Genomic DNA, 67,369 nt, shown 5'->3' on the forward strand with positions numbered 1-67,369 from the left:
CGTCGGGTGTTGGTGGTTCAGCCGTCTTCTATGTGTGCGTCTGAAAGTGATGAGTCACACAATAACTCTTCTGGATCTTCTGCGAAATCGAGCAATAATGGCTCAGCAAGATCTTCTGCATCACAAACTGCGGCAGATTGTTTTGTGCCCAATCTTCCGTCACCTAACCAATAACTCGCAGCACACGAGGGATTGTTCAACCAAAAAGGTAGTGATGATGAACTAGCTAATTTACAGGATGCCTTAGCCAATCCTAAATGGAAAGAGGCTATGGATGAAGAGTATGATGCTTTTATAAAAAATAATACATATCATTCGGTTCCTGAGAAGCGTTGTACCAATATCATAGACTGTCGATGGGTCTATAGAATTAAAATAAAGTTAGATGGTTCAGTTGACAGATATAAAGCAAGTTTGGTAGCAAAAGGTTTTAAACAACGGTATGGTATAGATTACGAAGATACCTTTAGTCCAGTTGTTAAAATAGCTATTGTTCATCTTGTCTTGGCCGTTGTTGTTTCTAGGGGATGGAGCCTGAGACAGTTGGATGTGAAGAATGCATTTTTACATGGCAATATGGAAGAGGGGATCTACATAAGACAACCATCAGGTTATGAAGTAAAAAAATAAGGCAGGTTATGTATGTAGACTTGATAAGGCTCTATATTGTTTTTAAAAAAGCACCTGATGTCTACGCCCCCTCCTTTTCCTGTAGACAGTGTTGGGCCTCCAAGAGCAGAGGTTTGTAGAACAGCAGCAAGTTTCCCTTAAGTGGATCACCCAAGGTTTATCGAACTCAGGGAGGAAGAGGTCAAAGATATCCCTCTCATGCAACACTGCAACCACAAAGCAAGAAGTCTCTTGTGTCCCCAACACACCTAATAGGTGCACTAGTTCGGCGAAGAGATAGTGAAATACAGGTGGTATAAATATATATGAGCAGTAGCAACAGCACCAGAAAAGTGCTTTACCTAGGACAGTAAACAAGCAGTAGTAACGCAACAGTAGTAACGCAGTAAAACAGTAAACAAGCAGCGATAGCAGTATTTAGGAACAAGGCCTAGGGATCATACTTTCACTAGTGGACACTCTCAACATTGATCACATAACAGAATAGATAAATGCATACTCTACACTCTTTTGTTGGATGATGAACACCATTGCGTAGGATTACACGAACCCTCAATGCCGGAGTTAACAAGCTCCACAATTCAATGTTCATATTTAAATAACCTTAGAGTGCATGAAAGATCAACACGACTAAACCAAGTACTAACATAGCATGCACACTGTCACCTTCACACTATGTAGGAGGAATAGATCACATCAATACCATCATAGCAATAGTTAACTTCATAATCTACAAGAGATCATAATCATAGCCTACGCCAAGTACTAACACGGATGCACACACTGTCACCATTACACCGTGCAGGAGGAATAAAACTACTTTAATAACATCACTAGAGTAGCACATAGTTGAATTGTGATACAAAACACATTGCAATCATAAAGAGATATAAATAAGCACTTCACTATGCCATTCATAACAGTGAATAAGTATTCTGTGAAATATAGCCTAAGAGACCCACACGGTGCACACACTGTCACCTTTACACACGTGGGACAAGGAGTCTCCGGAGATCACATAAGTAAAATTCACTTGACTAGCATAACGACATCTAGATTACAAGCATCATCATATGAATCTCAATCATGTAAGGCAGCTCATGAGATTATTGTATTGAAGTACATAGGAGAGAGATGAACCACATAGCTACCGGTACAGCCCCGAGCCTCGATGGAGAACTACTCCCTCCTCATGGGAGACAGCAGCGTTGATGAAGATGGCGGTGGTGTCGATGGAGAAGCCTTCCGGGGGCACTTCCCCGTCCCGGCGGCGTGCCGGAACAGAGACTCCTGTCCCCCAGATCTTGGCTTCGCAATGGCGGCGGCTCTGGATGGTTTCTCGTACCGTGGCTTTTTCGTATCGTGGTTTTAGGTCAGGGGCTTTATATAGGCGAAGAGGCGGCGTCAGAAGGTCAAAGGGGCGCCGACACTATAGGGGGGCGCGGGCCCCCCCTTGGCCGCGCCGGCCTAGGGTTTGGTGGGCCTGTGCCCCCTCTCTGGCGGTTCTCGTGTGTTCTGGATGCTTCCGGGCAAAATAGGAACCTGGGCGTTGATTTCGTCCAATTCCGAGAATATTTCGTTACTAGGATTTCTGAAACCAAAAACAGCAGAAAACAGCAACTGGCACTTCGGCATCTTGTTAATAGGTTAGTTCCAGAAAATGCACGAATATGACATAAAATGTGCATATAACATGTAGATATCATCAATAATGTGGCATGGAACATAAGAAATTATCGATACCTCGGAGACGTATCAGCATCCCCAAGCTTAGTTTCTGCTCGTCCCGAGCAGGTAAACGATAAACAAAGATAATTTCTGGAGTGACATGCCATCATAACCTTGATCATACTATTGTAAAGCATATGTAGTGAATGCAGCGATCAAAACAATGTAAATGACATGAGTAAACAAATGAATCATATAGCAAAGACTTTTCATGAATAGTACTTCAAGACAAGCATCAATAAGTCTTGCATAAGAGTTAACCCATAAAGCAATAATTCATAGTAGAGGTATTGAAGCAACACAAAGGAAGATTAAGTTTCAGCGGTTGCTTTCAACTTGTAACATGTATATCTCATGGATATTGTCAACATAGAGTAATATAATAAGTGCAATATGCAAATATGTAGGAATCAATGCACAGTTCACACAAATGTTTGCTTCTTGAGGTGGAGAGAAATAGGTAAACTGACTCAACATAAAAGTAAAAGAATGGTCCTTCAAAGAGGAAAGCATCGATTGCTTTATTTGTGCTAGAGCTTTTATTTTGAAAACATAAAGAGAGCATAAAAATAAAGTTTTGAGAGGTGTATGTTGTTGTCAACGAATGGTAGCGGGTACTCTAACCCCCTTGCCAGGCAAACCTTCAAAGAGCGGCTCCCATTTTATTTTATTTTTGGGTGGCACTCCTTCCAACCTTTCTTTCACAAACCATGGCTAACCGAATCCTCGGGTGCCTGCCAACAATCTCATACCATGAAGGAGTGCCTTTTTATTTTAGTTTTATTATGATGACACTCCTCCCCGCCTTTGCTTTCTCAAGCCATGGCTAACCGAATCCTTCGGGTGTCGTCCAACAATCACATACCATGGAGGATTGTCTATTTTTATTAATTAATTTGGGACTGGGAATCCCATTGCCAGCTCTTTTTGCAAAATTATTGGATAAGAGGATGAAGCCACTAGTCCATTGGTGAAAGTTGCCCAACAAGATTGAAAGATAAACACCACATACTTCCTCATGAGCTATAAAACATTGACACAAATAAGAGGTAATAACTTTTGAAGTGTTTAAAGATAGCACTCAAGCAATTTACTTTGGAATGGCGGAGAAATACCATGTAGTAGGTAGGTATGGTGGACACAAATGGCATAGTGGTTGGCTCAAGGATTTGGATGCATGAGAAGTATTCCCTCTCGATACAAGGTTTAGGCTAGCAAGGCTATTTGAAACAAACACAAGGATGAAGCGGTGCAGCAAAACTCACATAAAAGACATATTGTAAACATTATAAGACTCTACACCGTCTTCCTTGTTGTTCAAACTCAATACTAGAAATTATCTAGACATTAGAGAGACCAATTATGCAAACCAAATTTTAGCAAGCTCTATGTATTTCTTCATTAGTAGGTGCAAAGTATATGATGCAAGAGCTTAAACATGAGCACAACAATTGCCAAGTATCACATTATTCAAGACATTTTAGCAATTACTACATGTATCATTTTCCAATTCCAACCATATAACAATTTAACGAAGAAGAAACTTCGCCATGAATATTATGAGTAGAGCCTAAGGACATACTTGTCCATATGCTACAGCGGAGCGTGTCTCTCTCCCACACAGTGAATGCTAGGATCCATTTTATTCAAACAAAACAAAAAACAAAAAAACAAAAACAAACCGACGCTCCAAGCAAAGCACATAAGATGTGATGGAATAAAAATATAGTTTCAGGGGAGGAACCTGATAATGTTGTCGATGAAGAAGGGGATGCCTTGGGCATCCCCAAGCTTAGATGCTTGAGTCTTCTTGATATATGCAGGGGTGAACCACCGGGGGCATCCCCAAGCTTAGACTTTTCACTCTTCTTGATCATATTGTATCATCCTCCTCTCTTGACCCTTGAAAACTTCCTCCACACCAAACTCGAAACAACTCATTAGAGGGTTAGTGCATAATCAAAAATTCACATGTTCAGAGGTGACACAATCATTCTTAACACTTCTGGACATTGCCCAAAGCTTCTGAAAGTTAATGGAACAAAGAAATCCATCCCACATAGCAAAAGAGGCAATGCGAAATAAAAGGCAGAATCTGTCAAAACAGAATAGTCCGTAAAGACGAATTTTATCGAGGCAACAGACTTGCTCAAATGAAAATGCTCAAATTGAATGAAAGTTGCGTACATATCTGAGGATCACTCACGTAAATTGGCATAATTTTCTGAGTTACCTACAGAGAATTTTGCCCAGATTCGTGACAGCAAAGAAATCTGTTTCTGCGCAGTAATCCAAATCTAGTATGAACCTTACTATCAACGACTTTACTTGGCACAACAAAACACAAAACTAAGATAAGGAGAGGTTGCTACAGTAGTAAACAACTTCCAAGACACAAAATAAAATAAAGGTACTGTAGCAAAATAAACACATGGGTTATCTCCCAAGAAGTTCTTTCTTTATAGCCATTAAGATGGGCTCAGCAGTTTTAATGATGCACTCGCAAGAAATAGTATTTGAAGCAAATGAGAGCATCAAGAAACAAGTTCAAAACACATTTAAGTCTAACATTCTTCATATGAAAAGGAATCTTGTAAATAAACAAGTTCATGAAGAGCAAAGTAACAAGCATAGGAAGATAAAACAAGTGTAACTTCAAAAATTTCAGCACATAGAGAGGCATTTTAATAACATGAAAATTTCTACAACCATATTTTCCTCTCTCATAATAATTTTCAGTAGCATCATGAGCAAACTCAACAATATAACTATCACATAAAGCATTCTCATCATGAGTCTCATGCATAAAATTATTACTCTCCACATAAGCATAATCAATTTTATTAGTTGTAGTGGGAGCAAATTCAACAAAGTAGCTATCATTATTATTCTCATCATCAAATATAGGAGGCATATTTTAATCATAATCAAATTTACTCTCCATAGTAGGTGGCACCAAAAGACCACTATCAATATAATCATCATATATAGGAGGCAAAGTATCATCAAAGTAAATTTTCTCCTCAATGCTTGGGGGACTAAAAAGATCATGCTCATCAAAACCAGCTTCCCCAAGCTTAGAATTTTCCATAGCATTAGCAACAATAGTGTTCAAAGCATTCATATTAATGACATTCCCATTAGCATGCATATAAAGTTCCATGGGTTTTTTAATTCTCTCTTCAAACACATCATGTCCTAATTCAAGATAAAATTCATAAAGATCTCTCATATTTTTGTTGTTTTTCATTATGCCTAACTAGTGTAAACAAGAAACAAGAAGATGCAATTGCAGGATCTAAAGGAAATAGCTTCAAGCACAAACACAATGGCGCCAGAAAAGTACTGTTACCTGGAACCGGAGTATGAGTGCCTTTTACCTTTCCTCCCCGGCAACGGCGCCAGAAAATAGCTTGATGTCTACGCCCCCTCCTTTTCCTGTAGATAGTGTTGGGCCTCCAAGAGCAGAGGTTTGTAGAACAGCAGCAAGTTTCCCTTAAGTGGATCGCCCAAGGTTTATCGAACTCAGGGAGGAAGAGGTCAAAGATATCCCTCTCATGTAACCGTGCAACCACAAAGCAAGAAGTCTCTTGTGTCCCCAACACACCTAATAGGTGCACTAGTTCGGCGAAGAGATAGTGAAATACAGGTGGTATAAATATATATGAGCAGTAGCAACAGCACCAGAAAAGTGCTTTGCCTAGGACAGTAAACAAGCAGTAGTAACGCAACAGTAGTAACGCAGTAAAAACGATGAAACAAGCAGCGATAGCAGTATTTAGGAACAAGGCCTAGGGATCATACTTTCACTAGTGGACACTCTCAACATTGATCACATAACAGAATAGATAAATGTATACTCTACACTCTTTTGTTGGATGATGAACACCATTGCGTAGGATTACACGAACCCTCAATGCCGGAGTTAACAAGCTCCACAATTCAATGTTCATATTTAAATAACCTTAGAGTGCATGAAAGATCAACACGACTAAACCAAGTACTAACATAGCATGCACACTGTCACCTTCACACTATGTAGGAGGAATAGATCACATCAATACCATCATAGCAATAGTTAACTTCATAATCTACAAGAGATCATAATCATAGCCTACGCCAAGTACTAACACGGATGCACTCACTGTCACCATTACACCGTGCAGGAGGAATAAAACTACTTTAATAACATCACTAGAGTAGCACATAGTTGAATTGTGATACAAAACACATTGCAATCATAAAGAGATATAAATAAGCACTTCACTATGCCATTCATAACAGTGAATAAGTATTCTGTGAAATATAGCCTAAGAGATCCACACGGTGCACACACTGTCACCTTTACACACGTGGGACAAGGAGTCTCCGGAGATCACATAAGTAAAATTCACTTGACTAGCATAACGACATCTAGATTACAAGCATCATCATATGAATCTCAATCATGTAAGGCAGCTCATGAGATTATTGTATTGAAGTACATAGGAGAGAGATGAACCACATAGCTACCGGTACAGCCCCGAGCCTCGATGGAGAACTACTCCCTCCTCATGGGAGACAACAGCGTTGATGAAGATGGCGGTGGTGTCGATGGAGAAGCCTTCCGGGGGCACTTCCCCGTCCTGGCGGCGTGCCGGAACAGAGACTCCTGTCCCCCAGATCTTGGCTTCGCGATGGCGGCGGCTCTGGATGGTTTCTCGTACCGTGGCTTTTTCGTATCGTGGTTTTAGGTCCAGGGGCTTTATATAGGCGAAGAGGCGGCGTCAGAAGGTCGAAGGGGTGCCGACACTATAGGGGGGCGCGGGCCCCCCCTTGGCCTCGCCGGCCTAGGGTTTGGTGGGCCTGTGCCCCCTCTCTGGCGGTTCTCGTGTGTTCTGGATGCTTCCGGGCAAAATAGGAACCTGGGCGTTGATTTCGTCCAATTCCGAGAATATTTCGTTACTAGGATTTCTGAAACCAAAAACAGCAGAAAACAGCAACTGGCACTTCGGCATCGTGTTAATAGGTTAGTTCCAGAAAATGCACGAATATGACATAAAATGTGCATATAACATGTAGATATCATCAATAATGTGGCATGGAACATAAGAAATTATCGATACGTCGGAGACGTATCAGCACCACAAGCTTGGTATTCTCGTTTGAGTGCTTAGTTGATCTAGCTTGGGTTTGCTACTTCCAAATCTGATATATCCATATTTATTTATCACAGGTCCAATATTACAATCTAAATGCTTATATATGTTGACGATACCATAGTTGCATGTTCTTCCAAAGTTGCAACTGATGCTCTATTGCAAGACCTGAGTAAGGAGTTTGCTTTAAAAGATCTTGATGATCTTAATTTGTTTCTTGGAATTGAGGTACACAAAGTTAATGATGGACCTGTGTTGAGTTAGACAAAATATGCCCGGGAAGTTCTTACTCGTGTAGGAATGCAAAACTGTCGAGCATCTCCCACTCCATTATCTTCTTCAAAGAAACTTACAGCTTATGAAGGTAGCCCGCTTGGAGATGAGGACAGTATAAATTATAGAAGTATGGTTGATGCACTACAATATTTAACCTTAACAAGACCTGATATTTCCTACGTAGTAAATGAAGTGGGTCAATATACTGCTCATTCGGCTGCTGCAAAGCGTATTTTGAGATATATTAAGGATACGTCTACTGTTGGTCTTACATTTATGAGATCAAGTTCTTGTATGGTTAGTGCTTTCTTTGATGCTGATTGGGCGGGATGCTTAGATGATAGACGATCTACTGGAGGTTTTGCAGTCTTCTTTCGATCAAATCTTGTTTCTTGAAGTGCTAAGAAGCAAGCTACAGTTTCTAGATCTAGCAGAGAAGGTGAATATAAATATGTTGCTAATGCTACTACTGAAGTTATTTGGCCAAAGTCATTGCTTGAAGAACTTGTAGTCAAGTTGAATCAGCCACCATGCTTATGGTGTGATAACGTGGGTGCAACATACTTATCAGCAAATCTGGTGTTTCATTGAAGAGCCGAGTATATTGAGATCGATTTTCACTTTGTTTGAAAGAGAGTCCTCAACAAACAGTTAGAAATTCGGTTTGTTCCCTCGAAAATCAACTAGTAGATGATTTCACAAAACCTCTTACTGTACGTACGTTTGAGGAGTTCAAACATAATCTCAACCTTACAAGATTGCGATCAAGGGAGAGTGTTAGAAAAAATAGGTGTGGTACATGAACTTGTATCCTAGACGACCAGGACATCGATCCTGAGTCGATATCGAACATGTATGCCTTGTTTGGCCTCATATAAATATATGTCACGCTGCTAAGGTCTTGGTACCGAACAGCAATCACTTCCAAAGATTTTACAGTACACACATGAAACCTATCATACTAAGTTGGTTGCGATGGAAACATGAGAAGAAAATATATGCCAATCTTATTTTGTTGGCCTTTCTTTATCTAGTTTTGATTGAGTGGAAAAAGTATTCTAACATATGTCCCAACAGGGTGAGTGGAAACAAGAAATGAGTTCTCATCATCACTATAGGTGTATTTGTGTGCACTCATGATTTGTTGGTATTCCTATCAGTGCAATTGAATTAGAGCATCTCGCTACTTAGACACTTCAGCTAGGGGCAGAACCGAGTTATATGCATATCAGATAGTGGATTTAAAAGTGACGAGTTGCCACGTGGTTATGTTTGTGTCGATGATAGAGCTGGTATGCTAAGTTCCACGTAGCGCGTTGCGTTCAGGACGCCGAGCACGTCCTTTGTGAAGCGAGGATTGCTCCGAAACACAGGATACAATAGTAAGACACGCCGCATCGAAAAAAAGTTTTAGAACACGCAATCGGGTACAGTTATCTGTCCGACGCGTTCCAGCGGACATTAAAAGGTGTTCTAGAAACTCCGACTAAAGATGTCTAATTAGTATAAACTAGCAAGGTGGCCCTCGCAAATACGAGGGCATCATAGTAGTGCATGTGTGCAAAATAAGTATGTACGTCGTATGTATCATCTTTAATTTGTATTGATTTTTTGGATAAAATAGCAACGTAATTTGATCATGATGTAATTAATAGAAAATAACTTACCGTTTGTTGATAGGTAGGACAACTAACTAATGAGAAACTTGAAATACATGATACTCTTCTAAAATATACTTTACTTCTTTATATTGATAGCCAATTTATATACCGATGATTAAAAATTTAAAAATTTGGAAACTCCTCCAAGGAAAAACTCTTTATCAACAAATCGGAATATTTCGATTTAAGTCGAGGCTCACCTACAGAAATTGATCCGTTAAGGTCATTTGGTTATAGTGGCAGAAATCTCTAACTCTTCGGAACGATAAAATATTTTAGAAAATATATTTTTGAAACATCATATCCCTTTGCACGTATGTACTAAAATAACAAATTATAGCCACTATATATTTTTATATTTAACCATGAATGCATATAGGTATATACATCAGTGATCATCATACTCAACTTAGTATAGGTATATTAATTATTTTAAACTTGAGATCGTACCATATATTTCTCATCACATTTTTTATGGGCGAAGCTAGCCTGTGCCTTATAGCGTACAATTTTTTTTTTCAAACTCCATGATTAAATCTAACGTGCGTGTGCGCGTGTGTACATAGGAAGCCAATAAATAAGAGCTGAACGGAAGAGACATAGGGAATCAAACCCATGTCACTTAAAATAGGCAGTGGCCGGCGTAGATGATTACTGATTTTCTTATTTTTTGTTTGTAAATTTTTGCATTTTTTTCTCTTTAGGTGGAGTTGAGGTGATGCCATACAGGAAAAAGTTTATCTTCCCTGTGTCCAGCCTTGTAATGACTGTGTCAATTTGAGTTAGGAAAGTGTTGGACTTGTGTACGATAGCGCTTAGAAAAATTGCAATTTGGATTTCCTTTTGGGTATGGCTACACAGTGCGCGGTGACTGGTTAGTCGTACAGGGTGCCCCCCTGTCGGAACCAGAAAATTTCCCAAAATAGAATGCGGGCCCCACCCTTGACAGCTACATGTAACAAAAAGGGAAAGATGCCTTCCCTGGTACGGGGTCCACCCGATTTGACAGTTGTTTGTCCAAATATGTTGTAACGAAAGGGAGAGAAACCCTACCTGCTCCCTCCCATCCTTTTCTCCATCCCCTACCCCTTCTTCCTCCAGCCGCCATTGCAAACCAGAAACCTCCATGGACGGGAAGAAATCTTAAAGGGAAAAGTACATGCAAGAAATTCGAAACAAAACACAAACAGAAAAGCTAGAAGGCAACGAAGATCCACCACCAGGGGCAGTGCAAGAACATCCTGATAAGGTCAGAAAAGTTACAGGCAAGTTTTTTGGTTCTTACACCTCCAGATCTTTTCATAGCATGCATAAAATCCAAGGAAAACAGACAAAGTGCATGTAATCCAGGTTGCCTAGACACTTCCCCTTAAGATATACTACATGTATGACCATGTCCACATGAAACCTTCCAGGACAGCAAACTCCAGAGAAGTATGACCATGTCCACATCAAACAGTCTGTTGCAAAATGGAACCTTTTCCTTGCATTGGAACCTCTAGTAGTAGAACAGGATGTATAAGAACTTTGCCAGAGGACTTCTTCCATTGCTTCTCCCAGGGTAGCAGGAATTGATGTCATGCTGAAACTTGATAACTACATAGAAGTATTAGAAAAATTTGTTAGTTGATTTTTTATTTGTTGCTTGTAGTAATATGTATGAAAACTTGAACTGACATGGCATGTAATATGTATGAAAAAAACTGAACTGAACTAAACTAAACAGTAAACTGCAGTAAAACTGAACTTGAACTGACATGGCATGTAATATGTATGAAAAAAACTGAACTGAACTAAACAGTAAACTGCAGTAAAACTGAACTTGAACTGACATGGCATGTAATGTTTGCAGGGCAATTAGATGGCATTCTGGTTTCCTAATGCTGGTATTGACCTAAATAATCCAGTACAAGAAGAAGAGCATGATCAGCAACAATCTGAGGAGCATGCAAATAGGGGTGAGCAAGTTAGAGGCAATGACCATGTTTCTGGGAACACTGCAGGTGCATCTACAGACTCAGGGATGGCTCACACAGGGGACACTATTTCAACAGATGATTCAGGTGGAGAAGATGAAGTTCAGTCGACACCTACCCTAACTCCAGTTGAAAAGCCGTATCCAGATATGATGTTCGATAGTTGGGAACAAGCAAAAATGTGTTACAACAGATATGCAAAGCATGTAGGTTTTTCAATAAAGTCTAGCACATCAAGAAACTCTACTGTTGACCTGCTGAAGGACAAATGTATGTTTGTATGTAACAAAAGTGGCAAAAATAAAGACATTAACAAGCAAGAAGTACCACCAGTGCGCCAGCAGAACCGTACCATAACAAAGAAGACTGACTGCAAAGCGCGTCTTCGAGTTAAGAGGAGGGGTCAGAAATGGCATGTAACAATGTTCATTGAGGAGCACAATCATCCATGTCTAAAGAAGTTCTTGTTGAAAAGATTCATGCGTTCACATAAAGACATAAAGGTATTCCAAAAGAAAAAGGGAGTTTGTCAAGCTACTACACCAGGTTAATCTTTCTGCTGGAAGGGTGATGTCAATAATGGCAGAACTATACGACAAGCTGTCAAATGTTCCTTATGAAAGAAAGGATGTAAGTAACTACATGGCAACAATTGATACAGCAGCACAAACACAAAACGATATGTCGAAGTTGCTTTCCCACTTTGCTAAGATAAAACAGGAAGATCCAGATTTCTTTGTTAAGATAGATGTTGATCACGATGATCGGGTTAGAAGGATTTTCTGGGCTGATGGACCAGCGAGGGCAGCATACAAGACATACAATGATTGCCTATCGTTTGATGCAACTTATATGACCAACTGTTATAAAATGCCTTTCGCTCCTTTCATAGGAATCAATAGATATTGCCAATCTATTCAGCTTGGTTGTGGATTCCTACGTAATGAGCAAGAAGCAGATTATATTTGGCTATTTGAGGCTTTTCTTGAAGCTATGGATGGTGTCCAACCAGTTAACATCATAACTAATCAGGATGGTGCGATGAGAAGTGTCATTCTGTCTATATTTCCGGATTCATGTCATCGAAATTGTAGACGGCACATCATGCAAAATGCCCAGCCAGTGTTAGGTAATGAAATGTCAAAAAATTAACCTCTACGAGTAGAGTTGAATGATACCATTGATCACAGCATGACACCTGATGAGTTTGAAAATAGGTGGGCAGAGATGGTATTGAAGTACAATGTCAGTGACAATAAACATTTGCAAGATCTTTATGACATCAGAGCATCTTTTGTGCTTGCATACTTCAAGAACAGGTTTTTCCCATTCCTACAAACTACAGCGCGCAGCGAGGACTTTAATGCGGTGCTAAAAAGGTATGTCAGCCCGCACAACAGTCTGTTCCACTTTTTTGAGCAGTACATGAAGCTTCAGGAGAGCATTGATCTGGCAGTAGATTCAAATGAATTCAAGGATGAGGACAAGATCCTAAGGATGTGGGGAGAATGGCCTATAGAAGAGCACGCCTTTAATGTGTACACGATGCCTATATACTTGCGTTTCCGGGCTGAGATTCGCAAAGTAACATGTTATAATGTAAACCTTTTAGATGGGCAACAGTTCAATGTTGTGCCAGTTACAGGCTATGTTTATGGATATGGGAAAAGAAGCTACAGAGTGGAAGCAAACTTGAGTGAAGGCATTTACAATTGTGAGTGTGAAAAAATCAAAAGGGATGGTATATTGTGCTGTCATGTGTTGAGAGTAATGGCTCAATTAGGTGATGTTCAAGAAATTCCAGACCACTACATCATACCTAGATGGAGAATACCCCCAGATGATATTGTGCCAGAGAAGGTGGAGTTGCCTCATGTTCCAGTTGACAAAAAGTTGACGAATAAAGAACGCAAACTTCTGCGGTACGGAACACTTTGTAACAACTGGACAGATTATGCAAAAAATAGTGGCTGAATCAGAAAAAGCTACAGCTTAGCTGATAAGTACATGCGTGAGTTGGGTAAAGAATTGTCTGCAATAAAAATTAGTGCAGCCTCCAAGAGAAATGAAAAGAGAAAACAAACTAAAAAGCAAGGGGAGCCGTCGGGTGCTGAAAATGTAGGTGATGATGGCCAAGGGAGCAACACCCAGTACCAACATGTAAGGGATCCTATTATGACTACCACTAAAGGGCGTCCTGAAGAAAAACGGAAGAAGTCAGGGCTGCATCTAAAGGCTTCAAAACCTGTCGAATGCAAAGCTTGTGGTTCTGCACAACACAGTACTGCTGAATGCCCATCAAAGATCAGTACTGTTCCGGAACAAAAAGAGATCAACTTCTTCCGCGATATGATATAGTTGGTGCAAGTTTCCTATGTAATAGAAATAATGCGTCTTGTAATTTAATACATTTAAATTTGTTTATGTGAGACTTGGTGGCAAATGTATGGTTTGCATTCTGCTTGGAAAATAGATTGTGTGACCTACTATTTAAGTGGTTTCATTTAAATAAAACTATTACATAGGTGAAACTATGAGATGCGGACTTACAAATGTTTCACACCCCCTAGCAGAGAAAGAGGTTTGTGCATGTATGTTCTCGAGAACAAAAATGTAATACACAATGAGATTCAAGGATGTACATCTTTCAATTAAAAAAACATCTGCCATACTGGTTGTGAAGTTTCTTACATGTAGGTGAATTTAGAACATAAGTTCTGCTCATGGTACAATGTTTTCGCTCCATTCAAGCCACTTTAGGGTGTACTGCTTCCTGATGATAGGCATCTCCAATGGGTTGATTGCAGCAAGCATTTTCCTACCATTCCACAACTCAATGAACTTGACCATGAGGTACCCGCAATCATACCTAGACACATCATACAAAAAGTGAATTTAGGATGTATAAGTGGGATGATGAATATGCTAAACATGATGAATATACTGACAATTTTTTATACCCAAAGGATGTATATACTGACAATTTTTTACATCCAAGTAAAAAGTAAACATGCAGCAGAAACAATGCTTAGTTTGTGTATTGCAAATGTACAAAGATGCAATAGGATGTATAAATCACCATTTTCATACATGTAATCATCACCACATCCATACGAGGATGAACATGCAGCAAACACATGAACACTATGGTCGGGAGGTAGTTTCTTCACATTCTTAAAAAGTGAATTTAGGATGTAAGTAGTTGTGATACTGAAACATTGGTAAAACAAAAAAAATAAAGAAAATGACGGCCAGTGAGTTGAACTTACGTTGTCTTCTGCATTGGAGTATCGATGTGCACTATAGGCCACTTGTCAATTTTAATCTTGGACTCGATGTAGTTTTCAGCCCACATGTACTTTATTGAACCAATAATAGCCCTATAATCTTTCTGTAATCCACAGTTACCTTTAGCCATAATTGAATCGAACACCTCAAACCTTTCAACCTTCAGATTCAACACGATCAGGTAGTAGTGACCATTGAACAGTTTTATATCAGGGGTGAGGTCTTGCAAAACTGGAAACATGACCTGCATACATCAAGTAGAAAGTACATATAGTAAGTGCGGGGAGAAGGGAAAATGTGTTACGAAATAGAATTAAAATGGAGAAGAATGTTACATTCTAACCTGCTCTTTATGATCCAAACGATTTTCATCTGTACATTTGAATATTTTCTTAACACTTCTATCATGAATGCACATGACACCCCTGAGCTTAGTCTTCAGAAATTCAGTGTTACATGCACAACAATAATGAGCAGAACACACAGAAAGTAAGAAAACCAAAAATGTTTCTATAATCTGGAGAAAAATAAATGTAAAAAAGAAATGTAAAATGTTGTTTGGAAACTCACCGCTACCCATAATGGCATCACGTGCTTCTTCTTGGCAGCCATGTCGGGAGCAAGCACTCGAAGTGCCATTTCACATGTGGAGTTGCTCAACAAAGCTCCTGGCCTAACAGAATCGGCAAGATCTCTCAGATGGATGTAGAAACTACCATTGTCAATGATGTGGTTTTTGTTAAGGTCATCTTTGGTCTCACCAACATAGGCACAGACTCTATTGTAGACCTCATTTGTATACTTTGTTGCAATCTCCTTCTTGCTACACTCCACATATGGTGACTTCTGGTTTTAGGCTGGCTTAACAATCCTCTTGTTATGTGCTTGAGGGATGGGTGTGGAGCTATTTGGTCCCACAGATTCAACAAGCACATGCTCGGCAATGGACTTGGCTACTGCATTTGGTGTCCTGACTGGCATTTCAACATTTGCGTAAATCTTGTCTAGAGAGTCACCACTGTCCTCATTGCTTGAAATAATAACCAGTTCTTGAGATTCTTTGAGTGCTCCCTCTGTTTCAACTGCAGATGCACCTTCATTTCCTTGGGTTTCGAATCCCAGATCAAAAGAGGGGCAATCCTCAATTAGCTCTCACTGTTTCCTCTCTGAGTTTGTTTCCGAGGTGCCAAACCGGTGGTCCAAATTCCTATTCATGCTATTGTGCAGATCAACTTGAGGTTCCCCGGGCATCCCCGCATGTACAACATTTGCCTTTGCTTGAGCTGTAGCAAATCTTGTTAATCTCCTTGGACTATCGGCCACTACCTTTGCAACAACATTTCTTTGTCTCCTATTCTTGGGACTAAATTCTGAACTGACATGCGCAATCATAGGAGACATTGACCTAGTCAGTGGCCTCCTACCCCCTGTTGGAGTGCATTCTTCTTCTGGAGGTGTACCAACAACAGTAGCTGCAGCTCCATCAAGCTTGTGTTTCTCATCATCTTGATTTCCTATGATGTCAGTAGGTACTGTTGTCAACGATGAAGGTGGAAATGATTCCCCCTTATCTGATGAATGGCCTTCTGCTTTAGAACTAGACACCGAACCATAAATCTGCAGCTTCTTCAGTGCATCATCAGGTGTGTGAGTTTGCACATCACCAACACACTCTGCTTGGGTATGTTGCAGCTTACTCCTGTCAGCTTTGTCATCAGGCATGCAACTGTCATCAGCTTTCCTCTTCTTTGAATTGCAAATGGACACAACATGTGGCAACTCTGAATTTACATCCATTTGTTCTTCAGGGACAACTTCTGCAAGATCAGGGACAACTTCAGCAGGATTAGGGACAACTTCTGCAGGATCAGGGACAACTGATGTGTAAGCAGGATCAGGGACAACTTCTGCAGGCACTTCCACGTCTTTTTGATTCTGTTTACTTCCTTGACAATCATCTTTTTTCCGACGTGTAATTCTTCTCCTCTTGGGGTTAGCCTCAGTTTGGACCACTATTGGTTGGACAACAATCGGTTGACCACTATTGCTTGTGTTGCCTTTCTCATCTGTGGCACCCAAAGATTTGATGAATGCTGCCAGGCCTTCTTCAAAAATTGTGCACATATTAATAACAGCCGGCCTGTACTTTTCCACATCCTAAAACAAAAACAAAAAATTGAGGGATGTATGATCAGAATATACTCATGTATATGTCAATGTATAATATTGCAGGGTTAAAAGTTAGTACATACCAAATTGGAGTTATTAGATGGCAAAAAATGTCTTATAAACTTGTCCACCTGGGTAGGTTCTGTTGTGAACAGGGAATTTTTTACCCTGAAACAAGGCTTGAGCTGTATATGCAGCATAAAATAAAATCAGCAGAAAGGGGGAATAAACATACAAAGACTGTTGAGAATACAAACTACCAAAAACAAAACATAAAAAATTGTAAAATGAATGAGGACAAACCTGTAATGCACCAAAGTTCCCATTGTTGTCTGTGTCCAAATCAGAAACAAGCCTGACCATCTGATTTGTCCAGACACAACATCTAGTACCATCCTCCGGCACATCTACTGAAGTTATTTCCAGTGAATCAAGATACAATATCTGCAGGAACACATTATGCACATTACAACTTGTACAAAAACTTCTCTCTGCATGTAAAAAAGGAACAAACAAAAACTTTGGCTATTTTTAGAAACTAACCATGATATATGGTATGCAAGCCTTGAACCAATTCTTACTGATCTTTGCATTTGCAGTCTGAACCAGTATGTCAACAACGAACTTGGCCCAATTAAATGTTTTAATAGCCTCTGTGTTGATCACGTGAGGATAGCACTTTGGGCTGACCTTTATTCCAGTTGTTGGCGCAAAAACAGAGCTGATAACATATATCACAAACTTCCGAAGATATGCAGTGTCTGCAGGAAATGATGGTCCTAATTGCTTCTCAATGAAAGTGACATTAGGTTGGACACCATCCTTAATCCCAAGCATCTCCAATATCAGGCTCGTGGCGTCGACATCCAGTGTATAAGGGACATCAGTATTGCCCATGGGAACACCAAGAACCTTCACAACAGAATCCGGAGTAACAGGAATTATACCCCTTTCACCGAAATCCAGAGCGCACCCATGTGGATGAAAATGATCCATCAAGAAATGGCAAAGCGCAGGATTGAGTTTTGAACACTTCATCTTGGCAATCTGTCCAAAACTAGAAGTCACCAACAAAGCAAGTTGATCTTCAGTCAAGTCCTTACAGAGCCGTACAATCTTCATGGGAGATGATCGATTAAAGAGATTGCTCTGCCAAAAACATGAGAGGAAACTTCTATCAGCCATACAAATCAAAAAAGCATAGTTCGATGTAAAAAAATGTAATCCAAATTAAAAGAAACTGAACAAAATCATGAGAATATATACAAACCTAGTTCTTCTTTTTTGATACTGTCTGGGCATCGCCAATATCAGCAGCTGCACTTCCCACATGTTCATCTACAGCTGGAACTTCCTCATCTACAGCTAGAACTTCGTTGATTTCTGGTAACTCAGATGCATTTTGATGATCTTGGTGGGTTCCACCAGCACTGAATTTATGCTGGAGCTGCAACTTTGCTTTCATCTTAGTGAATTTAGACTGGCATGCGTTGGACAGTTTTTTGCGTGAGGATTCCTGCAACACAACAAGCACAACATAAAAAACTCCTTTTAGCTGAAAGAACAGGAACATATAGTCATGAAAAAAAAGCAAAATGAAAATCATCTGTCGTACCATCGTGAACTTGAAAATGCTGTTAGAGAAGTAAGCTTGTACAAAAGGACAGGACCTGAAAACAAACACAATCAACATGGCTGAGTTAACACATGTGCTTGAGCAATAAAAATTTAACACATGCAAAAATAAAAGTGATCCAAAAATTACATGCCATAGATAACAATGATGTATTAATTATGCGAATTATACATCCTCCACGAAATCATCCACACTTGTGTATGATCAAAATTTAAAGAGCCATATGAAGTGTTAAAATAGCCATAGGATGTAAGTTATGATAATTTTTTACATCCCTTTATAAAGTATGGGAAAAAAAATTACATCCCATATAAGTGGGATGATGAATATGCTAACATGATGAATATACTGACAATTTTTGATACCCAAAACCAAAAGGATGTATATACTGACAATTTTTGATACCCAAAGGATGTATATATTGACAACTCTTTACATCCAAGTAAAAAGTAAACATGCAGCAGAACAATGCTTAGTTTGTGTATTGTAAATGTACAAAGATGCAATAGGATGTATAAATCACCATTTTCATACATGTAATCATCACCACATCCATACGAGGATGAACATGCAGCAAACACATGAACACTATGATCAGGAGGTGTAGTAGCTTCACAAATTCCGAAGACGTGACTACTACAAATCACACATATACGAACCACGAACACTTCCATGACCTAGGAAGACGAGAACAGGAGCAATGGTGCACAGAGAAGTAAATCCGCGTGTCTAACTAGCCGAGAACAGTCATATGAACAGGAAATCAAAAGCACCAGACTATGCGAAAATCAAATCGAAGCAACCCATCGCACGCAGCCTACGCAATCAACGCCTCGCCGCGCCGCCGAGAGGCAGCCGCATACAGGCAGCAAAAGCACCGCAGGATTCGAGTCGGCTAGTAGGTCACGGAGCGAATCGGCGGGCCCTGCAGGCGAGCGATGGGGAGGAGCGCGATGGGTTGCTTCTCGTTCTTCGATTCGAGGTCCGACGAGAAGCGGCGCAACCACAAAAGTAAGAACAATCGATGTAGAAGTGCTTACCACAGCTACGAAGACGGTGCTCTCCTTCCCCGAATGCTCTGCCAACAACACACCCAGCCTCGGAAATCGTCGATTCGCGGTCGGCTACTCGCCGACGACGTTTGGCGGCCTCAGAATCTTCGATTCGGGGAAGCGCAGCGCTGATAAAACCTCCAGCAACGAGAACCCCCGCCGCAAAATCGTCGATCCGCAACGCGGCGCCGACGAGCGGAGCCACGCCGATGAAACTTGACGACGCCCACTCGAGATACCCTAGGGGATTCGGCCATGGTTCCCCGCTGGAGGGAAATCGCCGCAAGACCCTGAATCGACAGTGGAGGGAGACGAGGAGGAGAACGGGAGGGCGAGAGGTTGGGGATGAAACGAGAGCAAGGAGGTGGAGTTCGAACAGGAACCGACACCTATTTTGTCGGGAAGCGACAGTTCTTTTCGGCACCACACGATGAGAAAGCGACGGAGTAGATGAGGGAGCACTATCTAAGACAAGGGAGTGCCCCAGCAAGAAATAAATTTTGCGTTTCCTTTTTAACTGAACATGTTGGAGACGTGATTTCCTTTCTAGATCCAAGATGCAATAAGCTAGTAACCTCAGCTGGGAACGTTCATTAGGAAAAAATTTAATCACATGTAGCCGGGTACGTCCGTCCGGTAGATGACATAGGAGCAAGTTTGGTTGTTTTACCAAAATTTAGAAAATAACCGATCGGCCGGATATGTCCTGTAACTTCTTTCTAAAGAACGTTATCTATCTAATTAAGCTAACGTGCCATAAATTTATTTTGGTACACGTAATACGTTGTACGTAACACTTTTATTTTTAATCTTAGACGTTTAAGTTAATATCATTGGTTGATATTTTTTAACCATATGTGGATTAACCTAGTGCCTCGAAAAAAAAACATCCTTATTCGTAATATGTTGTACGTAACACTTTAATTTTTAATCTTAGACGTTCAAGTTAATATCATTGGTTGATATTTTTTAACCATATGTGGATTAACCTAGTGCCTTGAAAAAAATCCTTATTTTACTTTTAGTATATAATAGATGAACGGTCATCTAGATCGTCAAAGAAACAAAGAATTCTTCGAGAAGCGAGTATCAGCAAAACATACGAAAATATATACAGCATCTTCCTCACGAAAACCAACAGAACTCGAGAATCGGTTCTTAGGAGCACCCGCGCGCACTTGTCGGTTTGAAAATTTGAAAATTGCAAGTTAGGCCCAGCCTCCCAGCAAAGCTACTTATGGCGATCTTGGGGAAGCCCACGTGGTTTGACTCATGTGAGAAGTGGCATGTGTCTGGTACAATCGAGAAGGCCTCGTATCCACACCACATAGTTTAGTCATCCCAAACACGCATGACGAATCGGAGCCTTACTCGCGCTTGCCTTACATGGCACAACATGCACGTCGCCACGTATCCGCCATGGCCCCTGCTTCAGCTTACACATACTAGCATATTTCCACTCTCCTAGCTTCACACTCCAGATTGCCGTGTCCGCCTTCGTTCCCCTCAACTCCATTGCAGAGTAGCTAGATACAGGTAGAGCAGCCATGGTGAAGTTGGCCACGGCGCGGGAGTGCCGCGCGTACAGCCTGGGCTCCGGCGGCGGCGAGGCGTCGCGCAACCGGCGGTGGGAGTACGTCAACGCTGGGGTGTACGTCTTCGCCGCCGTGCTCCTCGTCGGCGGCTTCCTCGCGCAGCTGTGGCCGTGGGCGGTGTCCCAGAAAACCGGCCTCGCGCTGGCCATCATCGGGCTGCTGGGCGTGGTGGGCGTGAACGCGCACGACCTCCTGGCGCACGTCGCCGGCGTCGACTACAACCTCGGGCTGGCCGGGCTGGACAGCCAGTTCGTCCTCGTAGAGCTCGCCGCCCCTGCCGTGCATCTCGTCGGCGCCGTGCTCACCTTGGTCGCGCTGATCTTCTTCGAGATTCAGGTATGGACTAGCCGTCATCTTAACTCAAGTTGCCAGTTTATTAGTCGAACAGAGTTGAAGTTTATACATACAAACTGTTACTCAGCGTCAATGTTCAGTAGTGCTCAAGATTGTCACTGCAGTCTTAGTGTTACCAACTGATCTAGATTCGATTAACATGTAAGTACTGTTTTACCTCATTCCTTGGAACAATACGTCGCAGATGGACAGAGGGTACCGGCACGGACTGGAGAAGCACGGGCTGAACCTGCTCATCGCCGGTCCAGCGCTCTGGCTCCTCGGATCCATACACAACATCTGCCAAATCTACGAGCGAGCCAGCGGGCACGTCCAGATCCTTCAGAAGAGCGTGCAGATCCCGCTTCTGCTCGGCAGCACGATCTACCTCGTCGGCGGCATCGTCAATCGACACGACATCCACACCCATTCCTCCGCTGGATTAACCCTCCTGGTAATAACCATTTGAATGACTAGCCGATTATTACTGAAACTTCAGTTCAGGAACATGTGCATAAGTGCATTACTAGCAATGTAACTGACGCGGTGGTGCACTCTGGTCTGGATGCAGGGGAGGAGCTGGGCTTGGTTCTGCCTGTTCGGAAGCCTGCTGTTCTTGGCCGGAGGGCTCTTCAACCTCCTCAAGGTGTTCAAGATGCAGCAGATGGACGGCCGGGGGCTGGAGAAGCTCCGCGGCGGCGCTCAGGAGCGGCTGAGCAGGGAGAGGGAGGGCAAGGTGCCTCTCATTCTGGAGGAGGGCCGGAGGAGGAACAAAGGAGACGAGACGTGGCCAGCGGCGGCGCGGCATGAGCCCAGGGCTGCGCCCGTGGCGCCACCTCCGGAGGGGTCTTACAAGGAAGCTCTTGTGAGCGGCGGCAACTAGCATTGCCCAGCTCAATGTGCCATAACAAGAATAAAACAGGTTGCCCGCCTCAGTGTGCCATGGCATCAGGGGGTGGAGAAGCATTGCCTTACGGCCACACCATTCTCTATTTTCATATTTTGTATCTTTCTATGTAAATTACCTCGACTTTTGCTCACTTTTTGGTACTACTTGTTAGCAAGTGTAATCGATCACATACCAGAATAATGTTTGGGCAAATGGAACGTCTCATATAGTGAAGTTGTGTTTGGATGCACAGAACTATACTCGGAATCGGGAAATCTGGAATTTGAGCCTCCAACTTCGCTGCAAAGGGGGTAAACCTGCGCCTCGCCTGTTCAAGCTCGGTGATGGTGGGAGCACGCGCACGTCTAAAAAAAAGGCGGAGAAATTTCGTCACCTCCCACCGATTTATACCACTTGGCTCGCCGCTAAAACTCTTGCCTCTATTTTTCTCCTTTCGAGCTCTCCGTTCCGATGGGAAGTTGGACGGTCAGGTTTGCATCTTCGACCTCGACACAGCTGCTAGATGGCGGTGGCAATTTCTTCTCATTGACGGTGGGTTTCTAAGCCCTAACTAGACAGGATCTGTGAGCATGTCGTAGAGTAATCAGTAGATCAGTGGCTGCTTGTTGCTAGTTTGTACATATCCTTATTCGATCTTGCATAGTATACGAAGATTTTGTATTTTGCTAGGCCTTGTTTTTGTGTAGCTCTTGTTTTTATTCAATCTTGCAATAGTTTATGTACCGGTTGTGCAGATATGCACAAAATCCTATTATTTTAGGTCATATTTTAAGCCTTTGTGGTAGATCTAGTTAAAAAATCTGTAATGCAGATGCCAGTGTGGTAGATTTAGATATAATCTTTCACATATATAGTGTTTTCTAGGTTCTTTCGGTTCTAACCGACCTCTACCTATGTTAACTGCTGGTGTGGTAGGTTTTATATTAGCGATTACAGATAAATAAGATAATGAAAGTAAAGTAAAGCAAATAAACTAAATTTTTGTATTTTTGGATTTTTGGATTAAAATATTATAGCAAATATCAAACATGATGAAAGTAGTGGAAATGTGTTTCTTATGATTAAAATTGGAGTGGGCTTCATGGGTTCACTTGTCTACTCTCTTTTTAAGTTTTAGTGGACACTAACAATTCTTCAATGGCATAATATTGATGGAACTTTAATATGTATTTGATAAGCATTTATATGGGTATCACGTCCTAACATAGACATGAGCAACACATCTCTCTTATACTCTACAAGAAAAGGAAAAATTTCAACCAATCTTGTATTAAGAATTAACAGAGCATAGCCTTAAGTATTTTGACATGATGTTTGAATACCGAATATGCTAGCTTGATTCAACAAGATTACCACAATTGCCATATCATAAACATAGCACATGCATTCACTTTATCCCTAGTGAGGCAACAAAGGAAAAGGTAAAACCATAATATATCATGAATTTGTTGTCATTATTTAATCACTACAACCATGCTACCTCATCTAATACACACTTCACGCCACACATGTTATTGCATATAAGTTGGATCAGAACAAGCACTTAAGAACGGGGTACATGATATGCATCCATCAATGCATCTTACACATAATATATTCCAATCTCATATATCAATACCATAGAATAATGATCCACCACATAATTACATATATGGTAATAAGATGTATGAAGAACAAGAGAGAAATAAATCAAGCTACTGCCACAAATCCATAGTCCAGACATGGACTACACCCCCTTTGTCATGGTGATGACGTGGAAGATCTTGGAGAAGGTGGAGATCCATCCGTCGGCGGCTCCGGTGGGGTTTCCCCCCTTCATTCTTCCCTGCTTCAGCCTCTGTTTTGGTGTTTCTGCAGTGCTCTCCTTGAGCAAACCTTGGGGGTCGTATATATAGGGGTTTTTAGGTCAAACAAAGTCGGTGGGTGAAAGAAAAAGGTCAATCGGAGGCCCGAGGGACAAACGAGATACGGTGGTGTGCCCACCCTTACTGTGCGGTTTCAGTGCTCCAGATGCTTCTCGTGGTCATTTGGGTCTTCAGACCCTTCTCATGAGGTTCCAGTGCTCCAAATGCTTCTCGTGGTGAAATATTGACATCCTTGAAGTCCTAGCTCAATTTGACTTCATTTAGCTAGGTCCCTGAATGTAAAAACAATACGCAAAACAGAGTTTTTCTGTCCTGCAGAGTTATAACCTAAATAAATAGGATCATTGGTAAATCCCCGTAAATCAATGTAAAATATAGATATAACATCATATATGTTGCAAATATGTGGAAATATGTATCAATAAACTAGAAAGTGCATGTATGTATTTTACTTGCATCAACATCACCAAGCTTAACCTATGCTCGTCCTCGAGCGTAAAGGTAATACAAATAACATGGACTTTGAAGTTTATTTCTTTGCTTCTGTATCATTATCATGCAAAGTTTTACAAGGTTCGGTCATTAAAGGATAACAAGAAGCAAATAAGCTATAAAGTGATATCCCTCACATTCTACAAAACATGCTTAATAATAAGTGGCATTGTGAGCAAATAAATGAGAAGCATTATAGACCATAAATGAGAAGCATTATGAACCTATAGAATTTTCTTTGGAATCCTTTTTTTCTTTTCTTTGGATACTTTTGACTCTTGAATAACAGAAGCTAAGTAGGGAATACATGTGTTAGTCCTCCATTAAAAATAAATATGAATGAGACAATAAAGTAAAGTTGTGGGATACGGTAATCATAAGAATGCGGCTCCACGCATCTCATTCTTACTCTGTTTAGAGACTCTTATGGTTCATATACCTCTTATAAGTAAGATGCCTCATGGCCTCTAGTACTGACAACCACATCTCATACTACTCAACTTTAGATTACCATAGACTTCTCAAAATGCATATTATTTTAACCAAATTCGCAAAGAGATACCTTCATGCCTCCTGTACAAAGAACCCAAGGAAATTTTAAAACCTCAACTGTAAAGGCCCTATATACCGGGAAGACATGACAACCGACAAATGAGCATCCTCTACAATAAACTTCTCTCTTATGTTTTCCTCTCTTTCTTTTTCCTCTTCTCTCTCTCTCTCTCTCTCTTTTCTTTTTCCTCTTTATCACGCCCCGAGACTGGGCCTTGACAAGACAGCCGCCGCACGCCTATAAACTGAGAGGCTTATACTCGCGCAAGGATAAAAATGTAGGATTAAACCAGCATAGTGGATCTCGTTAGAGATTTCTTTACAATTACACACGATTTACAACAAGATTATCTACATCGTTTCCCACCCGATGGTCCAGCCTAATCTTCGACAACGAGATCTTCCGCTAACGACGTCTACATCTAAAAAAACATGTGGGAGATGGGTGAGTACGATAAGTCATACTCGTCAAACTGATTATACACAATCATATAAATTGTAAAACATAAATGCTTTTATGAAAAACAAAAGGTGGTTAAACTATAAGGCATATTAAATCATGGACACACATGAAAGTAAGCGTTCCCGACCCGGGAGTCACAGTGGTGAAATTCCACACTTTTACACTCTGCAGATGGTACTTCGACATCGACAGCCTTGACCAGCACCACACAGGCGGTAGAAGAGCAGAGCCATTTAGCCCACTAGAACCCGAACACATGAACATACTGATGTTGATCGCTACTACGGATCCATCATCGACTCGTTCCACAACATGGCCGTCCCTAGCGGAGAACTCAGTCAGTCCCATACCTGAAATGTGACCGGTACAATATGTTTACCTTCGTAACACCAAGTTTTCTCTTATAAAACAATCATTTTCTAATCCACAAATATCATGCTCCTCTTAAGAAAGGGATCCAAGAAAGAAATTAACATTATTAGAGGCAAATATTATTTAACACAAACTAATTAAGAACTCTAAAAATCAGGGTTTTTACACTCTCTCTTTTTCTCTCTTCCTATTAAGGATGCCCATGCTAAAAACTTTCCGCTAAGATTATGCATGGTTTTGGTTAGCGGCACAGGGCTCTTCTCTAACAAATATGCATACTATAGTCTTTTGCATGATAACACCCTTATTTTGGCCGAGGTGGCCATCCAGTAACTGTTATCCCCATATTTTAACCAAATCAGGAGATGGGCCGTAATTTAGATGGGCTTGAAAGAAGATACACGTGGAGAATCTCTGAAGCGGCCTTGCACGAGAGTTTGGGCTAAATTGCCCGTGTATCTGTATATTATTAGTAGATCGTATTTAGAATTAAAAGACAGAGTCTAGCTCGTACACGGTTGGGTTTATGCCCACGTTAGACAGTCTACGGACTATAAATATGTATCTAGGGTTTCTGAAATAGAGGACAATCACGTTCACAACAAACACAAACCAGGCGCATCGCCACCTCTTATTTCGAGGGTTTCTTCCGGGTAAGCATCATGCTGCCTAGATCGCATCTTGCGATCTAGGCAGTATACGTTTATTCGTTACCTTGTGTTACTCGTGCTGAAGCGTTGTTGATGGCGAGTAGCACTATTTATCTTAGATGTTTTGGGGCTTGCATTGATGCTTTTCTTATGCATATTTGCTTAGCAATGCCGTCCCTCGATATCTAGCTGTCCTTACACCTATTCAGGTGTAAGGGCAGCACCTTGCTTGTTCGTTACTTAGTAGATCCAATCTGTTATAGTTGCTCCTTGTTTCAAGGATTAGTTTAATATCTGCATGATTAGGCCTTATGCTGGGGTTGGATGATCCGGTAGTGCGTGAGGTGTTGTTTTACCGTTCCTATAAGGGATGTTCCGGGAATTGACTTAACGTTGGTTTTTAGGCCTCTTTTAGGGATAGTTTCCATCATCTTTCATATCTGTTAGGCCCAATTACACGTAGGATGTTCCGATTATGCGGTGAAAACCCTAAACTGTCGTAGATTGGTTTAGCTTTGTTTTGATCAAGCAGGTTCCCCATGTCATCGTAAATCCAACGTGAACCATGGGGCGATCGGCTCTTTGAGCCGATCCACAGGGCAACCTGAGAGCCGATCGGGCTCGTATTTAATGTTTACGTGTCTACCATGCAGGAGACTAGTTGAAGGAATCCAACACCTTCCTGATCAGGTTTAGGTCAGGTGGCACGCCCTTGCAACCGCCAGGACGTGTGCTGGGACTTTGCGGGACGACGCGAGGCACCAGGGCCCACTTAGCAGTCTTGGGAGTCTCCCGGCTCTTCGTGTTGCTTAACCACTGCTCGCCGGTGAGTTTTGGCAGGCAACACATTCTGGCACGCCCGGTGGGACACTTTCTACAACAACCACGTCAGCACCGGCAGCCAAGATGTCGGACGAACTGATCAAGTACGAGGATCTACCTGCAGAGCATAAGAAGAAATACGATGAGCTGAAGGCCATCTTTGAAGCCGATCTCATCGGCTCTTTTGAGAAGACCCGTTCTCACGGCATCGGGTTCAAAGGATTCACACCTGAAGGCGCGTTCGAGGGATTAGATCTGTCTCTCCCTTCGGAGGAACGTACCAGAGCCCTGCGCCAAGAAATTAACTATGCTGTGGCTCATTCTCTACATCGGCATTCTGAGAGCCTGGTGAATACGCTTGAACGAGTTGCGCTTCGTGTGGTGCAAGAAATCATGAAACATCAGTATTCTCCGTCAGGACCTGCTTTAGGGACTCACCAGGGAGAGATACCATTCCACTCCAGCCCACCACTGCCATTCGCGATGGCAGCTCCACAGCAACAAGGTTCACCGGCATACGTTGTCTACAAAGTTGGAGGTGATCCTGGCGACTACCAATTCTTGTATGAGCCGCCCAAGGAAATCCCACATGGATACGTGTGCACATACGTGCCGGACTGCAACAACTGGACGCGCGCGATCCAAACTTCAGCAGGAGGAATTGCCGGAGCAGGAGCGATTGTTACGGCAGGAGGGATTGCTGGAGCAGCGGGGAGTTTTGGAGCAGATGCTGAGAAACAGGCGTGGCTAACTAAATATGCCACTGCAGCGAGTCATGAAAGCTCAACGCCTACAACCCCTACGGTGGATCAGATCAGCGCAATCTTGAGAGACCAGTTCGGTATCCTGCCGAAGAAGAAAATAATCGGCTATTCCAAGCCCTATCCCAATGAGTTTGACCTGATCCCGCTGCCACCTAAGTATCGGCTCCCTGACTTCACAAAATTCAGTGGATCAGAAGGATCTAGCTCCATCGAGCACGTGAGCCGATACTTGGCACAGCTGGGCATGGTTTCAGCATCAGAACCGCTACGTGTGAGGTTCTTTGCCCAATCTCTCACGGGTCCAGCCTTTGGGTGGTACACCTCGCTACCCCCAGATTCAGTTCGGACATGGAAGCAGCTGGAAGAACAGTTTCACATACAATATCATTCAGAAGCTACCGAAGCGGGCATCGCCGATCTGACGCAGGTTCGGCAAAGGCGAGGAGAGACGGTGTCTGAATACATTCAACGTTTCAGAACTATCAAGAACCGATGTTATTCGGTTCATTTATCTGAGAAAGAAGCAGTCGAGCTGGCCGTGGCAGGTCTCGCAGCGCCACTCAAGGATCTGACGTTCCAAGTGGAGTACAATTCGTTGGCACACATGGTCCAGAGACTAACTTCGTATGAACAGCGCCACCCAGAATTGTACCAAGACAAGTTCAAGCGCACGATAGGCCTGGTCGACGCTGAGGAGGATGAAGACCTTGCGGAAGATCAGGAAGTCGCCGTGGCTGAATGGACTCGGACGGCAGTTCCCGTGTCCTGCAAATGGGTGAAACAACCAGGGCCTCCAAAAGGGTTTGACTTTGATTTAAGCAAAACTGAGCAGATTTTTGATTTGCTGCTGAAGGAGAAACAGCTGAAGTTACCCGAAGGCCACAAAATTCCTACGTCACGAGATGAACGGTAGGCCATACTGCAAATGGCATCACACGTTCACCCACGCCACCAACGACTGCAAGGTGTTGCGCGCACAGATTCAAATGGCGATAGAGTCAGGCCGATTAATCTTCGGACAATTTGCCATGAAAGTAGACACACATCCGTTTCCTGGCGTCAACATGGTGGATCTCAGTCACTCCCTGAGATGCAAGCCAGGTTTCTCTTTTGATGTCAACATGGCAGGGCTTGGGACCCGCCATGGCGAAGATAAAGCAGAAAGCAGTCGCTCCCGTGGCAAGGAGAAAGAGGAGGCCGATCCACGCGACCGGCCCCAATATGATAACAGACGGTACCTGACAGAAAAGGAAGTGAGAAGCGTGCGGTATCAACGACCACTCTCCGCGCATCTCCTTAACAAATATGAGCAGCAGTATGACCGACGTCGGTGCTACGACGTGGATGACGAAAGATATCGTCGGTCTGATGCAGATGACAGGAGGTATCGTCGATATGATAGAGACGATGAAGGGTACGAGCGTCACGCTAGAGGGAAGTCAAGAGAGCAAGAAGACATGGATAGGCATTGGAACTGTCCTTTCTTTAAACACTGCTGGGACTCAGGAATGAGCCGATTGCCTACAATCGAGAACTGCCCAGAATGTAGACAGCAGAGGAAGGGAACAAATGAAGTTTCAGTGTTCAAGCGTCTAGGGCCTCTCCCACCTCAGAACAAACGAGCTGAGTCATCTCAAGATGAAGACTTTGAGGAGTCAGATGAAGAAGAAGATAGGTACCACCGGCCAAAGTGGTGCCCTGATGGACTCAGCCACTCTCAGAAGCGTAGGGTGCAACGGCAACGAAACCTGGAGGAAGCCGAGGCTCAGTACCTGTACACATTGAGGAAGGCACGGCCCGATCTGGCCGTGAAAATTCAGCAAACGCTGGAGACGGAGACGCGCCCGCCAAAGAAAGTGTGGCGCCCCAAACAGACAAAAGCCGATGCAGAGGCATCGGCTGATACAAACATGGTGTTCATACTCCCGTCAGAGTTTTGTGCTCCAAAGGACAAGGAAGTATCGGTGGCTCGATTCGACTGTGGTCCACGGCCAGTGATCTTTGAGAAGCCACGAGAGAGGAGCTACAGGCATTTGAAAGCTCTATACCTAAAAGGTTATATCGATGGGCAGCCTGTCAGCAAGATGTTGGTTGACACGGGGGCGGTAGTCAACATAATGCCGTATACCATGCTACGACGTTTGGGACACTCCAATGACGATCTGATCAAGACCAACGTCACGTTAAGCGATTTCAACGGCCAAGCATCATAAGCAAAAGGTGTTCTGAATGTAGATCTGACCGTAGGCCAAAAAACCATACCTACCTCGTTCTTCATCGTCGACAGCAAAAGCAATTACGCTGTCCTGTTAGGAAGGGATTGGATTCACGCTAATTGTTGCATCCCATCCACAATGCACCAATGCATCATACAGTGGGATGGAGATGAAGTGGAGGTTGTTCAGGCAGATGACTCAATCGAGATCTCACTAGCTGCCATGAATATTTGGGATGCGAACGACCAAGAGCCGCTCTCTGGAATCAGTTTGGACGGTTGTGAACGCATCGAAGCTTCAAAAAACGGGGTGAGGCTGGTCTTATCCACCGGCCTGACAGAGTAGCAAGATCTAAATCAGTAGGTGTACGTGGCAAGGCCGGTCTATGCGATCGGCCCCAAAAAATAAAAAGTAGTAATCTTATCCCAAGCGCATCACGTAGCCATAGTGGAGCACCAAGAAGTTGTAAACCCTCATTGAGCATTGCAATGAAAAAGGAGGCCGATTCTAGCAATCGGCCAAAATTATCCTCAACATGCATTTTACCTGTGTTCAGCATTGATCTAGCAGGCGATGGAAAGCTGGGGTATGGGTTTACGTCAGCTGATGAGCTGGAAGAGATTGACATTGGTCCTGGGGATAAGCCACGACCAACATTTATCAGCAAAAAGTTAGATCCACATCTCAGGGGCCTGATGATAGCCTTGTTAAAAGAGTACCCAGATTGTTTTGCATGGGATTATACGGAGATGCAGGTTAGACAGAGCATCATTGAGCATCGGCTTCCCTGAAAAAGGATTTCGGCCGTTCCAGCAGCGAGCACGACAGATGAAGGCCGAAATCTTGGTGGAAGTCAAGAAGGAGATCCAGAAGATGTTGGACGCCGGGTTCATCAGGACATGCAGGTACGCTGAATGGATTTCCAATGTCGTACCTGTGGAGAAAAAGGATGGCCGATGGCGCGTCGCCATAGATTTTCGGAACCTCAACAGTGCCACTCCAAAGGATGAATATCCAATGCCAGTAGCGGAGACATTAATCAATGCAGCTGCTGGTCATAAAATTTAAAGTTTCATGGATGGCAATGCCGGCTACAACCAAATTTTTATGGCTCCAGAAGATATACACAAGACTGCATTCAGAGTGCCAGGCTCGGTGGGCTTGTTTGAATATGTTGGCATGACATTTGGACTGAAGAATGCTGGCGCAACATACCAAAGAGCTATGAATTACATCTTTCATGATTTAATCGGCAAATTGGTGGAAATTTACATCGATGACGTGGTGGTCAAGTCTGTTTCGACGGATGGACACTTGGAGGATTTGCGGCACGTCCTGGACCGAACTAGGAAGTTCGGGCTAAGAATGAATCCAAAGAAGTGTGCCTTTGGTGTGACGGCCGGTCAGTTCCTGGGTTTCTTGGTTCATGAACGTGGAATTGAGATCGGCCTAAAAAGTCAAGAGGCAGTGCGAACGATGAAGCCACCCACCACGAAGAAGGAACTTCAATGTCTCATCGGCAAAATTAATTTCATCAGAAGGTTTATCTCCAACTTGTCAGGACGAATCGAGCCGTTCATGGGATTGGTTAAAATCAAGTCTGATGAGGAGTTTCACTGGGGGCAGAGCAACAACAGGCATTTGACGATATTAAGGAGTACCTAACGAAGCCACCTGTGTTAGTTCCGCCACAGCAAGACAGGCCGTTCTACATTTACTTATCAGTGGCTGACACCTCCATCGCATCAGTGGTGGTGCAGGTTTATGATGGTCTGGAAAAAGTGGTTTTCTACCTCAGCAGAAGGATGTTGGACGCAGAAACAAGGTACCCTGAAATTGAGAAGTTGTGCCTCTGTCTATTTTTCACCTGCACCAAGATCCAGCACATCTTCTTTGTCCGCGAAATCATCGTCATATGCAAATCGGATGTCATCAAGCACATGCTGTCGGCTCCTGTACTGAAAGGCCGACTCGGCAAATGGATGTTTGCGTTATCGGAATTTGATATCCGGTATCAACCTGCGAAAGCAGTCAAGGGACAAGCGTTGGCCGATCTTATCGTTGAACGAATAAACACGGACGTAGCCGCACTATCTGTGCGTGCATGGGCCATGTTCTTCGATGGATCGATGCCGTGAGGATGGTTGCGGCATCGGCGTGCTACTCGTGTCGCCTCGGGGGGCAACATTTTCCTTCTCCATCAGGATAGCTACCCCTTGCACCAACAATGTTGCTGAGTATGAAGCGATGTGCAAGGGAATGGAGTTGCTATTGGACGCTGGGGCGGAAGCGGTTGAGATTTTTGGAGACTCCAAATTGGTGATTTCTCAACTCACGGAAGAGTACAAGTGTGAGAGCGGGTCGTTCTTTCCATTATGGATACAATGCCGTGAGCTGATGACGCGGTTCAGATATATAAACTTCCATTGGATCCCAAGGTCGCAAAATACCGACGCGAACGATCTCGCACAAACGGCGTCAGGATACAAGGACGTAGCCGATGGAGCCGATTTCCAGGTGCAGTTCATGGAACCAGATGATTGGAGAGCCGATATCTTCAATTACTTGAAAGATTCGGCTCGGGGGGCACCTAAACGGATAAGATATAGGGCCACGAAGTATGTACTGATTGGCGATGACATGTTCTACAGGACATTGGAAGGATTACTTCTCAAATGTTTGGGACCAGCCGAGTCCAATCGGCTCTTGCATGAGGTGCATGAAGGTGCCTGTGGAACTCACCAATCGGCTCATAAGATGAAGTGGCTGATCAGGCGATCGGGAATTTATTGGCCCACCATGCTTGAAGATTGTTTCCAGTATTATAAAGGGTGTCAAGCATGTCAGAAGTTTGGGAGCATTCAGATGGTACCCTCATCAGCAATGAATCCTATCATCAAACCTTGGCCATTCCGAGGTTGGGGCATGGATATGATCGGCAAAATTCATCCTGCATCGAGCAAAGGCCATGAATGGGTTCTGGCCATTACAGATTATTTCACTAAATGGGTGGAGGCCGTCCCTATGAAGTCAGTAGCATCGAAAGATGTTATCAGTTTCGTGTTGGAACATGTCATTCATAGATTCGGGATTCCCCAGACTATCACGACCGATGGAGGTTCGGTCTTCGTTTCCAAGGAGTTTAGAAAATTCTGCGAGGATATGGGAATCAAGCTGATCCGATCGTCTCCATACTATGCTCAAGCAAATGGGCAGGCCGAAGCGTCCAACAAAAGCCTGATCAAGCTGATTAAGAGGAAAATCGACGAGCACCCTAGACGATGGCATGAGGTATTGTCAGAAGCTTTGTGGGCTTATCGCATGTCGTGTCATGGAGCAATAAAAACCTCGCCATACCAGCTGGTCTATGGACAAGAAGCTGTGTTACCCTGGGAAATCAAGGCTGGGTCGAGACGGATAACATTTCAGAATGATTTAACTACTGAAGAATATGCAGCCCTAATGAGCGACAGCATTGAGGATGCAACGGAACTCAGACTATGGTCACTTGAGAAAATCAAGGAGAATAAAGCTAAGGTGGCTCGCGCATATAATAAGAAGGTGAAGCCAAAGGAGTTCCAGGTTGGTGATCTGGTATGGGAAGCTGTATTGCCATTGGGGACTAAGGACAAAGTGTATGGTAAATGGTCTCCAAATTGGCACGGCCCGTACAAAGTCGATCAAGTTTTAAAGGGGAATGCATACATGCTTGAGCAATTGGATGGTGTGAAGTTCCCAGTGGCTGTCAATGGCCAGCATCTCAAGAAGTATTTCCCAAGTATGTGGGATGATGGTCAGTGAGATACGGGGGCCGATTCTTAAATCGGCCAGTAAAAAACAAATTTTTTTAGCCGACGCACGGTCATCGACTTGAGAATAAAACAGCCGATGCACGGACATCGACTTGAGAACAAAACAGCCGATGTACAGCCATCGACTTTAGAGTTGCAAAATGTTGTGGTCAGCCTGATTTCGAGGAGTGTTTGCTTGGATATCTGTCTAATTTAGGATTTGAGCTCGGTCTTATGGGCGTTTGAGGGCGAAAGGCCGATACGTTGCTATCGGCTCTTGGCGCGTTGACTTGTTTTGGCAGTCGGAAGATTTGAAATCGAACAAATGGAGAATCACATTGGAAGAACGATTTTCATTGATTCGAAGGGGAATTTTTACAAGAAAGAGTCGATGGCTCTCAAAAGATCATCCGATGCCTAATGCACTACTACTACTAGCCCTATACTACTCCTTGATCTAAGGGCCGCCGCTGTCCTCGTCGTCACCACCGTAGCCGCCGCCGGTGCTGCTGCTGGCGAGCTCCTCGTCGCTACTGCCGTAACCCTCAATGGGGGTTTCTTCCCCCTCATCATCGTCGTCTTCGTCGTCATCCGACCAGGCCCAGCCGCGGAAGCGCTTCGCCGGCGGCTCGTTGGAGGAGGTGTCGTCCTCCTCATCCTCCTCTTCTTCCTCTTCGTCGGAGGGGGTAAAGCTACCCCAGGAGAGGAGGTCATCCTCGCTCTCCGCCACCAGTTCCCCGTCGATGAGGAACCGGAGGTCGTCTTCCCCATCGGTCAGGGGCAAGTCGCCATCTGACCCGACGAGGGCTTCGGGTGGGCCATCTGGCACAAAGTCGAAGTCCCACTCCGGCTCATCCCACTGGTCGGGCTCTGGCATCGGCTCGTCTGAGGAAGAAGATTGGAAGGAGAGAGCCGATGCAGCAGAGGAGGACGATGAGTCCATGGTGGAGGAGGGCTTTTCGAGGACTAGTATGGAGCAAGAGGATGAAGAAGCAAACTGCTCGACGCGGTTAAAATAAAGGAGATATAGTGGAAAGTTAATGTTGCGGTGGTTTCCGAGGAACATGGTACCAAAACTGTTAAATCGTGCAGGGAAGTTGAGAAGGCAAGGCATCATGACGAAGGATACTGCGACGGTTCTGCTCTGCTACGACATGACTCTTCGAAGGAAAAAAACAGAGTGGTTTTGAAATTATCATTACCAAAACCAGGGGGGCATGTGTTATCCCCAGATTTTAACCAAATCAGGAGATGGGCCGTAATTGAGATGGGCTTGAAAGAAGATACACGTGGAGAATCTCTGAAGCGGCCTTGCACGAGAGTTTGGGCTAAATTGCCCGTGTATCTGTATATTATTAGTAGATCGTATTTAGAATTAAAAGACAGAGTCTAGCTCGTACACGGTTGGGTTTATGCCCACGTTAGACAGTCTACGGACTATAAATATGTATCTAGGGTTTCTGAAATAGAGGACAATCACGTTCACAACAAACACAAACCAGGCGCATCGCCACCCCTTATTTCTAGTGTTTCTTCCGGGTAAGCATCATACTGCCTAGATCGCATCAGTATACGTTTATTCGTTACCTTGTGTTACTCGTGCTGAAGCGTTGTTGATGGCGAGTAGCACTATTTATCTTAGATGTTTTGGGGCTTGCATTGATGCTTTTCTTATGCATATTTGCTTAGCAATGCCGTCCCTCGATATCTAGCTGTCCTTACACCTATTCAGGTGTAAGGGCAGCACCTTGCTTGTTCGTTACTTAGTAGATCCAATCTGTTATAGTTGCTCCTTGTTTCAAGGATTAGTTTAATATCTGCATGATTAGGCCTTATGCTGGGGTTGGATGATCCGGTAGTGCGTGAGGTGTTGTTTTACCGTTCCTATAAGGGATGTTCCGGGAATTGACTTAACGTTGGTTTTTAGGCCTCTTTTAGGGATAGTTTCCATCATCTTTCGTATCTGCTAGGCCCAATTACGCGTAGGATGTTCCGATTATGCGGTGAAAACCCTAAACTGTCGTAGATTGGTTTAGTTTTGTTTTGATCAAGCAGGTTCCCCATGTCATCGTAAATCCAACGTGAACCATGGGGCGATCGGCTCTTTGAGCCGATCCACAGGGCAACCTGAGAGCCGATCGGGCTCGTATTTAATGTTTACGTGTCTACCATGCAGGAGACTAGTTGAAGCAATCCAACACCTTCCTGATCAGGTATAGGTCAGGTGGCATGCCCTTGCAACCGCCAGGACGTGTGCTGGGACTTTGCGGGACGACGCGAGGCACCAGGGCCCACTTAGCAGTCTTGGGAGTCTCCCGGCTCTTCGTGTTGCTTAACCACTGCTCGCCGGTGAGTTTTGGCAGGCAACAGTAACCAAAACTTTAAACATGATAAACAACTCAAAATAAGTGCAATGTCATAAGTGTTTTTCATTTAAACATGGTTCCGATCTCACAACCTACTCATAATCTGTCAATCACATAACTTCACATAGTGGTGTTTTTCCTTCCATACCTTACTTTCTCATGAGCTTAAAACTACACAAAAGTGATATTTTAAAGTAGTTGGAGGCATAACACACATATTATACTTGGAATAGCAAGTGCTATATATGTAAATATGATGGATGTTTGGTTTAAGTTGTTTTTTGGATACAAGTCTTTAGCTTGTGTGGGAATTCATTTTTTTGCTAGCAAGAGATATAACAACATGCAATAGTGTATATAGTGATATTCATCTACCATCAAACAATGATACTTGATATTAAACATCTATGTATACTAGTAATAAGTAGCACTAAATAAGGCACTAGCAAATTATAACTCAGTAAGGCATTTGAAACTAGTAATACCATGCATAACTTGACTTTCAGCTTTTGTTTTCATCCCCTTTTTCTTTCCACTAGGAAGCAGTGGCGCGGCGGCACGCCGCGCCCGTTGCACCAGCAAGTATACAAATCATTGAACTCAAAAAATAGCTGCAATCATTTTGAAGATTGGGAAGTGGCATAACTTGGAAGTTCTTGCATCGCAAGCAATGTTGTCTCAGAGAGAGAGAAAGCATAGTAGATCCCAGATTTACTAAATGGGACATACATCTGGTGACTAAAACTTAAAGGGAGATACTAAATATTATGCCACGATAACTATCTATGATAATTTGTGGCTTCAGTCTTCAGAGATAGCAAATGCTTTCGGTCACCTTCATCATCGATATTTTTTTATAAAGGGTCAGCTTCACTGTCGACATCGCCAAAATCTTGATGCAATATTTCACAAAATTGTAAATTTTGTCAGAACATTTGCTGGTCAGATTCCTTGTTTTCCTCATGCATCTTCAATACCATGACCCACCATCTTGTCCTAACGTAAATACAATGCAAAGAAATAATAGTGAAGAATCTCTTCCCGCAACTCTTTCAAGGATGAAATACCACAAACAACAAAGAGATGCTAAAGTCAGTTAATCGGACATATGCATTGTGCTATAAATGCAACTATATAATAAAATAAGTTGATCTATAGTCTGCACAGTGGAGATCTATCTAACAGTTATTATCAGTTTATAAGTGTGGAGGTGACTTCAAGGTCAGTGATTGAATGTAGCAGGTTTCATCTTTTTATTATCGCTGATATTTCTGCAAAATGGTAAATTAAATATTTGGGCAATTGTTCAGGCTTCACAAATACTGACAGTGCCTCAAAACTTCTCAAATGGTTGCAACACCCTAGAAGCAAACTTAGATCAGAAGATATGTGTGTATCAGTATTCTATACTAAACATATATGTCATGCTTTATATGTTCCACGTATTGCAGAGATAAACAGAGCACTGCAATGGAGTTTATGCATGCTATTGTGCTTATGAAAGTAATTATCAAAAATAATATACAAACATGTCTTATTTTCTGATGGTGTTGGGAGGAAGGATGATGGAATACCATTTTATACCTAAGGCAATAACTTTCAGGTGACCATCAGAAACTTGCATTTGCTATGACATTCTAGCATCAACAACAATAACTTAAATATACCAATAGTGTACTAAGCACACATCAGGGGATAAACATATAACCTAAGGACTGCTAGTATTAACTTTAGTGTAGTTTGAACTTCCACTGCATATTAATTTGCACAAAAAATCTGATTTATTATCACATAATCATGTAAGGATCGTATTCTTCAGAGGCATCATCAAATCCTTACTCGCTGTGGTGATATCCTAACAGCGTTGTACCTGAGACTACAGATACTTGTTGCGAATTAACAATTAAAGGAGATATTATATAGATAGCCTATTAGGATACCAAATTATTTATTTATTGTTGTAGTGGCAATACATGTTAACCAAGACTGGAATTCAAACTCCAATTAATTCAAAGGATGGAAACATAAGATTTGATGCTGGGGTGAACAAAAAGTCTGGAAAAAAAAAACACAAATGGATGAGCTGATGAAGAAGTTCATTGGTGCCAACCGATTTACTATGGGGAAATAAAAAAGAATTTAAATGCAGGAAGGAGAAGAATCAACATGAGTGTTAACTTCACATGTGGAAGTAGGTAATTCTTCTCCTTTGATTTACTGAGAAGCTGAAATGCCAAGAATACACATAAAAATAGTCGAGCCGGAATTTCCTGGAAGGAGATACAAAAATGTGGACAGATTTCGTGCCTCCGAGCACCGTCATCAATCGAAGGATGCAATGCCCCCGAGAAACACAAGAAGACATAAAAACAGAGAATCCCTGAACCAGAACATGGAACGCAGCATGTAATGGCAGATCGTCCGAGCACTTAGCTGTGCCACCTGAAAGTGGTGCGGACAAAAATAAAACACCTCACTCCACATCAGGGGACCTTCTGCTCCATCCTGAACGCCAGGATGCTGATGACGCCTGGAACAAACAGGACATAAAGTAATGGAATCATCGCCCCCATGAAGGGAAACACCTCCAGTGGGTCGGCGCAAGGCATGCACCAGGAGAACACCGCGCCTCCGAGCATCATCAACCGAAGGGTGAAATCTACACAAGGAGACATGAAAGGACATATCAATAAAATAGCAAAAAAGAAAGCAGATGACCATTGGCACATCCTGTGCCTTAAGATAGATCTCGAGCAACACAATGGCTCATCAAGTCGAAGTAAACAGGTTCCTGCACCCAATCAGGATTGGTGTGCTAAATGCACAGAAAATGTGACTGTATACTTGGTATAAGATAAAACCAAAAGCATTTGCAATGGAACAATCAGAAAACTAATTTTATTGGCACTTGCATTCAGTGTCCTCTAAGTTAGCAGTCCACATAAAAAACCTGAACTTGTCTACCATTGCCAACATCATTTCGTACATGTGCACTCTTCAAATTTTAATCTATACCTAATGAAGTATCTGCCCAGCAACATACTCATTTTCCAACCAATACTGAAGTTAAACTCCTAAAATTTTAATCTATACCTGCAGAAGTATCTTGCCAAGCGACATCCTCATTTTCCAGCCAACAGTCAAAGATACTTTCTGGGGGTCGCAATCCGGGGTCGCAATCCTCCAGTACGAAGCTGAGCTGGAGCATCAGCCTCGAATTTTGACCTGCACCAAGCCCAGGTCGACATCCTGGAAGGCTGCGAGCTGTAGCAGATCTAGATCGTGAAGAAACCTCCCACGAGGTCCATGTCCTCGGTGGCGCGCTCGAAGGCCGCCAGCACCTGGTCGAGGGAGTCCATGACGCCCATCTCCTCCAAGAAGGCGTTGACGAATTCCTCCCTGACGGTCTGGGAGGCGCGGACCTGGATTTTCTGGCTGAGCAAGCCAATATTCATGTTCCCCTTGCCCTTGGCGACATAGACGCCGTCGGGATCCTCGGGGTCGGCAATGATGCTGAGCTGCATGGTGTTGCCGGCGTTGTTGACGCCCACGAGCCCCAACCTCTCCCTGCAGCTTTTAGGACATCTGACGGCCACCCCTTTTACGACTTGGAGATGCTCTCTAGCCGCACCCCACCGGGATGCTCGTCGCGCCGGTTACTCCTGGACCTAGAGCCAGATGCGGCGGTATCAGAGACACCCTCAGAAGCAGTGCTCGCGGAGAAGAATGAAGAGGTTGTAAGGGCATCTCCAACCGCGCGACCCAAACCGCGCCCGCGCGTCCGTTTGGGTCGAGCCGGACAAAAACGAGGCCCAGCGCGGGGACGCACCGCAAAAGCGGACGGCCGCGGCGTCCGGAACGACGCAAACCCGGCCCAAATCTGGGCTAGGTTTGCGTGGCCGCGGATGGCACGCGCCGTCCGCTCGCGTCCGCGCGCTGGTCGCCTCGTCTCCCTTGGGCCCACCTGTCGGTGACCAGGGAGACTATTAAATGGGGACTGGAGGGGATCTGGCCCTCCACTCCAGTCCCCACTCCACTCCCCGAGCAAAACCGCCGCCATGGCCCCGAAGCGACGGTTCGCTCCCGGAGCGAACAACGACGAGGCGAGCAGCAGCCGCCGTCGTCCGCCGGCGTTGCGGCCGTCGGGAGGAAATCAACGCGGCCTCCACATCGGAGAGGCCGCCCGCGGCGGTGCGGCATTGCCGCAACCGCCGCCTCTCCTCATCGAGCCGAAGCCGGAGTCCTCGGAGGAGGACCCGGACCTCCGCGCCGCCCTGATCATCTCGGCGGCGGAGGAGGAGGCGAAATGGCCGCACCTCCATGCGGCCATTCGCACCTCCGAAATGGAGGAGGCGGCGCGGCGGGAGGTGGAGGAGGCGGAGGGCTGGGAGCTCTACGCCCAGGCCCTCCAGGCGCGATGGGAGGAGGAGGAGGAGGCGGCGCGGCGGGAGGAGGCCAGGCGCCGCGCCGACGAGCAGCACCGCCAGGAGGACAGGCGCAGCGCCGACCAGCGGCGGCGCCAGGAGGCCAGGCGCCGCGCCTGGCAGGAGAGGGAGCAGCGCCTCAGGGAGGAGGCGCTGCTCCGTGCGCCGCCGCAGCCGCGGGTGGCTCCGGACCCCACTCGCCGTGGGAGGAGGCCCCGTGGTCTCCGTGGCCGGAGTCCCCGGCGCGGTCGAGCCACAACAGCGCCTCGCCGCCGGGGACGTCGACGACGTCGCCGACGACGCCCACAGGGGCTAGGCGGCGCACCGGCGGCCACCGCGCCGCCGACCAAACCCTAATAGAGGGTTTTTTTATTTTAGTTTAAATTTAAAAGCCCATATAGGGGCTTCTTTTGTTAGTTTTATTTGCCCAAAATAGGGCTATGTACAAATTTGCCCAAAATAGGGCATATATTCAATGAAATTTCGTTTAAATTCGCATTTTTTTGCTTTTTTTTCGTGTTTCTACGGTTATGCGATGCGTCCGCGCGTTGGGCGCAGCGCGCGACCCAAACGGACACGCGGACGCGGGCCGCTGTCCGCCTGTCCGCTCGGCCACGCAAACGGCCCAAACCGGACGGCCCAGCGCGTCCGTTTGGGTCGGCCGGTTGGAGATGCCCTAAGGCGGCCATGGAGGCATGGATTGGATTGGCGAGGGACGGCAGTAGCGGCGGAAGGGGAGAGATGGGGGAGATAATAAAGGATTAGCAATTCATGGTGGCAGTTTTCACGGGACGATGCAGTCACACATCCGGAGCACACGGCAGCCCTGCAGATCGCCAAGCGACCACACCGGAAGAAAGCGGTGCTGCAGGTCGTCGAGCGCCCACACGATGGATCCGCCGGTGAGATTTGGAGCCACCATTTTGGTGAGGAGCTGTGGCGTAGAAGTCAATCGAATCAGGGATGGTGGGCTGACCATGGACGCGCAAGGAAACTACAGTTGCAGAGCTGTCCTCCTAATAAATGGGACGAAGAGGAAAGACAAATGGGGCGATATCACGAAACGTGCATACACATCCCAAAGCGGCAACTCGATGAGAAACTGACACGTTAGTCACACGTGGGCTCCCAGCCACCGACCATTGATTTAAACCAAGACCGAGAAGCACGAATGCAGTCACCGGAGTGTATGAAGAAATAATGCCTAAGAGCCGGTAACCGGTTGTCCATCCAACTAAGAAAAAATGCAGATGGAAAATAACAGATTGACCAAAGAATACAATGGTGAAAGAAGATGTTACGTGTCAAAAAATGATTGGATAGAGAAGTGGATAAATAGCCAATCTACAGTGGCTAAATCACTTGGAGATGGCAAACTTGTTTAGCTTTTATATAGTGTATAATAGCATGCAACTTATTTTCATTGCGGTATTCAAGAATGGTTCATTTCAGTAGCTCTTTCATATGAATTCAAATTAATTATTATTATGGTATCATTTATTTCCCCTATTTTATTTGTTATTTTTTATTGACTTGCAAAAAATCTAATAAAAATATTGTATAATTTGAGGGATACAAAAAGGAAAAATACAAAAAGTGAGAAGGTGTGTGGAGCACACCTGTCCATTCAAGTTTTCCCTTGCATCTAGTCGTCCCATGTGGATAAAAGAGTACTAACACAAGAGTTGAAAAACAAATGAACCGATGAACATTCTGAAGGAAATCCTGAGCAACCTTATTCGGTGTATCTTTTTAAGATGTGTAAACATTATGTTTTATATAGTCATCATGTAGTTTGAGGTTTGCAGTGCGAGCCTGGTTCTTAATGCAAGTTTACATTTATATACATTGTTGCTTAACAATTTTCAAATATATTAACAATGTTTTTGGCTTTGGTTGTATGACTCTACTCCCTCCGTTTCATATTAGTCGTCGCAGATTTAGATCTATATGTACATAAAATATGTCTAGATTCGTCCAAATGGACGACAACTAATATGGAATGGAGGGAGTAGCATTTTTATATGTTGTTATTACTTGAATTGGATAAAATACAGTGGCATCGCCAAAACAACATGGTTACCGGCTAGCAGGACGAGCTGATCCATTTATGGTAAGTTCAAACTCGTACATTCCATATGGGGGTGTCCTGTATGATCAGTGAGTGCACACACACCCTATTATCTCTAGGTCACATATATTCAGAAAGCAAAATGATACTTATCACCCGGAAGATTCCAGGCTCACATCCTCCGCTACACGCGTGGATGGGGGCCCAAGATACCGGCCTTATGTCTTCGTATTTCTTTTCCCTCCACTCTTTTCTCTGCATCTAGTTTTCGTCACTCTAGCGTCAGTTTCTTCCCCATCGCACATGCACCTCCTCCCCATGCTTGTTTCCTACACCTCCTTCCCCTCTCACCAGTGACCTGCACGACCTTTCTCTCTCATGTTGGTGCCATGTACGACATTTCCCTCTTGTCGGTGTTGGTCACTAATGCACAGTGCAAAGCGTCACCGTTGTTGTGGTGGGAGGTGTAGGAGTCTTGCAGTGCCTCCTTCTGAGCCAGAATCATGGATGACGGCCGTGAATGAGAAATGGGGCTGCTAGGCGCTAATGTGAGCTGTGTGTTGCGGTGCTATGAAGGAAACCTAATGGTGTTGCAAAGGGTGTCTTGTGGTACTACGAGGGAGCACCACCGGTGCTGCGACTGAACTCGATGGTGCTACGAGGGGTGTGCGGTGGTGTGATAACGCGTGAAGCACACGTCCGTTGGGAACCCCAAGAGGAAGGTGTGATGCGTACAGCAGCAAGTTTTCCCTCAGTAAGAAACCAAGGTTATCGAACCAGTAGGAGATGAAGGCCACGTGAAGGTTGTTGGCGGAGGAGTGTAGTGCGGCGCAACACCAGGGATTCCGGCGCCAACGTGGAACCTGCACAACACAATCACAATACTTTGCCCCAACTTAACAGTGAGGTTGTCAATCTCACCGGCTTGCTGAAAACAAAGGATTAAACGTATGGTGTGGAGAATGATGTTTGCTTGTAGAAAACAACAGAGAACAGAGATTGCAGTAGATTGTATTTCAGATGTAAAAGAATGGACCAGGGTCCACAGTTCACTAGTGGTGTCTCTCCAATAAGATAACTAGCATGTTGGGTGAACAAATTACAGTTGGGCAATTGACAAATAGAGATGCACATACATATATCATGATGACTACTATGAGATTTAATCAGGGCATTACGACAAAGTACATAGACCGCTATCCAGCATGCATCTATGCCTAAAAAGTCCACCTTCGGGTTAGCATCCGCACCCCTTCCAGTATTAAGTTGCAAACAACAGACAATTGCATTAAGTATGGTGCGTAATGTAATCAACACAAATATCCTTAGATAAAGCATTGATGTTTTATGCCTAGTGGCAACAGCACATCCACAACCTTAGAATTTTCTGTCATTGTCCCAGATTCAATGGAGGCATGAACCCACTATCGAGCATAAATACTCCCTCTTGGAGTTACAAGTATCAACTTGTCCAGAGCCTCTACTAGCAATGGAGAGCATGCAAGAACATAAACAACACATATGATAGATTGATAATCAACTTGACATAGTATTCAATATTCATCGGATCCCAACAAACACAACATGTAGCATTACAAATAGACGATCTTGATCATGATAGGCAGCTCACAAGATCTAAACATGATATCACAAGAGGAGAAGACAACCATCTAGCTACTGCTATGGACCCATAGTCCAAGGATGAACTACTCACGCATCAGTCCGGAGGCGGGCATGGTGATGTAGAGCCCTCCGGTGATGATTCCCCTCTCCGGCAGGGTGCGGGAGCCGATCTCCTGAATCCCCCGAGATGGGATTGGCGGCGGCGGCGTCTCTGGAACTTTTTCCGTATCGTGGCTCTCGGTAATAGGGTTTTCGCGACGGAGGGATTTTATAGGCGAAGGGGCAGCGCAGGGGGGGTGCCCGAGGGGCCCACACCATAGGGCGGCGCGGGACCCTCCTTGGCCGCGCCGCCTTGTGGTGTCACCACCTCGTGGCCCCACTTCGTATCCTCTTCGGTCTTCTGGAAGCTCCGTGGAAAAATAAGACCCTGAGCGTTCGTTTCGTCCAATTCCGAGAATATTTCCTGTGTAGGATTTCTGAAACAGGAATTGGCGCTTCGGCATCTCGTTAATAGGTTAGTGCCGGAAAATGCATATAAATGATGTAAAGTGTGTATAAAACATGTGAGTATTGTCATAAAACTAGCATGGAACATAAGAAATTATGGATACGTTTGAGACGTATCAAGCATCCCTAAGCTTAGTTCCTACTCGACCTCGAGTAGGTAAACGATAACAAGGATAATTTCTGAAGTGACATGCTGCTATCATAATCTTGATCAATACTATTGTAAAGCATATGAAATGAATGAAGTGCTTCGAAGCAATGGTAAAGACAATGATTAAACAACTGAATCATATAGCAAAGACTTTTCATGAATAGTACTTTCAAGACAAGCATCAATAAGACTTGCATAGGAGTTAACTCATAAAGCAATAGATTCTTAGTAGAAAGTTTTGAAGCAACACAAAGGAAGATATAAGTTTCAGCAGTTGCTTTCAACTTGTAACATGTATATCTCATGGATAATTGTCAACACAAAGTAATATGATGAATGCAAATAAGCAAGTATGTAGGAATCAATGCACACAGTTGACACAAGTGTTTGCTTCTAAGATAGAAAGAAGTAGGTAAACTGACTCAACATAAAGTAAAAGAAAGGCCCTTCGCAGAGGGAAGCATGGATTACTATTTTTGTGCTAGAGCTTTTATTTTGAAAACATAGAAACAATTTTGTCAACGGTAGTAATAATTCATATGTATTATGCATAAGACATCCTATAAGTTGCAAGCCTCATACATAGATTACCAATAGTGCTCGCACCTTGTCCTAATTAGCTTGGATTTACATGGATTATCATTGCATAACATATGTTTCAACCAAATGTCACAAAGGGGTACCTCTATGCCGCCTATACAAAGGTCCAAGGAGATAAATCGCATTTGATTTCTCATTTTTGATAGATCTCAACGAAGGACATCCATACCGGGACAACATAGAAAACAGATAATGGACTCCTCTTTAATGCATAAGCATTCAACAACAAATAATATTCTCATAAGAGATTGAGGATTAGTGTCCAAACTGAAACTTCCACCATGATTCATGGCTTTAGTTAGCGGCCCAATGTTCTTCTCTAACAATATGCATACTCAAACCATTTGATCATGATAAGTCGCCCTTACTTCAGACAAGACGAACATGCATATCAACTCACATGATATTCAATAAAGGTGTAAAAAGTTGATGGCGTCCCCAGAAACATGGTTACCGCTCAACAAGCAACTTATAAGAAATAAGATACATAAGCTACATATTCTTTACCACAATAGTTTTTAAGGCTATTTTCCCATGAGCTATATATTGCAAAGACAAGGAATGAAATTTTAAAGGTATCACTCAAGTAACTTACTTTGGAATGGCAGAGAAATACCACATGGTAGGTAGGTATGGTGGACACAAATGGCATAGGTTTTGGCTCAAGGATTTGGATGCACGAGAAGTATTCCCTCTCAGTACAAGGCTTTGGCTAGCAAGGTTGTTTGAAGCAAACACAAGTATGAACTGGTACAGCAAAACTTACATAAGAACATATTGCAAGCATTATAAGACTCTACACTGTCTTCCTTGTTGTTCAAACACTTCACCAGAAAATATCTAGACTTTAGAGAGACCAATCATGCAAACCAAATTTCAACAAGCTCTATGGTAGTTCTTAATTAATAGGTGCAAAGTACATGATGCAAGAGCTTAAACATGATCTATTTGAGCACAACAATTGCCAAGTATCAAATTATTCAAGAAAATATACCAATTACCACATGAAGCATTTTCTGTTTCTAACCAAATAACAATGAACGAAGCAGTTTCAACCTTCGCCATGAACATTAAAAGTAAAGCTAAGAACACCAGTGTTCATATGAAACAGCGGAGCGTGTCTTTCTCCCACACAAAGAATGCTAGGATCCGAGTTTATTCAAACAAAAACAAAAACAAAAACAAAAAATATAGTTTCACTAGAGGTGACCTGATAAGTTGTCGATGAAGAAAGGGATGCCTTGGGCATCCGCAAGCTTAGATGCTTGAGTCTTCTTGAAATATACAGGGATGAACCACGGGGGCATCCCCAAGCTTAGACTTTTCACTCTTCTTGATCATATTGTATCATCCTCCTCTCTTGATCCTTGAAAACTTCCTCCACACCAAACTCAAAACAAACTCATTAGAGGGTTAGTGCATAATCAAAAATTCACATATTCAGAGGTGACATAATTATTCTTAACACTTCTAGACATTGCCCAAAGCTACTGAAAGTTAATGGAACAAAGAAATCCATTCAACATAGCAAAAGAGGCAATGCGAAATAAAAGGCAGAATCTGTCAAAACAGAACAGTTCGTAAAGACGAATTTTTTAGAGGCACTTAACAGGCTCAGATGAAAAAGCTCAAAACTAATGAAAGTTGCGTACATATCTGAGGATCACGCACGTAAATTGGCAGTTTTTTTTGATTTTTGTACAGAGAGATCTATGCAAATTCGTGACAGATAGAAATCTGTTTCTGCGCAGCAATCCAAATGTAGTATCAACTTTACTATTAGAGACTTTACTTGGCACAACAATGCAATAAAGTAAAGATAAGGAGAGGTTGCTACAGTAGTAAAAACTTTCAAGACTCAACAAAACAGTAGTAAAAACATACATGGGTTATCTCCCAAGAAGTGCTTTTCTTTAACGCCTTTCAGCTAGGCGCAGAAAGTGTGAATCTTGTATTATCGAGGGATGAAGCATCAACATTATTACCAGGGGAGTTGGGAGTTTTCTCAACAATGCATTGTATCTTGTCTATGTAAGTAACTCCTCTTTCGTTTCTCTTAGGCTTACTATCCTCATCAAACAAATTTTCAGGAACAAGCCAAGCATAGTTATTTTCTAGAGCTTCATGCATCCCTAGGAGCTTACTAGGTATTGGTACTTTAATCTCCCCCTCACCATTGACGTTATTAGTGTACTTTAATCTATCCATGTCCATCTTTTCAAGTGTTTTTACAAAATCGGTATAAAAGCCAAGCCTCTTATGCTTAATAAAAACTTTTCTAGCTTCTTTAGCTATATCACCAAATTCTCTAAGAAGGACCTCTAAAACAAAACCTCTCTTTTCTCCCATTTCCATATCAGAGAGTGTAAGAAACATATGTTGCATTATTGGATTAAGATTAACAAATCTAGCTTCCAACATGTGTACTAAAGAGGCAGTATCATCATCAGAACTAACACCAGAAAATTGCTCTCTCGTAACAAGATTTAGTAAAGCAGGTTTAATTTCATAGAATTCTGTTGTAGTAGCAGGTGGAGCAATAGGAGTGCATATAAAATCATTATTATTGGTGCTAGTGAAATCACACAACTTAGTGTTTTCAGGAGTATTCATTTTAATAGTAATAAAGACAAGTAAAGCGAACTAAATAAAGTAAAGTAAAACAAGTAACTAATTTTTTTGTGTTTTTGATATAAAGAAAGCAAATAAAATAGAAAATAAAATAAAGTAAAGCAAGACAATAAACAAAGTAAAGAGATTGGATGTGAGAGACTCCCCTTGCAGCGTGTCTTGATCTCCCCGGCAACGGCGCTAGAAAAAGAGCTTAATAACGCATGAAGCACACATCCGTTGGGAACCCCAAGAGGAAGGTGTGATGCGTACAATAGCAAGTTTTCCCTCAGTAAGAAACCAAGGTTATCGAACCAGTAGGAGATGAAGGCCACGTGAAGGTTGTTGGCGGAGGAGTGTAGTGCGGCGCAACACCAGTGATTCCGGCGCCAACGTGGAACCTGCACAACACAATCACAATACTTTGCCCCAACTTAACAATGAGGTTGTCAATCTCACCGGCTTGCTGAAAACAAAGGATTAAACGTATGGTGTGGAGAATGATGTTTGCTTGTAGAAAACAACAGAGAACAGAGATTGAAGTAGATTGTATTTCAGATGTAAAAGAATGGACCGGGGTCCACAGTTCACTAGTGGTGTCTCTCCAATAAGATAACTAGCATGTTGGGTGAACAAATTACAGTTGGGCAATTGACAAATAGAGATGCACATACTGTCAACACCCGGATTTTTAAGTCCGAGTGCCTATTATGTCATACATCGCAATCCCAGGAAATTGTTGTTGCGAGGCATAATAGTTAAGTATCACAGTCATCATTCATTACAAACCATAATGTCTTACAAATTGGAATCACATGATCCATATTACACGAATAGTTGATCTAATGATCAACGAACAAACACAAGTTCATAGCGGAAGCGTAAGATACAAGGACTCTCTAGTCCACAGGCCAACGCTTGACGTTAGAAGCTCCTAGTTGTGGTAGACGTCCTGCTGATCGTCATCCTCGTACTGCTGCTCGGCTTCATAGTCTGACCATTTGAATAGCCAGGGACAAAGCCGTGAGTACTTTAAGTACTCGCAAACTAATACTAAAGTAAGTACTAACATTACTATTGAGAGTGTTCTAAGCTCTAAGTTTATTTGCATAAAGCCAATTTTATTTGATAAACATTTTAGTAAACAACTCCTCAAGTGCTAACTAACTCAAGTGGGAACATTAGTGTCATTCCCACAACTCTGTTGTGATTCAAAACTCAAAATCACCGTTCAAGTTCAAGTTCAAAAATCACAAGTCACAAGGATATAAATTCTGATGACGGAAACAGTATGGCCTTTCCAATTGTCCATATCCACGGACGCGGCTATTCGAATAGTTCTACACTCTGCAGAGGTTGCACACTTGTGCCACAACATTTGATTACATCCGTCAGGGATAAAACCCCGAATAATCGTAACTCAGTACGCGGATCATCAACCGTTAACCTTTCACTTACACACCCTAGTATAGGCACCTCTCCCCATGAGCTTGGCCTCCCGGTGAAAACCAACTGTTAACCCGGGAACTGCACAGGGCTTGGCCGTACAATTCACCTCAATTCACATCATTTCTCAACAACGGAGGCAGCCTCAAGCGTAACCCCTATGACGTGTGTTCAGAGGGAACCCATAGTAAGACGCATAAATTTCCAGCTAAGCCTTACCCATAATCAGGTATCGTGGGGGTACTCAAAAATTGGAAAGGTATCGCATCCAACTCAATCATCAGTTTTTAGCCTAAATCACCAAGTCAATTTCATGTCATATTCACCTTCAAAATCTTTCAATGGAAATGATTCATCATTCCAAGGTTTTCACCATCATCATTTCATAAACACATGTTCCCATCTAGAGTAGTCATTTTTAATTTAGCACTAGCAACTATGTATGAGGTGTGCTAAGTACTTGCTTTGCTTCTAGGCTAAGGTTGATACTCATGTACTAATCCAAATACTAATCAAGTGAATAATAAATCAAAAATACTTTGATAAACCAAAAGTAATTAAAGCTTGTAAAGTAAAACTGGGAAATAGGATCATAAGCATAAAGTAAATGGGGTAATGCCTTGCTCATGGTGAGCTTTGCACTTTGCAAGAGTATTATCTTGCCTTGGTTGGGGAATTGGTCAAAGTGGTCTTCTTCTCCTTGGAAGTAGACCTCCTCCTCCTCCTGGTACTCCTCGGTACTAGCGTCTAAATTACGAATACGGAGTACACAATCATCACACCAAACTAATTTACTAAACTAAGCACACTCATGAGCTACACACTTTAAACTAGCATCATACACTAATATTGGGTGGATGGATGTGTTCTTTTTATCATTTAAGAAAAATAATTTCCTCTCATACTAAACTTAAATGTTACTTTGAATTATTCAGAGAAATAATTTCCTCTCATTATCTTATTAAGATTTAATTTCTCTTATGCATAATATGTGACCTAGGTTGACCCAAGTCAACCTCTTCACACTTATCATTTTGAGAAAATGATTTAAATGAGGTGAGCACCTCATACTATTTAGTTTTTGCATAACAAGGATTTAATATCACCAACACTTCTTATGAGACCTAATTGACCAGAGTCTCCACTTCATTTGGAATTGGTGGTGACAAGATTTAAATGAGAGAAACTCTCTCATAAGATTTCTTAATAGTTTTGGACAATATCTTTGACTAGAAATAGCCATAAAGTCATTTAAATCAACTAAGCCATGATCATTCAAAGTAAGCATGGCATATTTTTGTAAAAACAATTACTATAAGTGAAATGTGAATTATTGGAGGTGGAATTAACTGAAAAGCATTTATGGTTGATTTTTAAGAATTATTATAAGGCAGAAAAGTCCCAGCCTTGTTTATTTTGTCACTTTAATTCCACAATAGATCTAGGGTTCTATCCAGTGGCATTGTGTAGATAAAATCCTAAGCTTTCCAACAATATCAAGTTTGTAAAATTTGGTCGAGTAGATTTGTCCCTATTGAATTTTAAACTTGGCATCAGATTGTATATTTTATTTATTCTGGAAATTTGAATTTGAACAGGTGGGCTCGCGCGGGAAACTAGCTGGGCTGCAGAGAGAAAAAGGATTTGGGCCGGCCCACTTCGCGTTCAGCGCGAGCAGGCCGTCTGACTGCAGGTCCCATGCGTCAGCGGGTCATAACGACCGAAGCGGTACGCGCAGGCCTGCGCCGTGGGATTAGGCGAGGATCGGACGGTTGGGGAGCGTCGTCGTCGACGGCGAGAAGGGAACTCACTGCGACGGCGGTAGGGGGTCGGCGAGCTCGTCGGAGCTCCGGCGGTCGTCGGCGATGTGCGCAGCAACGTTGGAGTGGATGAGGAAGCGCCTGGAAGCAGTTGCGTCTCCAACGGCGGCCTCCTGCTCCGGCGAACTCCGTGTACTGGCGGCGGCGGCGATCTTGCAATTGGAGCAGTGGGGTGGCTAATTGATTCAATTGAGAGGTCGAGGAGAGCTGTGGTGAGGAGAGGAAGGTGTTGGCGTGCTCAGTTCAGTGGGAGGGGCTCCCCTTTTATAGGCGCGGGAGGTGGCCGTGGGGCGGAGCGGCAGTCGTCGTCGTCGTCGCCGTTCCAAGGTCGCGAAGGGGCAAGGCGTGGGCGCGTACGGTGGCTGGTGTCCTGGCGAAGCTGACGCGCGTGATCGTGGCGCGGCAGGGGCTCTGCAGCGATGGTGAGCTTGACGGGAGCGCGCAGGGCATGGCGGTCGGTCGTGGATGCGGTCGTCGTCTGCGGCGTTCCCGCGGGCTAATGGGCGTGTCCAGGCGATCCAGGGACTTGTCCTGCGTCGACTGGCGTTGAGAGGAGAGGTCGAGGTGGCGCAGGGGCTCCGGCGTCGTCACGCTCTGGCGCGTCCAGGGCGCTCGCCGTGCGTGCCCTGGCGCGTGCGTGTGCACATCTGGGCGCGTCTGGCCACGTCGATGCTGGCGCGTGCAGACGTCGTGGTGACCAAGGGGAAGCACGGGCTGGCTCAGGAGAGTACGGAGAACGTCCAGGACATGGTGGTTCGGGCCAGAGATGGCTAGGGGTGAGAGTGGCATGGTGGTGGCATGCCATGCCACGGCATGGCATGGTTTTGACCATGGTGAGCAAGTGGAGGGGTGGCAGGGGTTGGCACTGGTGCTGATGGGTGTGGTGAAGTTCCAGGGGTGCAGAGAGGGTCAGGGTTGGACCAAGTCCAATGTAAAATTTCAGCATGGGCTTCATTTTTCACCCTGCCTGCCAGGTGTTTGTGGTAATGCCCGCAAGAAAATAATTTTCGAATTTTGAGAAAATTTTTGGTGGAGTGTAATCATAGATTAAATGGAGCATTTTGGTGGTGGTGATGATCAAAATAGAATTGAGATGCAAAATCACATTTTGCATATGATCTTGCATATGTGAGTTTGTTCCAACTTTGCTTGATTCTCATTTGAATTTGATAAGGAATTTGGGGTGGTGGTTTTGGGCAAAGTTGAAGTGCTTGATGTTGTCTTGGATGAGGTGCAAAGAGTTGACAAAGTGTAGAAGTGAAAAGTTAAAAACCAGGGGCTCAAAGTGGGTATCAGGTTAAAAATGGCACATATGACCATAATCATATGTGAGCTCAATTTTGATTCAAAATTGATTTGAATTGTGTTTGTTTGATTCCAAAGGTGTTAATAAGTGTTTAGTATCCATTTACAACTAATGGTGCAAACCAAAATGGCCTAGATCAAAGATTTGTAAAAATGGCATAGGCCATATGTGAGTGTGAAGTTGATTTTTAGAAGTTCTTTTCTATTTTACTTTTATTTGACTTTGGTTGATCAAGTGATCATTGCTAGGGTTTTTAGAATGAGAGTAACACACAAACAAGCATCATGGCAAAAGCACACTCAAATAAATTAATAAGGTGAGCTAATATGCATAGTCCTATATGATGAGAAAAAGTTTTTGTTGGCTCTAATTTTTGGATTCTTGAATTTCTCTCTTGTTTCTTTTATTGAAAACTTGGGACGTTACAAACCCTTCCCCCTTACAAAAGATCTCGTCCCGAGATCTAGAGAAAAACTAGGTACTAAAGAGATCTGGGTATTCCTTCTTCATGTCTTCCTCGCGTTCCCAAGTTGCTTCTTCTTCGGTGTGATTACTCCATTGTATCTTCAGGAACTTGATACTTCTGGTGCGGGTGGTCCTGAATGCTTCTTCAAGGATGCGAATCGGCACTTCGCGGTAGGTTAGATCCTTGTTGATATCAATGGCTCTGTGGTCGATGTTCTTGAATACTTCGGTCTTCTCCGACACTTCTAGGCACTTCCGAAGCAGTGAGATGTGAAACACATTGTGTACGTGATACGTCTCCGACGTATCGATAATTTCTTATGTTCCATGCCACATTATTGATGTTATCTACATGTTTTATGCACACTTTATGTCATATTCGTGCATTTTCTGGAACTAACCTATTAACAAGATGCCGAAGTGCCGATTCTTTGTTTCTGCTGTTTTTGGTTTCAGAAATCCTAGTAAGGAAATATTCTCGGAATTGGACGAAATCAAAGCCCAGGGGCCTATTTTCTCACGAAGCTTCCAGAAGTCCGAAGGAGAGACGAAGAGGGGCCACGGAGGGGCCACACTATAGGGCGGCGCGGCCCCCCCCCTTGGCCGCGCCGGCCTGTAGTGTGGGGCCCCCGTGCCGCCTCTTGACCTGCCCTTTCGCCTATAAAAAGTCTCCGTGACGAAAACCCCAGTACCGAGAACCACGATACGGAAAACCTTCCAGAGACGCCGCCGCCGCCGATCCCATCTCGGGGGATCCAGGAGATCGCCTCCGGCACCCTGCCGGAGAGGGGAATCATCTCCCGGAGGACTCTACGCCGCCATGGTCGCCTCCTGTGTGATGTGTGAGTATTCTACCCCTGGACTATGGGTCCATAGCAGTAGCTAGATGGTTGTCTTCTTCCCATTGTGCTATCATTGTCGGATCTTGTGAGCTGCCTAACATGATCAAGATCATCTATCTGTAATCCTATATGTTGCGTTTGTTGGGATCCGATGAATAGAGAATACTTGTTATGTTGATTATCAAAGCTATGCTTATGTGTTGTTTATGATCTTGCATGCTCTCCGTTATTAGTAGATGCTCTGGCCAAGTTGATGCTAGTAACTCCAAGAGGGAGTATTTATGCTCGATAGTGGGTTCATGCCTCTGTGAATCTGGAGGAGTGACAAGAACCACTAAGGTTATGGATGTGCTGTTGCCACTAGGGATAAAACATTAGTGCTATGTTCAAGGATGTAGTCACTAGTTACATTACGCGCAATACTTAATGCAATTGTCTGTTGTTAGCAACTTAATACTGGAGGGGGTTCGGATGATAACCTGAAGGTGGACTTTTTAGGCATAGATGCAGTTGGATGACGGTCTATGTACTTTGTCGTAATGCCCAATTAAATCTCACTATACTCATCATGATATGTATGTGCATGGTCATGCTCTCTTTATTTGTCAATTGCCCAACTGTAATTTGTTCACCCAACATGCTGTTTATCTTATGGGAGAGACACCTCTAGTGAACTGTGGACCCCGGTCCAATTCTCTATACTGAAATACAATCTACTGCAATACTTGTTCTACTGTTTTCTGCAAACAATCATCTTCCACACAATACGGTTAATCCTTTGTTACAGCAAGCCGGTGAGATTGACAACCTCACTGTTTCGTTGGGGCAAAGTACTTTGGTTGTGTTGTGCAGGTTCCACGTTGGCGCCGGAATCTCTGGTGTTGCGCCGCACTACATCCCGCCGCCATCAACCTTCAACGTGCTTCTTGGCTCCTCCTGGTTCGATAAACCTTGGTTTCTTTCTGAGGGAAAACTTGCTGCTGTGCGCATCATACCTTCCTCTTGGGGTTCCCAACGCACGTGTGAGTTACACGCCATCAAGCTCTTTTTCTGGCGCCGTTGCCGGGGAGATCAAGACACGCTGCAAGGGGAGTCTCCACTTCTCAATCTCTTTACTTTGTTTTTGTCTTGCTTAGTTTTATTTACTACTTTGTTTGCTGCACTAAATCAAAATACAAAAAAATTAGTTGCTAGTTTTACTTTACTTGTTATCTTGTTTGCTATATCAAAAACACAAAAAAATTAGTTTACTTGCATTTACTTTACTTATTTCATCATGTTTCCTTTTAATTTTACCACAAAAGACATACCGGTAGGACGTGGGTCTATAGTTGGGAGAAATAATATAGAAGAATTTTTCAATCATGTTAGTACTATTGAAAATTTTGAAGATAGACACTTGGTAGACCTTGCGCCTACCTATGAAATTGCTGCTGCGCATTTAGTTCGCTTGTTGGAAACTAAATTTGTTAATCTTAATCCTATAATCCAACACATGTTCTTCACACTTGGCGATATGGAAGAAGGGGAAAAGAAAGATTTTGTATTAGAAACCCTTCTTAGAGAATTTGGTGGTCTAGCAAGAGAAGCTAGAAAGGTGTTTGCTAAATTTAATATGCTTGGTTCTCCAACTAATTTTGTTAGTCTCCTTGAAAAAATGGATATGGATAGAATAAGATACACTAATAATATTGATGATGGAGGGGAGATCAAAGCACCAATACCATGTAAGCTCTTAGCTATGAATGATGCATTAGAAAATAACTATGCTTGGCTAGTTCCTGAAAATTTGTTTGATGAGAGTAGCACGCCTAAGACTAATGAAAAGGGAGATGCTGAAACTTATGTATCTAATATACTATGCCTGGTTGAGAAAAGCCCACACCCCGCTGTAGAAGTACCACCCTTCGATAATACTTGATACACACTTTCTGCGCCTAGCTGAAAGGCGTTAAAGAAAAGCGCTTATGGGAGACAACCCATGTTTTACCTACAGTACTTTGTTTTTATTTTGTGTCTTGGAAGTTGTTTACTACTGTAGCAACCTCTCCTTATCTTAGTTTTGAGTTTTGTTGTGCCAAGTTAAGCCGTTGATAGAAAAGTAAGTACTAGATTTGGATTACTGCACAGTTCCAGATTTCTTTGCTGTCACGAATCTGGGTCCACCTCCCTGTAGGTAACTCAGAAAATTAAGCCAATTTACGTGTGTGATCCTCAGATATGTACGCAACTTTCATTCAATTTGAGCATTTTCATTTGAGCAAGTCTGGTGCCATTTTAAAATTCGTCAATACGAACTGTTCTGTTTTGACAGATTCTGCCTTTTATTTCGCATTGCCTCTTTCGCTATGTTGGATGAATTTCTTTGATCCACTAATGTCCAGTAGCATTATGCAATGTCCAGAAGTGTTAAGAATGATTGTGTCACCTCTGGATATGTCAATTTATATTGTGCACTAACCCTCTAATGAGTTGTTTCGAGTTTGGTGTGGAGGAAGTTTTCAAGGATCAAGAGAGGAGTATGATGCAACATGATCAAGGAGAATGAAAGCTCTAAGCTTGGGGATGCCCCGGTGGTTCACCCCTGCATATATCAAGAAGACTCAAGCGTCTAAGCTTGGGGATGCCCAAGGCATCCCCTTCTTCATCGACAACATTATCAGGTTCCTCCCCTGAAACTATATTTTTATTCCATCACATCTTATGTGCTTTTTCTTGGAGCGTCGGTTTGTTTTTATTTTTGTTTTGTTTGAATAAAATGGATCCTAGCATTCACTTTATGGGAGAGAGACACGCTCCGCTGTAGCATATGGACAAGTATGTCCTTGGTTTCTACTCATAGTATTCATGGCGAAGTTTCTCCTTCGTTAAATTGTTATATGGTTGGAATTGGAAAATGATACATGTAGTAATTGCTATAAATGTTTTGGGTAATGTGATACTTGGCAATTGTTGTGCTCATGATTAAGCTCTTGCATCATATGCTTTGCACCCATTAATGAAGAAATACATAGAGCATGCTAAAATTTGGTTTGCATATTTGGGTTCTCTAAGGTCTAGATAATTTCTAGTATTGAGTTTGAACAACAAGGAAGACGGTGTAGAGTCTTATAATGTTTTCAATATGTCTTTTATGTGAGTTTTGCTGCACCGGTTCATCCTTGTGTTTGTTTCAAATAAGCCTTGCTAGCCTAAACCTTGTATCGAGAGGGAATACTTCTCATGCATCCAAAATACTTGAGCCAACCACTATGCCATTTGTGTCCACCATACCTACCTATACTACATGGTATTTTCCGCCATTCCAAAGTAAATTGCTTGAGTGCTACCTTTAAAATTCCATCATTCACCTTTGCAATATATAGCTCATGGGACAAATAGCTTAAAAACTATTGTGGTATTGAATATGTAATTATGCACTTTATCTCTTATTAAGTTGCTTGTTGAGCGATAACCATGTTTACTGGGGACGCCATCAACTATTCATTGTTGAATTTCATGTGAGTTGCTATGCATGTTCGTCTTGTCTGAAGTAAGGGCGATCTACACTGAGTTGAATGGTTTGAGCATGCATATTGTGAGAGAAGAACATTGGGCCGCTTAACTAAAGCCATGATCCATGGTGGAAGTTTCAGTTTTGGACAAACATCCTCAAATCTCTAATGAGAAAAGAATTAATTGTTGTTGAATGCTTAAAGCATTAAAAGAGGAGTCCATTATCTGTTGTCTATGTTGTCCCGGTATGGATGTCTAAGTTGAGAATAATCAAAAGCGAGAAATCCAAATGCGAGCTTTCTCCTTAGACCTTTGTACAGGCGGCATAGAGGTACCCCTTTGTGATACTTGGTTAAAGCATATGTATTGCGGTGATAATCCAGGTAGTCCAAGCTAATTAGGACAAGGTGCGGGCACTATTGGTACACTATGCATGAGGCTTGCAACTTATAAGATATAATTTACATGATGCATATGCTTTATTACTACCGTTGACAAAATTGTTTCATGTTTTCAAAATCAAAGCTCTAGCACAAATATAGCAATCGATGCTTTTCCTCTATGGAGGACCATTCTTTTACTTTCAATGTTGAGTCAGTTCACCTATTTCTCTCCACCTCAAGAAGCAAACACTTGTGTGAACTATGCATTGATTCCTACATACTTGCTTATTGCACTTATTATATTACTCTATGTTGACAATATCCATGAGATATACATGTTACAAGTTGAAAGCAACCGCTGAAACTTAATCTTCTTTTGTGTTGCTTCAATGCTTTTACTTTGAATTATTGCTTTATGAGTTAACTCTTATGCAAGACTTATTGATGCTTGTCTTGAAGTGCTATTCATGAAAAGTCTTTGCTTTATGATTCACTTGTTTACTCATGTCATATACATTGTTTTGATCGCTGCATTCACTACATATGCTTTACAAATAGTATGATCAAGATTATGATGGCATGTCACTCCAGAAATTATACGTGTTATCGTTTTACCTGCCGGGACGAGCAGAACTAAGCTTGGGGATGCTGATACGTCTCCGACGTATCGATAATTTCTTATGTTCCATGCCACATTATTGATGTTATCTACATGTTTTATGCACACTTTATGTCATATTCGTGCATTTTCTGGAACTAACCTATTAACAAGATGCCGAAGTGCCGATTCTGTTTTCTGCTGTTTTTGGTTTCAGAAATCCTAGTAAGGAAATATTCTCGGAATTGGACGAAATCAAAGCCCAGGGGCCTATTTTCTCACGAAGCTTCCAGAAGTCCGAAGGAGAGACGAAGAGGGGCCACGGAGGGGCCACACTATAGGGCGGCGCGGCCCCCCCCCGTGGCCGCGCCGGCCTGTAGTGTGGGGCCCCCGTGCCGCCTCTTGACCTGCCCTGTCGCCTATAAAAGTCTCCGTGACGAAAACCCCGCATCGAGAACCACGATACGGAAAACCTTCCAGAGACGCCGCCGCCGCCGATCCCATCTCGGGGGATCCCGGAGATCGCCTCCGGCACCCTGCCGGAGAGGGGAATCATCTCCCGGAGGACTCTACGCCGCCATGGTCGCCTCCGGTGTGATGTGTGAGTAGTCTACCCCTGGACTATGGGTCCATAGCAGTAGCTAGATGGTTGTCTTCTTCCCATTGTGCTATCATTGTCGGATCTTGTGAGCTGCCTAACATGATCAAGATCATCTATCTGTAATCCTATATGTTGCGTTTGTTGGGATCCGATGAATAGAGAATACTTGTTATGTTGATTATCAAAGCTATGCTTATGTGTTGTTTATGATCTTGCATGCTCTCCGTTATTAGTAGATGCTCTGGCCAAGTTGATGCTAGTAACTCCAAGAGGGAGTATTTATGCTCGATAGTGGGTTCATGCCTCTGTGAATCTGGAGGAGTGACAAGAACCACTAAGGTTATGGATGTGCTGTTGCCACTAGGGATAAAACATTAGTGCTATGTTCAAGGATGTAGTCACTAGTTACATTACGCGCAATACTTAATGCAATTGTCTGTTGTTAGCAACTTAATACTGGAGGGGGTTCGGATGATAACCTGAAGGTGGACTTTTTAGGCATAGATGCAGTTGGATGACGGTCTATGTACTTTGTCGTAATGCCCAATTAAATCTCACTATACTCATCATGATATGTATGTGCATGGTCATGCTCTCTTTATTTGTCAATTGCCCAACTGTAATTTGTTCACCCAACATGCTGTTTATCTTATGGGAGAGACACCTCTAGTGAACTGTGGACCCCGGTCCAATTCTCTATACTGAAATACAATCTACTGCAATACTTGTTCTACTATTTTCTGCAAACAATCATCTTCCACACAATACGGTTAATCCTTTGTTACAGCAAGCCGGTGACATTGACAACCTCACTGTTTCGTTGGGGCAAAGTACTTTGGTTGTGTTGTGCAGGTTCCACGTTGGCGCCGGAATCTCTGGTGTTGCGCCGCACTACATCCCGCCGCCATCAACCTTCAACGTGCTTCTTGGCTCCTCCTGGTTCGATAAACCTTGGTTTCTTTCTGAGGGAAAACTTGCTGCTGTGCGCATCATACCTTCCTCTTGGGGTTCCCAACGAACGTGTGAGTTACACGCCATCAGTACGGCGGACATCTCTTCCGGCAATTCCAGCTGATATGAGACTTCTCCTCGGCGACTCAGAATCTTGAATGGTCCGACATATCTGGGGGCGAGCTTTCCTTTGAGTTGGAATCTCTGCATTCCTTTGAGGGGTGAGACTTTGAGATACACAAAATCTCCGATCTCGAATGTCATCTCTCGGCGTCTCTTGTCGGCGTAGCTCTTCTGTCGTGACTGGGCGGTCTTGAGGTACTCGCGGATCTTGTGCACCTTTTCTTCGGCTTCGCGGAGAACATCGGGGCCGAAGACTTGACTATCTCCGACTTCCGACCAGTTCAGAGGGGTACGGCATTTCCTTCCGTACAGGGCTTCAAAGGGGGCCATCTGTAAGCTGGCTTGATAGCTATTATTGTAGGAGAATTCTGCATATGGTAGGCAGTCTTCCCATTTGGATCCGTACTCAAGCACACAGGCTCTCAACATATCTTCCAGTATCTGGTTGACTCTCTCGGTCTGTCCGTCAGTCTGTGGGTGATAAGCTGTGCTGAAATTTAGTCGGGTTCCTAGTCCTTCATGCACTTTCTGCCAGAATCTTGAGGTGAATTGTGATCCTCTATCTGACACAATTGACTTCGGGGTTCCGTGCAGGCTGACTATTCTGGAGATGTATAACTCAGCTAGCTTTGGGCCTTGGTATGTGGTCTTGACAGGGATGAAATGTGCAACCTTGGTCAACCTGTCGATGACTACCCAAATGGAGTCATTTCCTCGGCTAGATTTGGGCAATCCTGTGATAAAGTCCATACCGACAGAATCCCATTTCCACTCTGGAATCTGTAAGGGTTGCAACAGTCCTGCGGGTCGTTGATGTTCTGCCTTGACTCGTTGACAGATATCACACTTGGCGATGTAGCTTCCTATCTCTCGCTTCATTCCGTGCCACCAGAATTGTTCTTTCAGGTCTTGGTATATCTTGGTTCCTCCGGGATGAATGGAATACAGTGTATCATGAGCTTCCTTCAGAATGACTTGCTTCAACTCTGAATCTGACGGTACACAAAGGCGTTCGTTGTACCAAAGAACTCCTTCATCATCTACGGTGAATCCTGGTGCCTTTCCTGCAGCTATCTGACTCTTTATTTCGTCAATGCTGGCATTTCCCTTCTGGGCTTCCTTTATCTGGCTCATCAAAGTGGGTTGGAGCTCAATGCTGGCGAGGAATCCTTCGCTCACTAGCTCTAGTCTGAATTGTTCAAACTCTTGGTACAGGCTTGGTTGCTCTATTGCGATCATGGAGTTCAACTGACACGGCAGTCTGCTCAGGGCATCCGCTACCACATTGGCCTTGTCGGGGTGGTAGTGAATTTCCATGTCGTAATCTTTGATTAATTCAATCCATCTGCGCTGTCTCATGTTCAGCTCCTTCTGGGTGAAAATGTACTTCAGGCTCTTGTGATCTGAATATATCTCGCATCGATTACCCATGAGGTAATGGCGCCAAACCTTCAGGGCTAACACTACGGCTGCTAACTCCAAGTCATGAGTTGGATAGTTCTGTTCATGTTGCTTCAGTTGCCTTGATAGGTAAGATATCACTTTGCCTTCTTGCATCAACACACATCCAAGACCAGTCTTGGATGCATCACAATAGACATCGAATGGTTTGGTGACATCGGGCATGATCAATATTGGGGCTGTGGTTAATCTGAGCTTGAGTAGCTGAAAGCTCTCTTCACATTTGTCATTCCAGTCAAATTTCCGGTCCTTCTTCAGCAGTTGAGTCATTGGTCTGGCGATGCTTGAAAATCCTTCAACGAATCAGCGGTAATATCCCGCTAATCCCAGAAATGCTCGGACTTCAGTCTGGGTGGTTGGGGCTTTCCATTCCTCAACGGTTTTGATTTTTGCGGGATCTACAGCAATTCCTCCTGCAGACAAGATGTGTCCCAGGAATCCTACTTCTTTCAACCAAAACTCACATTTGCTAAACTTGGCGTACAACTTGTGCTGCCTCAAGGTTTCTAGTACCACTTCCAAATGTTGCTCATGTTCTTCTTCGGATTTGGAGTAGATAAGGATGTCGTCGATGAAGACAACGACAAACTTATCCAGGAATTCCATAAAGATCTTATTCATGAGATTCATGAAGTAAGCGGGGGCATTGGTCAGTCCAAAGGACATGACATTGTACTCATATAGTCCATATCTGGTGGTAAAGGCAGTCTTGGGAATATCTGTTGCTCGGATCTTCAGTTGATGGTAACCTGTCCTCAGATCAATCTTTGAAAATACTTGGGCACCGGTTAGCTGGTCAAACAGATCTTCTATCTTCGGCAAGGGATATTTGTTCTTGATGGTGACATCGTTAAGCTTACGATAATCCGTAACCAGACGAGTGGCACCGTCCTTTTTATCCACAAACAAAACTGGTGATCTCCAAGGCGACGCACTTGGTCGAATCAGACCTTTGTACAGCATATCATCCAGTTGCTTCTTCAGTTCCATCAACTTTGCGGGGTTCATGCTATAGGCTCTCTGGGCTATAGGTCCTGTTCCAGGGATTAACTCGATGATAAACTCGATATCCCGATCCGGGGGCATACCGGGTAGATCATCCGGAAACACATCAGGGTATCGACAAACGACCCTGATTTGATCCAGAGTTGGCTTAGCTACACGTTGGTTGCGGTGAAATTTAAGGTAGCTTTTCAGACAAGTGTTCTATTATTATTCCGGTGCTACTTGTCATGGTGATGGCCTTCTTGGCGCAGTCTATCAATCCATGATGTTTCGCCATCCAATCCATACCCAGGACTACTTCCAATCCTTTTGTTCCCAGAACAATCAAGTTTGCATAAAAGTCTATTTCATGGATTCTGATGGGTACATCTTTGCAAAATTTTCTAGCTTTAGTTGTTGATCCAGGTATTTGAACTACCATGACATGTTTCAAGCTGATTGGTTGAATCTTACTAGTGCACACAAAATCTTCTGTAACGAACGAATGCGATGCCCCAGAATCGAACAACACTCTTGCTGGTATTGAGTTAACAGAGAACATACCCAGCACCACGTTAGGTGCTTCCTGGGCTTCCTCAGCATTCATGTGGTAGAGGCGACCTCCGCGGTTGTTCGGGTTGTTGGGGGCGAACTTCTTGCCGGTGGAGACACGGCGTTGCTGCTGAGCTGGTGGTGCGGGGTTGCCTACGAGCTTGGCGAGCCTCTTGGGACACTCATTGGAGTACTGCCCCACTACACCACACTCATAGCAAGTGATGGTGGTCTTGTCCTGCTTGTTCGCGACGGGGATTGCATTGCTCCCGGTCCTTGGTGCGGTGTTGGTGTTGTTGTTGCTGTTGTTGTGGTTGGGGGCTCTCGGCGGAGCGCGGTTGTAGTTGTTGTTGTTGTTGTAGTTGCTGTTGGTGTTGTTGTTGTAGTGGCCTCCTGGCCTCGAGTTTCCTCCACTCCGGTTCTGATAACCGGGGCGCGAGTTCTGCATCGGTGGCTTGTTGTTTCTCGGAGTGAAACCTCCGCTTGAGCTAGGGCGATATTTCTGGGGGTGGCTTGACCCACTCTGGTTCATCATGCGGCGCTTGCGGTTCTCGCTGGCTTGGTACAGTTTGCCTTCCATTTGGATGGCGGAGTCAACAAGGGCTTCGAGGTCGGCGAAGGGGATGTTGATCAACACAGTCTGCATCTCATCATGCAGTCCGTTCAGGAATATTTCCTTCCTCTTCTCAGTAGTGTCGGTCTCATCCGGGGCGTACCTTGACAGTGTGAGAAACTTGTCGCGGTATTCCACCACAGACATCCGGCCTTGCTTCAGTTCACGGAATTCATCTCTCATCTTCTTTATCAGACCCGGGGGCACATGGTACTTGCTGAATTTGAGCTTGAAATCAGTCCAAGTCATAAACTGTCCCGCGTTCATGGCACGGGTGCTTGTCCACCAAGCTCTTGCTGGTCCTGCTAGGTAGTGCGTGGCAAACAGCACTTTCTCATTCTCTTCAACTCCAGCTACTTCTAGATTGTTCTCCATAGTTTGGAGCCAATCATCTGCATCAAGTGGTTCCTCAGTCTTGCTGAAAACTGGCGGGTTGGTATTCTGGAAGTTCTTGAGCTTGGAGCCTGGATGGTCATGGTGGCCTTGATTGTTGTTGGCAAGCTGTTGAAGTGCTGCAAGGTTGGCTTGCCGTTCAGCTTTTTCTGCTTCTCTATCTTCCAGCATAACTTGCAACATCTGCATCATAGCGTCTTGATTCGCGTTGCGAGTTGGAGGGGCCATCTGAGCATTGAGATAGATCATGAGATAAGAGGGAAATTTTCTATGGCTTGTTTTGTGTTTAAGTTCAAAAGCTTAAAACTTGAAGTCTTTTTATGATGACACAACATACATTCATTCATAGCAAACAACACACATTACAAGCTAACACACTAAGGGTTTTAAGAACCCTTCTTCTCCAAGCTACGATACATGGGGCGGGATACAACTCACACCTACGATAGTGCATAAGTGAACTACTTCTCATCCTCATCCACCTCTATGTCAACATGGTCATCTTCTCCAGCGTCGAGGAACTCGTAGTCTTCCTCCTCGGTGTTCTCATCTTCCTCAAAGTCATCGTCGTCACTCAGGAAGGCACTTCCTCCCTGAATGTCATCTCCATCTTCCTCCATCTTCTTCATCTGCTCCTCCTGGGCCTTGACAGTGGCCTCGAGTGCTGCTATCTTCGCGCGGAGGCGGGTGATAGTGGCATCCTTCTTCGCCCGCTGCTGGCGGAGAGTCCTGCGGTCATTGGCGAGCATCTTGATGGCGTCTCCTTGCTCGATGATGCGAGCGTGAGTCTGGTTGGCGTACTCACGGGAGTGGTCGAGATCCTGCTGAGTGTGGTACAGCATGAAGTCGAGATGCTCCACATGGTGCTTCAGCTCCGGGTGGGATGGCATGTCCATGGGCTCTCCAGCAGAGTTACGCTTCGCGAGGTGGGAAAAGCGAGGGTCCTTGAGTGCCTCCCCGCTCATCCCGCACAGGCATGCGAGTCCCTCCTGAAGGGCGCGGGCAAGTCCGTCCAGTCAGTTGCTCTCCATGAAGGAGAAGAGGATCCTCTCAGAAGTGGGAGGCTCCATCTTGCCCCTCAAGTCAGCGGTGATGATCCACTGCAGCTCGCCTCCTGGCTGGTCCGTGATCTGAGATCCGTTGAACTCTGGGTGCGGGCGACCAAGGTGGTCGGACAGGGCGTTGAGGTCGTGCTCGAAGATCAAGCTTCCCCCATTCCCAAGCTGGTAAAACTTCGTGTTCACGGGCTCCATCTGAAAGTGAAGTGAAGGATTTTGTTAGAGAAGTGAACAAGTGTGGCAAAATTTTAGTTATATTTCTAAGGAAGAGCATGACTTCTTGTTTTCCAAAGAACTCAAAGAGAAGACAACGACTTAAATTTTCAGAAATACTTCATTCCTTTTTGGAAACTAAATTTTCAGAACGTCCATTTCTAACTAGGGTCTCCTAAGGTCAAACAATGGCTCTGATACCAACTTGTCAACACCCGGATTTTTAAGTCCGAGTGCCTATCATGTCATACATCGCAATCCCAGGAAATTGTTGTTGCGAGGCATAATAGTTAAGTATCACAGTCATCATTCATTACAAACCATAATGTCTTACAAATTGGAATCACATGATCCATATTACACGAATAGTTGATCTAATGATCAACGAACAAACACAAGTTCATAGCGGAAGCGTAAGATACAAGGACTCTCTAGTCCACAGGCCAACGCTTGACGTTAGAAGATCCTAGTTGTGGTAGACGTCCTGCTGATCGTCATCCTCGTACTGCTGCTCGGCTTCATAGTCTGGCCATTTGAATAGCCAGGGACAAAGCCGTGAGTAATTTAAGTACTCGCAAACTAATACTAAAGTAAGTACTAACATTACTATTGAGAGTGTTCTAAGCTCTAAGTTTATTTGCATAAAGCCAATTTTATTTGATAAACATTTTAGTAAACAACTCCTCAAGTGCTAACTAACTCAAGTGGGAACATTAGTGTCATTCCCACAACTCTGTTGTGATTCAAAACTCAAAATCACCGTTCAAGTTCAAGTTCAAAAATCACAAGTCACAAGGATATAAATTCTGATGACGGAAACAGTATGGCCTTTCCAATTGTCCATATCCGCGGACGCGGCTATTCGAATAGTTCTACACTCTGCAGAGGTTGCACACTTGTACCACAACATTTGATTACATCCGTCAGGGATAAAACCCCGAATAATCGTAACTCAGTACGCGGATCATCAACCGTTAACCTTTCACTTACACACCCTAGTATAGGCACCTCTCCCCATGAGCTTGGCCTCCCGGTGAAAACCAACTGTTAACCCGGGAACTGCACAGGGCTTGGCCGTACAATTCACCTCAATTCACATCATTTCTCAACAACGGAGGCAGCCTCAAGTGTAACCCCTATGACGTGTGTTCAAAGGGAACCCATACTAAGACGCATAAATTTCCAGCTAAGCCTTACCCATAATCAGGTATCGTGGGGGTACTCAAAAATTGGAAAGGTATCGAATCCAACTCAATCATCAGTTTTTAGCCTAAATCACCAAGTCAATTTCATGTCATATTCACCTTCAAAATCTTTCAATGGAAATGACTCAT

General features: G+C 43.7%; 2 protein-coding genes and 1 pseudogene across 2 annotated transcripts; 1 reads left to right on the forward strand and 2 right to left on the reverse strand.

The window, feature by feature from the left end:
- Nucleotides 1-14,130: 14,130 nt before the first annotated feature.
- On the reverse strand, nucleotides 14,131-15,309 carry LOC139832458 (ubiquitin-like-specific protease 1A). Its single transcript, XM_071822225.1, has 4 exons — nucleotides 15,268-15,309; nucleotides 15,041-15,133; nucleotides 14,679-14,941; nucleotides 14,131-14,278 (listed from the first exon to the last, which is right to left on the reverse strand). Exons 1-4 carry the CDS (start codon nucleotides 15,307-15,309, stop codon nucleotides 14,131-14,133), a joined length of 546 nt encoding a protein of 181 aa, XP_071678326.1.
- A 5,672-nt stretch (nucleotides 15,310-20,981) lies between these two features.
- Nucleotides 20,982-22,631, forward strand: LOC127344965 (uncharacterized). Its single transcript, XM_051371348.2, has 3 exons — nucleotides 20,982-21,485; nucleotides 21,688-21,936; nucleotides 22,054-22,631. Exons 1-3 carry the CDS (start codon nucleotides 21,102-21,104, stop codon nucleotides 22,363-22,365), a joined length of 945 nt encoding a protein of 314 aa, XP_051227308.1. The 5' UTR covers nucleotides 20,982-21,101; the 3' UTR covers nucleotides 22,366-22,631.
- A 15,280-nt stretch (nucleotides 22,632-37,911) lies between these two features.
- LOC127340157 (ABC transporter F family member 5-like) lies at nucleotides 37,912-42,148 on the reverse strand (annotated as a pseudogene).
- Between the last annotated feature and the right edge of the window lie 25,221 nt (nucleotides 42,149-67,369).

This window comes from Lolium perenne, chromosome 6 (assembly GCF_019359855.2).
Source record: "Lolium perenne isolate Kyuss_39 chromosome 6, Kyuss_2.0, whole genome shotgun sequence".
Classification (NCBI taxonomy): Eukaryota; Viridiplantae; Streptophyta; class Magnoliopsida; order Poales; family Poaceae; genus Lolium; species Lolium perenne.

Coding starts and splice junctions, on each gene's coding strand:
- LOC127344965 (XM_051371348.2), top strand. CDS start 21,102: ATGGTGAAGTTGGCCACGGCGCGGGAGTGCCGCGCGTACAGCCTGGGC. Junction 21,486..21,687: donor TGATCTTCTTCGAGATTCAG/GTATGGACTAGC, acceptor AATACGTCGCAG/ATGGACAGAGGGTACCGGCA. Junction 21,937..22,053: donor CCGCTGGATTAACCCTCCTG/GTAATAACCATT, acceptor GTCTGGATGCAG/GGGAGGAGCTGGGCTTGGTT.
- LOC139832458 (XM_071822225.1), bottom strand. CDS start 15,309: ATGGCTGCCAAGAAGAAGCACGTGATGCCATTATGGGTAGCG. Junction 15,134..15,267: donor TGATGCCATTATGGGTAGCG/GTGAGTTTCCAA, acceptor GAATTTCTGAAG/ACTAAGCTCAGGGGTGTCAT. Junction 14,942..15,040: donor GTTTGGATCATAAAGAGCAG/GTTAGAATGTAA, acceptor TGATGTATGCAG/GTCATGTTTCCAGTTTTGCA.